The sequence below is a fragment of the Triticum urartu genome, chromosome 2A (assembly GCF_056163025.1).
Source record: "Triticum urartu cultivar PI428250 chromosome 2A, HENAU_Tu73, whole genome shotgun sequence".
Taxonomy (NCBI): Eukaryota; Viridiplantae; Streptophyta; class Magnoliopsida; order Poales; family Poaceae; genus Triticum; species Triticum urartu.
The window spans coordinates 555,692,291-555,764,379 of record NC_141874.1 but is presented as its reverse complement, the minus strand read 5'-3'; the positions used below and the strand labels follow the sequence as shown (position 1 = coordinate 555,764,379).

General features: G+C 47.2%; 1 pseudogene; it reads right to left on the bottom strand.

The window, feature by feature from the left end:
• Positions 1–23,905: 23,905 nt before the first annotated feature.
• Positions 23,906–54,499, bottom strand: LOC147985870 (uncharacterized; annotated as a pseudogene).
• Positions 54,500–72,089: the final 17,590 nt, after the last annotated feature.

Here is a 72,089-nt window from a genome sequence, read left to right as displayed (position 1 = left end):
TTTATACAAGTGTTGCAATAAGCAGAAGGCTACTTAATATGCCTTACCCAAGGGAGAGCTGCGTGCGGCTCCTGAAAATAGGTAAGGGATCGTTAAAGAAACAACCTAAAAATTCCCTAGTACGTCCATGCTTCTTGTCGTCTTGGTGTATTTATCCTTTGAAAAGAACCGATGGTCAAGCCGTCAGGGAAGGCCTGTAAAAAAAAGAAACCTGAAAAGGAGAAAAAAGGAAACGGTGAAAGTACGTGTGTCCGGGGCGGTCGAGCCATATTGCGGATTACAAGCTAGTTATGCCTCCATCCATGCCCATGGTATTTTGAGTGCGTAGTTATGTACGCGCGGTACAATTGCCGCCACTTGGTCGGGACTGGGACAGAGGCCGAATTGCTCGTCGAGCTCTTGACTAGCCGAGCTGTCCTGCTGTAGAATAGTCCGTACTCACTTGACAGTGCCCGGGAGCTCGGCCGCTGAATTAAGGTTGTGCTTGAAAAGGCCACTCTATACTTCTGCTGCTAAGGCAGCGGTGTGCTCCTCGGTGCGGAGGGAGCATTCCGTGTTGCCATTAACTGTTATGACGCCGTGTGGTCCAGGCATCTTGAGCTTGAGATAAGCGTAGTGTGGCACCGCGTTGCATCGAGCAAATGCGGTTCGTCCGAGCAGTGTGTGAACCGCTGCGAAAAGGGACAATATCGAAGATTAACTCCTCGCTTTGGAAGTTGTCCAGAGATCCGAAGACAACCTCTAGTGTGATTGAGCCCGTACAGCGGGCCTCTACACCTGGTATGACTCCTTTAAAGGTAGTCTTTGTGGGCTTGATCTGTGATGGATTGATGCCCATTTTGCACACTATATCCTGATAGAGCAGGTTGAGGCTACTGCCACCGTCCATCAGGACTCGCTTCAGGTGGAACCCATCAATTATTGGGTCCAGGACCAGTGCGGTTGAACCGCCGTGAAGGATATTGGCCGGATGATCCCGACGATCGAAACTAATTAGGCATGATGATACGTCTCCAACGTATCTATAATTTTTAATTGCACCATGCTATATTATCTACTATTTTGGACTATATTGGGCTTTATTTTCCACATTTATATTATTTTTGGGATTAACCTATTAACCAGAGGCCCAGCCTAGAATTGCTGTTTTTTTTCCTATTTCAGTGTTTCGGAGAAACAGAATATAAAAAGGAGTCCAAACGGAATGAAACCTTCGGAAACGTGATTTTCTCATCAGATAAGATCCAGGAGACTTGGACCCTCTGTCAAGAAAGCCATGAGGCGGTCACGAGGGTGGAGGGCGCCCCCCTAGGTCGCGCCCCCCTGCCTCATGGGACCCTCGAAGCTCCACCGACGTACTTTTTACTCCTATATATACCTACGTACCCCCAAACGATCAAGGACGGAGCCAAAAACCTAATTCCACCGTCGCAACTTTCTGTATCCATGAGATCCCATCTTGGGGCCTGTTCCAGAGCTCCACCGGAGGGGGCATCGATCACGGAGGGCTTCTACATCATCATCCAAGCCCCTCCGATGAAGTGTTAGTAGTTTACTTCAGACCTACGGGTCCATAGTTAATAGCTAGATGGCTTCTTCCCTCTTTTTGGATCTCAATACAATGTTCTTCCCCTCTCTTGTGGAGATCTATTCGATGTAATCTTCTTTTTGCGGTGTGTTTGTTGAGATCGATGAATTGTGGGTTTATGATCAAGTATATCTATGAATAATATTTGAATCTTCTCTGAATTATTTTATGTATGATTGGTTATCTTTGCAAGTCTCTTCGAATTATCAGTTTGGTTTGGCCTACTAGATTAGTTGTTCTTGCCATGGGAGAAGTGCTTACCTTTGGGTTCAATCTTGTAGTGTCCTTTCCCAATGACAGAAGGGGCAGCAAGGCACGTATTGCATTGTTGCCATCGAGGATAACAAGATGGGGTTTTTATCATATTGCATGAAACTATCCCTCTACATCATGTCATCTTGCTTAAGGCGTTACTCTATTTTTAACTTAATATTCTAGATGCATGTTGGATAGCGATTGATGAGTGGAGTAATAGTAGTAGATGCAGGCAGGAGTCGGTCTACTTGACTCGGACGTGATGCCTATATACATGATCATACCTAGATATTCTCATAACTATGTTCAATTCTGTCAATTGCTCAACAGTAATTTGTTCACCCACCGTAGAATACTTATGCTCTTGAGAGAAGCCACTAGTGAGACCTATGGCCCCCGGGTCTCTTTCTCATGATATCAATCTCCATCACTTTATTATTGCTTTGCTTTTACTTTTTACTTTGCATCTCTATACCAAAAATATTATTTATCATCTCTATCAGATCTCACTTTCGTAAGTGACCGTGAAGGGATTGACAACCCCTAAGCGTGTTGGTTGCATTGAGCTATTGTTTTTGTGTAGGTACAAGGGACTCGCGCGTAGCCTCCTACTGGATTGATACCTTGGTTCTCAAAAACTGAGGGAAATACTTACGCTACTTTGCTGCATGATCCTCTCCTCTTCGGGGAAATCCAACGCAGTGCTCAAGAGGTAGCAAGAAGAATTTCTGGCGCCGTTGCCGGGGAGTCTGCGCAAAAGTCAACATACCAAGTACCCATCACAATCCCTATCTCCCGCATTACATTATTTGCCATTTGCCTCTGGTTTTCCTCTCCCCCACTTCACCCTTGCCGTTTTATTCACCCTCTCTCTCTCTATCCTCCCTCTCTATTTGCCTCTTTTTGCCCGTTTGCTTTTTGTTTGCTCGTGTGTTGGATTGCTTGTTTGTCGCGATGGCTCAAGATAATACTAAATTGTGTGACTTCACCAATACCAACAATAATGATTTCGTTAGCACTCCGATTGCTCCTCTTACCGATGCTGAATCTTGTGAAATTAATGCTGCTTTGCTGAATCTTGTCATGAAAGATTCGTTTTCCGGCCTTCCTAGTGAAGATGCCGCTACCCATCTTAATAGCTTCGTTGATTTCTGTGACATGCAAAAGAAAAAGATGTCGATAATGATATTGTTAAATTGAAGCTATTTCCTTTTTCGCTTAGAGATCGTGCTAAAGCTTGGTTTTCATCTTTGCCTAAAGATAGTATTGATTCATGGAACAAGTGCAAAGATGCTTTTATCTCTAAGTATTTTCCTCCCACTAAGATCATCTCTCTTAGAAACGATATTATGAATTTTAAGCAACTTGATCATGAACATGTTGCACAAGCTTGGGAGAGAATGAAATTAATGATACGTAATTTCCCTACTCATGTTTTGAATTTGTGGATGATTATACAAAAATTTTATGCCGGATTGAATTTTGCTTCTAGAAATCTTTTAGATTCGGCCGCATGAGGCACTTTTATGGAAATCACTTTAGGAGATGCTACTAAACTCCTAGATAATATTATGGTTAATTATTCTCAATGGCATACTGAAAGATCTACTAATAAAAAGGTGCATGTGATAGAAGAAATTAATATTTTGAGTGGAAAGATGGATGAACTTATGAAATTATTTGTTAATAAGAGTGTTTCTTCTGATCCTAATGATATGCTCTTGTCTACTTTGATTGAGAATAATAATGAATCTATGGATGTGAATTTTGTTGGTAGGAACAATTTTGGTAACAACGCGTATAGAGGAAATTTCAATCCTAGGCCTTATCCTAGTAATCCCTCTAATAATTATGGTAATTCCTACAACAATTCTCATGGAAATTATAATAAGATGCCCTCTAATTTTGAATCTAATATTAAAGAATTTATTTCTTCGCAAAAGAATTTTAATGCTATGATTGAATAAAAATTGCTTAAGATTGACGATTTGGCTAGGAACGTTGATAGAATTTCTCTTGATGTTGATTCTTTAAAGCTTAGATCTATTCCTCCTAAGCATGATATCAATGAGTCTCTCAAATCCATGAGAATTTCCATTGATGAGTGCAAGGAAAGAACCGCTAGGACGCGTGCTATGAAAGATGCCTTTATTAAAGCGTGTTCTTCTAGTTCCTGTGAAAATAATGATGAAGATCTAAAAGTTATTGATGTGTCCCCTATTAAATATTTGTTTTGCAATATTAATCCTGATAATGATGGGACTGAATATGATACACCTTTACCTAGAAGGCGTTCTAAAAATTCGGAGTATTTAGATCTTCATGATGAAATTGATAAAAGTGGGATTAAAAGAAATAAAACCCTAGATGATGCTAAACCCACTATATTGGATTTCAAGGAATTTAATTATGAAAATTGCTCTTTAATTGATTGTATTTCCTTGTTGCAATCCATGCTAAATTCTCCTCATGCTTATAGCCAAAATAAAGCCTTTACCGAACATATCGTTGATGCCTTGATGCAATCTTATGAAGAAAAACTTGAGTTGAAAGTTTCTATCCCTAGAAAACTTTATGATGAGTGGGAACCTACTATTAAAATTAAAATTAAATATTATGAGTTTTATGCTTTGTGTGATTTGGGTGCTAGTGTCTCTACTATTCCCAAAACTTTGTGTGATTTGCTAGATCTCCGTGATTTCGATGATTGCTCTCTAAACTTGCATCTTGCGGATTCCACTATTAAGAAACCTATGGGAATAATTAATGATGTTCTTATTGTTGCAAATAAGAATTATGCAAAAAACCTACGCTACTGGTAGTGTTTTTCCTAGTAGTGTAGCTAAAAGCTATAACTAATTCTTTTGGTTTTTCTTAAGGTTTTTTCAAACACACAAGAAGAAGGCTTAGAAAAGAAAATAAACTAGCATGGATAGTACAATGAAAAATTATGAGCACCGACAACTAGCATGAGTGTGTGAACATGAATGTAATGTCGGTGAGAAATACGTACTCCCCCAAGCTTAGGCTTTTGGCCTAAGTTGGTCTATGCCCACGGATCGAAGCTACTCTCTCCGGTGTACTGAGGAGGGTCCTCAGGGTGCCACTGGTTGGCAACCTCCTCCGAATCCCACTGATAAACAGACTGTCAATAAGGGTCAAGTGGTGGCTCAGGCTCAGGCTCTGGGACTTGTGTCTACCTCTAGTATGCATAAATGGCCTCTGGCAAGATGAGGTACGTGCCTGAAAGTATGTTAAACAAAGAGGGTGCAGACAAGGTAATAATCTCACAGTGAGTTTTATCAAATATCAAATTATACTTAAGCATCTTCTTCTTATTTCTAACAATAAATTCATGTGCTACCATACTCTTATAATCTAGAAAAACAGGGGGCAGCAACTTTTCCTCTTTCTCATAATGCCAAATAGGTTGAAGGAAATATGCCCTAGAGGCAATAATAAAGTTTTTATTTCTATTTCCTTATATCATGATAAATGTTTATTATTCATGCTAGAACTGTATTAACCGGAAACTTAGTACATGTGTGAATACATAGACAAACAAAGTGTCACTAGTATGCCTCTACTTGACTAGCTCGTTAATCAAAGACGGTTAAGTTTCCTAACCATAGACATGAGTTGTCATTTGATGAACCGGACCACATCATTAGAGAATGATGTGATTGACTTGACCCATCCATTAGCTTAGCACTATGACCGTTTAGTTTATTGCTATTGCTTTCTTCATGACTTATACATGTTCCTATGACTATGAGATTATGCAAGTCCCGAATACCGGAGGAACACTTAGTGTGCTATCAAATGTCACAACGTAACTGGGTGACTATAAAGATGCTCTACAGGTGTCTCCAATGGTGTTTGTTGAGTTGGCATAGGTCGATATTAGGATTTGTCACTCCGTGTATCGGAGAGGTATCTGTGACGCCCTCGAAGTGGCTATATCTCCCACGTGTCGAAGCACGAAATAGAGGCATAACCGCATTGAAAGCAATGTCGCAAGTGAGGTAATCTTCACGCAACCCATGTAATACATAAGGGAAAGAGATACATAGTTGGCTTACAATCGCCACTTCACACAATACATGAATACAACATTACAACAATCAAATACAATCAAGGTCCGACTACGGAACCAAAATAAAAGAAGAACCCCAAAAGCGACAAGGTCCCCCGATCGACCCCAACTGGGCTCCACTACTGATCAACTAGAACGAAACAACACAAAGGACAAGATCTTTATCGAGCTCCTCCTGAGCTTGGTTGCGTCATCTGCACGGACTCATCGGCACTTGCAAGCTGGTTTTGGAAGTATCTGTGAGTCACGGGGACTCAGCAATCTCACACCCTCGCGATCAAGACTATTTAAGCTTATGGGAAAGGTAAAGGTATGAGGTGGAGCTGCAGCAAGCGACTAGCATATATGTTGGCTAAACATACGCAAATGAGAGCGAGAAGAGAAGGCAAAGCACGGTCGAACAACTATGATCAAGAAGTGATCCTAGAACAACCTACGTCAAGCATAACTCCAACACCATGTTCACTTCCCGGACTCCGTCGGAAAGAGACCATCACGGTTACACACGCGGTTGATGCATTTTAATTAAGGTCAACTTCAGGTTTTCTACAACCGGACATTAACAAATTCCCATCTACCCATAACCGCGGGCACGGCTTTCGAAAGTTCAAATCCCTGCAGTGGTGTCCCAACTTAGCCCATCACAAGCTCTCACGGTTAACGAAGGATATTCCTTCTAGCGGGAAGACCCGATCAGACTCAGAATCCCGGTTACAAGACATTTCGACAATGGTAAAACAAGACCAACAAAGCCGCCTGATGTGCCGACATCCTGATGGGAGCTGCACATATCGCGTTCTTAGGGCAACACCGGATGAGACATCCTACGAGTAAAACCAGCCCTCAAGTTTCCCCGAGGTGGCCCCGCAGTCTACTCAGTTCGGACCAACACTTAGACAAGCACTGGCCCGGGGGGGTTAAAATAAAGATGACCCTTGGGCTGGCCTAACCCAAGGGAAAAAGATGCTAGGTGGCGAATGGTAAAACCAAGGTTGGGCCTTGCTGGAGGAGTTTTATTCAAATTGAACTGTCAAGGGGTTCCCATTATACCCAACCGTGTAAGGAACGCAAAATCCAGGAACATAACACCGATATGACGGAAACTAGGGCGGTAAGAGTGGAACAAAACACCAGGCATAAGGCCGAGCCTTCCACCCTTTACCAAGTATATAGATGCATTAATTAAATAAGAGATATTGTGATATCCCAACAAGTAAACATGTTCCAACAAGGAACAACATCTTCGTGTCCCAACAAGGAACAAACTTCAATCTTCACCTGCAACTAACAACGCTATAAGAGGGGCTGAGCAAAGCGGTAACATAGCCAAACAACGGTTTGCTAGGACAAGGTGGGTTAGAGGCTTGGTTCAACAATATGGGAGGTATGACAAGCAAGTGGTAGGTATCGCCGCGTAGGCATAGCAAAAGAGCGAGCATCTAGCAAGCAAAGATAGAAGTGATTTCGAGGGTATGATCATCTTGCCTGAAATCCCGCAAGGAAGAAGAACGAGCCCATGAAGAAGACGAACGGACGTAGACGAATGGTTCCTCACAAACACGACGTATCGGAACCAACCCGAAGAAGCAACACCGGAAGAAGCAAACAACATAGTGAACAACCACCACATAGACATGGCATGATGCACAACCAGGTATGATGCATGTCCGGTTTAATGATACATGTCATGGCAAAGTGCACAAACAACTCTACAAGTTAAGTGGAGCTCAATATGCAACGAGTTGTATATTGACAAAACACCACATCAATTATTTAGTTCACTCCCGGTTAGGTACTCAACAATATTAAATGTTGGTTAACATGGCAATAGGTGAAGCATAACAAAACTATACCATCTAAACAATTTAAATGGGGCCGGATATAACAAACAACAAATCCGGTAAATCCCCATATGCATTAAGCAAATTGATGGAAACAACCAATATAAACATTTTAAATGTTGTTATTATGATGTGGATGACATATGCAAGTTTTAAGCAATTTTATGAAAATGTTGACATGAGCATGTTATGAAGCATTTGTCACCATGGTGGAAGAAAGGGGTGCCACGGCAACGAATCCGAAAATGATGCCACGGCAACATATCGGTTCCGGTAGCTCATGGAGATACCGGTGCAAAAGGAAGCGTGCGGATGTGCGAAACATGCTAGAGATGGTGGGGTGCTCCCGACTACCGGGTTCCCACGGGTTAGTGGCATGGAAACGAGTGACAATTCAGACACGGTGCAAACACAAGCATCTCATACATCACACAACATTCGTTAACGGGCGTCGTCTCGGTGGTTATACCTTCCAAGGGAGCATTCTCGAGCGGTTCGAGTTCGTAGAGGAAGTAGTTGTTCTCATGACGGTACTGGAAGTAGGGGTACATGTTCGTTTTTGAAGAGGTACTTGACGGGTCTGAATCCCTTCGGGGTTGTCGTGGTACTTGCGGTCTCGGCGATGGTAGTCGTTCACGTTCGGAGAGGAACTTGATGTACCCATGTGCTTCACGGGTCATCGTTGAACTTGATGAAATCCATCCGCAGGTAAGCCGTCCGTGGTTGTACTCATGTTGGCGTGCAACACGATGGTCTCGAGGATCGTAGTCGAACTTGGCGGTCCATATATATGGTCGAACTTGGTGCATCCGAATGGTACTTGGCGAATCCTCGTAGTCGAACTCGGTGGCCTTGACGTCCAACACAAAACAGCACAAGGGGCCTCGGGATGCCAACAGCAAAGAGGCGATGGTGGTAGCTGCGAGCTCCTGTGCAGGGGAAGGAGAGGGCAGCCTCGTGGTCGTGCTGGTTGCTGACAGGGGCGACTCCAGCCGAGGCCAGGTGCAAAGGAGGGAGGCGGCCATGGCGCGGCCGTGGCCGGGTTCTGCGGATGCGAGGCGTCGAGGTGGAGCATGGCCAGGGGCGCGTCGAGAGGGTGCAGCAGCTCCTGGCCGCAGCGGCGCGGCGCCGGAGCAGGGTCCAGCGACGAGGCAAGGCAACGAGGAGGAGCCCGCGAGGGACCCTGGCGAGGAGGCAGTGGAGGACGATGCTGGCGACGCTGGCCTTGGCGAGGCCGGCAGGAGACCGCGTTGGTGGCCGGCGCGCGAGGGAGGGCTCTGCGCTCCAGCGGCAGGACTCGCGGAGTCGCGGTAGTGAAGCTGCACGAGACGGCAGACCGGAGGGTAGGCGGCTCTTGGCGGCGGGGTTGGCACGGTTGGAGAGGTCGTCGGCGCTAGGAGCAGCGACAAGGGCGCGAAGGACGAGGGGGTCGAGGAAGAGAACGGATCGGGTGCTGAGGCAACGGGCGCGGACGCTCTCTCCTGGCGGCGCGAGCTGGGAGAACAAGGAGGAGGGGATCGATCCGGATTGGGGCTACATTAGCAGGTTAGGTGGGCCTAGGGTTAGAAGGGGGTTGGGCTGCGGGAATGGATGGCCTTGGGTGGCCGGCATGGGAGGTTGGGAGGCCCAGGAGGCCAGCGGGCTAGCTCTTATTCTCTCCTCTCTTCTTATTTCTCCTTTATTTCCTAAAAAACAAATAAACCGAGAAACAAGAAAAAGCAGAGAGAGATAGGAGAAGAATTTGAGCAGGGCGCCAATTTTCTTAGACTCATAAAAAGGAGGTTGATCCATGAAAAATACATTTGGCACCATTTGGAAGGATTGCAATCGAACACATTTGAATGTGATTCAAATAAGTTTGAATTAGGAAAACATTTTTGGAAGTCCAAAAATGTTCGGAATATTTGTGGAGAACGGGAAAGCGATGAAAGAAATTATGGGCAAGGTTTTAGGGACCAAACTTGAAGTATAAAATACATGGAATTATTTTGCAAGTGTGTTTGAATATTAATTATAGCTCCCTAACAATATTGGGAGGATATATGTTATAAAGAGAAAATCACCATGTGCATTCCCTCGGTTTAAATGGACTGAAAATCCATACGGTTTATTTATTTGAGTTGCAAAAGATTTATGAGATGATGGCATGATGACATGATGCAACGCAAAATATGCAATGATGCAAAGATGAAATGCAACGGACCAAACAAATCACACGACGAAACCCGGAAACCCTAGAAGGCATCTGAAGCTCCGGTCTTGGGGCGTTACAGTATCTCTGGGCCCTCTCGGTAATGCACATCAGTATAAGCCTTGCAAGCAATGTGACTAATGAGTTAGTTGCGGGATTTTGCATTATGACGAGTAAAGAGACTTGACGGTAACGCGATTGAACTAAGTATTGAGATACCGATGATCAAATCTCGGGCAAGTAACTTACCGATGACAAAGGGAACAACGTATGGTGTTATGCGGTTTGACCGATAAAGATCTTCGTAGAATATGTAGGTACCAATATGAGCATCCAGGTTCCGCAATTGGTTACTGACCGGAGATGAGTCTCGGTCATGTCTACATAGTTCTCGAACCCACAAGGTCCGCACGCTTAACGTTCAATGGCGATCGGTATTATGAGTTTATGTGTTTTGATGTACCGATGGTAGTTCGGAGTCCCGGATGTGATCACTGACATGACGAGGAGTCTCGAAATGGTCGAGACATAAATATTGATATATTGGAAGGCTATGTTTGGACACTGGAATGGTTTTGGATAAGTTCGGGCAATTACCGGAGTACCAGGGGGTTACCGGAACCCCCCGGGGAGTCAATGGGCCTTAATGGCCCATTGTGTGAGAGTGGAGGAGGCGGCCAAGTGGGGGCCGCCCCCCACCCCCAAGCCCAATCCGAATTGGGGAGGGGTTCGGCCCCCCTTTCCTTCTCTCCTTCTCCCTCTTCCTTCTTCTCCTACTCTGCTACCTCTTGAGCACTGCGTTGGATTTCCCTGAAGAGGAAAGGATGATGCAGCAAAGTAGCGTAAGTATTTCCCTCAGTTTTGGAGAACCAAGGTATCAATCCAGTAGGAGGTTGCGCGCACGTCCCTAGTACCTGCACAAAACAAATAACTCCTCGCAACCAACGTGGTAAGGGGTTGTCAATCCCTTCACGGTCACTTACGAGAGTGAGATCTGATAGATATGATAAGATAATATTTTTGATTATTTTGTGATAAAGATGCAAAGTAAAATAAAAGCAAAGTAAAAAAGCAAAGGAAATAACTAAGTATTGGAAGATTAATATGATAAAGATAGACCCGGGGGCCATAGGTTTCACTAGTGGCTTCTCTCAAGAGCATAAGTATTTTACGGTGGGTGAACGAATTACTATTGAGCAATTGACAGAATTCAGCATAGTTATGAGAATATCTAGGTATGATCATGTATATAGGCATCAGGTCCGAGACAAGTAAACCGACTCCTGCGTGCATCTACTACTATTACTCCACTCATTGACCGCTATCTAGCATGCATCTAGAGTATTAAGTTCATGAAAACAGAGTAATGCCTTAAGCAAGATGACATGATGTAGAGGGATAGATTCATGCAATATGATAAAAAACCCATCTTGTTATCCTCGATGGCCACAATACAATACATGCCTTGCTGCCCCTACTTTCACTGGGAAAGGACACCGCAAGATTGAACCCAAAGCTAAGCACTTCTCCCATTGCAAGAAAGATCAATCTAGTAGGCCAAACCAAACTGATAATTTGAAGAAACTTGCAAAGATAACCAATCATACATAAAAGAATTCATAGAAGATTCAAATATTGTTCATAGATAAACTTGATCATAAACCCACAATTCATCGATCTCAACAAACACACCGCAAAAAGAAGATTACATCGAATAGATGTCCACAAGAGAGGGGGAGAACATTGTATTGAGATCCAAAAAGAGAGAAGAAGCCATCTAGCTAATAACTATGGACCCGGAGGTCTGAGGTGAACTACTCACACTTCATCGGACAGGCTATGGTGTTGATGTAGAAGCCCTCCATGATGGATACCCCCTCCGGCGGAGCTCCGGAACAGGCCCCAAGATGGGATCACATGGATACAGAAAGTTGCAGCGGTGGAATTAGGGTTTTGGCTCTGTATCTGATCGTTTGGGGGTACTTAGGTATATATAGGAGGAACGAATACGTCGGTGGAGCAACAGGGGGCCCATGAGGGTGGAGGGCGCGCCTGGGGGGTAGGCGCGCCCCCTACCTCGTGGCCTCCTCCTTTGTTTCTTGACGTAGGGTCCAAGTCTCCTGAATCATGTTCGGTGAGAAAATCATGTTCCCGAAGGTTTCATTCCGTTTGGACTCCACTTGATATTCCTTTTCTTCGAAACCCTAAAATAGGCAAAAAAAACAGCAATTCTGGGCTGGGCCTCCGGTTAATAGGTTAGTCCCAAAAATAATTTAAAAGTGGAGAATAAAGCCCAATAATGTCCAAAACAGTAGATAATATAGCATGGAGCAATCAAAAATTATATATACATTGGAGACATATCAAGCATCCCCAAGCTTAATTCCTGCTCGTCCTCGAGTAGGTAAATGATAAAAACAGAATATTTGATGCGGAGTGCTACATGGCATAATTTCGATGTAATTCTTCTTAATTGTGGTATGAATATTCAGATCCGAAAGATTCAAGATAAAAATTCATATTGACATAAAAATAATAATACTTCAAGCATACTAACTAAGCAATTATGTCTTCTCAAAATAACATGGCCAAAGAAAGTTCATCCCTACAAAATCATATAGTTTAGTCATGCTCCATTTTCGTCACACAAGAATGCTCTCATCATGCACAGCCCCGATGACAAGCCAAGCAATTGTTTCATACTTTAGTAATCTCAAACCTATAAACTTTCGCGCAATATATGAGCATGAGCCATGGACGTAGCACTATGGGTGGAATAGAATGTGATGATGGGGGTTATGTGGAGAAGACAAAAAAGGAGAAAGTCTCACATCAACGAGGCTAATCAATGGGCTATGGAGATGCCCATCGATTGATGTTAATGAAAGGACTAGGGATTGCCATGCAATGGATGCACTAGAGCTATAAATGTATGAAAGCTCAACAAAAGAAACTAAGTGGGTGTGCATCCAACTTGCTTGCTCACGAAGACCTAGGGCACTTGAGGAGGCCCATTGTTGGAATATACAAGCCAAGTTGTCGGAGTAATGGGCCACGGGTAGGCTAACCCGAGGCCCAGAACCTTTCAAGACATCGGGGATGACTGCGCCCCTCAAGACACCAGGATGGAGAGCCGCCTTCCAGAGGCCGGCTAAAGGAGCAGCCGCCTGCCCGCATGCGGCCGAGTCCTGGAGGCAAGGTAGAGATGGGCCGACTCCCGCCTGGCGGCTCCCAGAGAAGCCGGCCACGGGGAGTCGGCCCACGACACCAACAAAGCCCATGCCCTCATAAGGGGGGATGGGACGGGAGTGACAACAGTAAAGACCACTCCCTCCCCTTTTCATGGGATGGCTAGGCCACAGTGCGCCGTACCAGTGGAGATCTCTGTCCAGCGAGGCACTGTAGCCGTGCCATCCCTGACATCAGCAACAGTGGGCGGAGTCCTGCACCCACGACAGCCTGTCGGTACGGTCAACGAGAGTCCAGAAGACGGAAAGAGCGCCACCAGTCGGACCCGAAGGGAGCCGGCCCCCAGAGGTCGGCCTGCCCCTCCCACGGGTCCCACGCGCCATTAACCAGATGAGATGGAGAGTGGCTACAGTAATCGCCCGCCAGGTAGCAGGGCTATAGCCGTGACCCCATGACCAATCCTGCGTCATTAGAGGCACGGCTACAGTAATCGGCAGCCGGCAAGACCCGCAAGCGGCGGGTACGGCCTGTCGGCTCCGTACCAGACCAATCGGCGGGGCCCACCAGCCAGCGGGCCCCTGCAGTCGGCATAGAGGCCGGCAGGCAAAGAGACTGACAGCTGGGCCGTGCGCCCAGTCGGTTTACCATTGTACCCCTGGGGGTAGACCTATATAAACCCCCCCTAGGGCACCCATGCAAAGGGTACAATCCATTAGAACTAGACCAGACCTTAGAGAAGGGGGAGAGCTGGCCTAGTCTCCTCCTGTCCACAGATACAGCTCGAGGAGCACCATTGTACCCACTTTTGCCTTAGTGATCATGCGGAGGCCCCACAGAGCAGGACTAAGGGTGTTATCTCCTAGGAGAGCCCCGAACCTGGGTAAAGTCTGCCGGCGTTCGTGTCTATGTCGCATCCCGTTTCCAGGCACCGGCGACGTTCTACTCTCCCCCACCTTGATAAGCCATCCATTGGCATATGTCGCACCAAACCCCCAACATTTGGCACCCACCGTGGGGGCCGGTGCACCGTCGTCCGGAGACCTGTTTTGGACGGGAACCCTTTTCCTCATGGCGAGCGCAGCCAGCCCGGCACGCCAGACGGAGTCTGCACCGACGCGCTGCATGGCGCTGAAATCGCCTGCGCGGCCAGTTGCCTCGCCGATCTTGTAGGTGAGGTCCGCCTCTCCGACGAGCCTGCATCCGACGCGGGCACAGGCGGCCCCGAGAGCCTCCTCGCGGCCTCCTCGATCAACTTCACGTCGCCAGCGAGCCAGCTGGGGACTTGGAGTCCGTAGGCTCCATTGATCCGATGTTGGTCGACTCCAACACTGTGTCGCTTGACACGTTCCCCACCAACGTGGTGGTCTACGACAAGCCGCTTCCTCACGCGGAGAGCGGCGAAAGCACCGTCACGGAAGTGCTTGTCATCGATCATGGCGAGCACTCCGGCGGGGGTGATTACGACCCGCTCCACGCGGCGCTGCAAGACCTGGCAGCGCCCATCCCTGAAGATGCCAACGCCGAGACGCTGGAGGCACGCCGTCTTCAGCTAGTCGAAGGCGCTAAAAATTTGGCCAGCATGAGATGCCTGTTAGAAGCCTACCAGCGCGAGATGGACCGCGCGGTGGGCGGCACGCCGGCTCCTGCTGGGCCTAGCCGCCTTGGCACGGTCCAGCAGCGTGGTGCGGCTATCGCCGATCTGTTCGGGGCGAATCGCCCCGTCTACGCCACACCTGCGGAGAATATTCGAGCCGCCCAGGCGGCGGCGGATGAGCTGGACAAGTTCGAGGGCGAAGAGTGTCGCTTGATGACGGAGCACGTCCAGCAACTCCTTGACGCGGCTGCTGAGCAGAACGAGGCCGGCTACCACACTGATGCGCCGCGCCGACGGAACGACAACCTGCTTCTGCGCCGAGACCAAGGCACGGAGTCTCGGACGCTGACTGGCAGCGTCCGCGGAAGGAAAGACAAGGAGCCGGCTGCCAGCCGCAGTCGGACTCGCATCACCATAGAGCGCGACCGAGACGGCCGCCCAAGAAAAGTGGAATGACGGGATGACTGACCGCCTCCTCCCCCTCGGAGGGGAAGGTGAGTCTCCCCGCCACCTGTTGATCACCCGACGCTCAGCGACCGCCTTGGCCGCCGAGAGGGAGTCGGTGAGAACGACGCCCGCCATCGGATCAACCGTCTCCACCGATCCCTGGCGCTTGAGGAAGAAGATGAATTGGGCCTGCCGTGTTTTGGCCCCCGCATCTGAGATGAGCCCTTCCCCAAAGGGTTCACGCTCCCCAGAGACACACCCAAGTACACCGGCTCCGTGAAGCCGGAGGACTGGCTGGTCAACTACTCCACGGCCGTCAGCATAGCAAACGGCAACAAGCGTGTTGCTGTGAAGTACGCTCCACTCATGCCCCAGGGCACAGCACGGACGTGGCTGAACAGCTTAAGGCCCCGCAGCATCAACAGTTGGGTCGACTTCACCGACGCCTTCGTCCGCAACTTCACCAGCACGTACAAGCGACCTCCCAAACCCCGCCAGCTCTCCATGTGCGTGCAAGGCCCCAGCGAGTCAACTCGCGACTACCTCACGCGCTGGGCCGAGCTCCGCAACTCTTGCGAGGGCGTGCACGAGGTGCAGGATATTGAGTACTTCACTGCAGGATGCCGAGAGGGCACCCTCCTCAAGCACAGGCTTCTCTGCGATGAGCCGGAAACCCTCGACGAGCTGCTGATCATAGCAGACAAATACGCCACAGCCGATTCCTCCATGAAGACAGAGATTCAAGTCAGCGCAACCGGCAAAGCGGCTCCTCAGGCCCCCCGAACCCCAGCCGGAGACACCATTCGACGTCAACAGCAGAACGACCACAAGCGTAAAGCCCCCCCCACGCCGACTTCCACCAGTCGGCAGGTGGCAACAGTTGAAGACCAACAGCCGGAAGGGCAGCCTCCGCTCAGACGTCAGAAGGGCGGCAAGTCCAACTGGCAGCCGGCTTTCTCATATGAGCAGACTCTGGATGGACCCTGCAAGTTCCACAGTGGCATGAAGTCGTCCAACCACACAACTCGGAAATGCCACTGGCTCACCAGGATCGCAAAGGGAGACGACCTTTTGCCTCCCCCACCTGCCGCCTCGCCCTCCGCCCAAGCAGCCGGCGGTCAGACCAGTCGGCGCAGTGCAAGACGAGTACCCAGAAGAGCAGGGAGCATACGTCGTGTTCACCAGTGTGGCCGACGATCGACGCAGCAGACGGCTGCAGCAGCAGGAGGTGAATGCAGTAGCTTCTGACACACCGGAGTTCATGCACTGGTCTGAGAAGACCATCAGCTGGAGTCGGGCTGACCACCCTAAAGTAATGCCCAGACCCGGCTCCTATGCTTTGGTTTTGGACGCCACCTTTGCCACGAACAAGTGAGCTGCTCGTTTTTCCAGAGTCTTGATAGACGGCGGCAGCAGCATCAACATCTTGTACAAAGACACCATGGAGAAGTTGGGAATCAGGCACAGGCAACTGCAGTCCAGCCGGACGGTGTTCCACGGCATAGTCCCTGGCCATTCCTGCTCGCCAATTGGCAAGATCTTGATCGATGTCCTCTTCGGAGACAAAGATCATTTCCGCCATGAGTCAATATGGTTCGAGGTGGTGGACCTAGAGAGCCCATACCATGCACTGCTTGGCCGGCCAGCCCTGGCCAAGTTCATGGCCGTCCCCCACTATGCTTACCTCAAGATGAAGATGCCGAGTTCCAAAGGGATTCTGACCATAACTGGCGACTACAAGAAGTCGTCCGCCTGCGCATCAGAGAGCAGTCGGCTGGCCGAGTCCCTCGTGATCGCAGCTGAGAAGCGGCTGCTAGATCGAGTTGTGGCGATGGCAAGAAAGCAGCCAGAGATGTCGCCTGATCCCAAAGAGTCGGAAGCTGAGGGCTCGTTCAAGCCGGCTAAGGAAACAAAGAAGATACCTTTGGACCCGGAGCACCCAGAGAGGTACGCTGTCGTAGGCGCCCACCTCGACAACAAATAGGAAGGCGAGCTCATCGATTTCCTCCATGAGAATCAAGACATATTTGCATGGTCCCCCAAGGACATGCCAGGTGTCCTGACGGAATTCGCCGAGCACAAATTACACGTCCGATCTGATGCCAAACCAGTCAGACAGCCTTTACGCCGCTTGTCAGAAGAGAAGAGGAGAGTTGTTGGAGAAGAGATAGCCCGGCTGCTCGCAGCCAGCTTCATCATGGAAGTATTCTTCCCAGAATGGCTGGCCAACCCGGTCTTGGTACTGAAGAAGAACAAGGAGTGGCGAATGTGTATTGACTACACAAGCCTCAACAAAGCATGCCCCAAGGACCCGTTCGCCTTGCCAAGGATCGACCAAGTGATAGACTCCACAGCCGGATGCGAGCTGTTGAGTTTCTTGGATGCATATTCAGGGTATCACCAGATCAAGTTAAACCCAGCCAACAGGCTGAAGACTGCCTTCATCATGGCGTTTGGAGCTTTCTGCTACCTAACCATGACGTTCGTCTTGAGGAACGCCGGCGCCACCTTCCAACGATGCATGCAGAAGTGTCTCCTCAAGCAGCTCGGCAGAAATGCTCATGTCTACGTGGATGATGTGGTGGTAAAGACGGAGAAGCGTGGAACACTGCTGGAAGACCTCAAGGAGACCTTCGACAACTTGCGCCGATTTCAGATCAAGCACAACCTAGAGAAATGCGTCTTCGGAGTACCAGCCAGCCAGCTCCTTGGTTTCCTGGTCTCCGAACGCGGCATAGAATGCAACCCTGTGAAGATCAAGGCAATTGAAAGGATGGAGGTACCCAGCCGACTACTGGACGTACAAAAATTCACCGGCTGTTTGGCGTCCGTCAGCCGATTCATCAGTCAGCTGGGCGAGAAGGCCCTTCCCCTATACCAACTCATGAAGAAGACCACTTTTTTCGAGTGGAACCACAAGGCGGACGAAGCATTTGTCCAACTAAAAAGATGCTGGCGACTCCACCTGTTCTGGCGGATCTGACTCCTAAGGAGCCCATGCTCCTCTACATCGCCGCCACCAGCCGAGTGGTCAGCATGGTCATTGTAGTAGAACGCAAGGAGGAACGCAAAGCACTACCAGTTCAGAGACCAGTATATTATTTGAGTGAAGTACTGTCGACCTCCAAGAAAAACTACCCCCACTACCAGAAGATGTGCTATGGTGTGCATTTTGCCGCCAAGAAATTGAAGCCTTACTTCCAAGAACATCCAATCACTGTGGTCTGCACGGCTCCTCTAGCCGAGATCATCGGCAGCCGAGACGCTTCGGGACGAGTGGCCAAGTGGGCTATAGATTTGGCCCCCTACACTATCTACTACCAACCTCGCACTGCCATCAAGTCACAAGCACTGGCCGACTTCCTCGTCAATTGGGCCGAAACCCAGTATCTACCACCAGCGCCCGACTCCACCCATTGGCGAATGCACTTCGACGGCTCCAAGATGCGCACCGGCTTGGGAGCCGGCATCGTCCTCACCTCTCCCAAGGGCGACAAGCTCAAATATGTGTTGCAAATCCATTTTTCCGCCTCCAACAATGTCGCCGAGTACGAGGCACTCATTCACGGGCTCCGGCTAGCCAAAGAGCTCGGCATTCGCCGGATCCTGTGTTATGGTGACTCCGACTTGGTGGTCCAGCAGTCGTCAGGCGATTGGGACGCCAAGGACGCAAACATGGCAAGCTACTGCTTCCTCGTACATCAGCTCAGTGGGTATTTCGAGGGATGTGAGTTTCTCCATGTACCAAGAAATGACAACGACCAAGCAGACGCCCTAGCGCGAATCGGCTCCACCCGTCAGGCGATACCGTCCGGCGTCGCCCTCCAACGCCTCCTCAAGCCATCAGTCAAACCATCACCGGAGTCAGACTCCATATTCGTGTCGGCTCCTCCTGAAGTAGTCGGATCCGACTCAAGAGCCCCCGCAGACGGCGCGAGTATTCCGGCAGGCGGCACGGGGATCGTGGCAGTCGCACCCAGCCCGGGGACTATGGAGCCTGGCCCGAAGACTTCGGAGCCCGGCCCAGGGACTGCGCCATTCTGCCTGGGGACTTCATCGACACAGCAAGCGGTTGCCGACTCCAACCCGCCACCTCCCGGCCCAGCCACCCTCGTCCAAGTCGCAGTCTTGGCGGTTGCAAAAATTGCAGCACCTTCATGGGCCCAGCTCATCCTCAAATTCACGGTGAACAAAGAGCTGCCAGCCGATGAGATCTCGGCTCGGCAAGTACAACGCCGGGCGGCAGTGTACGCCATCATCAATAGAGAGCTCGTAAGGCGCAGCGTCACTGGTATTCACCAGCAGTGTGTGGAGCCAGAGCAAGGCCAGGCAATCCTCAAAGACATCCATCAAGGCGAATGTGGCCATCACGCGGCTTCAAGAGCACTCGTCGCCAACGCTTTCCGCCATGGTTTCTTCTGGCCGACTGCTCTTGAAGACGCCAAGTCTCTAGTCCAAAAATGCAAGGGGTGCCAGAAGTTTCGCTCTAAGCCTCATCAGCCGGCTTCGGCACTCAAAACTATTCCTATTGCCTGGCCCTTTGCTGTTTGGGGCCTGGACATGGTCGGCCCATTCAAGACGGCGCGAGGTGGTTTGACTCATTTACTTGTTGCAGTGGACAAGTTCACCAAGTGGATAGAAGCAAAGCCAATCAAGAGTTTGACTGGTCCGATTGCTGTGACTTTCATCTCCGACATCACAATTCGGTACGGCATACCGCACAGCATCATCACCGACAACGGCACAAACTTTGCCAAGGGTGCCTTGGCCCGTTTCTGCGCGACGCAGGGCATCCGACTGGACTTAGCGTCCGTTACCCATCCACAGTCCAACGGCCAAGTAGAGCAAGCAAATGTCCTAATCCTGTCCGGCATCAAGCCCCGGCTGGTTGAGCCTCTGGAGCGCTCGGCAGGCTGCTGGCTTGATGAGTTGCCAGCAGTCCTCTAGAGCCTACGCACGACTCCAAAAAAGTCAACCGGCTTCACACCCTTCTTCCTCGTCTACGGTGCCGAAGCCATCATCCCAACGGACATAGAGTTCGACTCCCCTCGAGTCACCATGTACACCGAGGAGGAAGCAGAGGAAGCACGTCAAGATGGCATCGATCTGCTGGAAGAGGGCCGGCTGTTGGCACTCAGCCGGTCCAGCATCTACCAGCAGAGCCTATGCCGATACTACAATCGGAAGGTCAAGCCACGATCTTTCCAAGAAGGAGACCTTGTGCTTCGGCTGATTCAGCGAACAGCTGGCCAGCACAAGCTCTCAGCACCTTGGGAAGGCCCCTTCATCATCAGCAAGGTGTTGGGCAATGAGTCCTACTACCTGATCGACGCTCAGAAGCCTCGAGCACGCAAAAGGGACGACTCCCACAAAGAGATGGAGCGGCCATGGAATGCAAATCTCCTCCGAAGATTTTACAGTTAATGTAGTATGTATCACGCTACCTTTTGTATTAAAGTACAAAGACTTCGGGCCCCTCGAGAAGATCTCAGGGTCTGCCTTCTTTTATCTATATGATAAAGAGTTATGCTTATGAGTATGTTATTCTTTACCGCTTGGCACCGGGTTCGACTAGTCGGCCCGGGGACTTGCCGTCTTGAGCTATGAAATGACTTCCTGCAGCCGGACAAGTAGTGTGTGGCACTCAAGCCGTCTCCTGTTAGAAGCCACAGATCGCAGAGCGACTGACTAGCAAGCAGGAGTAAGGTAGAATGGGTGTCAATATGAAAAATGGCTAAGGACTCAAAGCATGCACATAGCTTAAGCCGGTTTCCAGCCTTTTGCAATCAACTCTTGAGCAGCCGGCTCGCTGTTTTCTAAATTAACTTGCTAAAAACTCGAAATGGCTAAGTACTTGCCTCCCAAAGAAGCCAAGTATTTGATCTAGCGGCAGTCCGCAGAGCGGCTGTCCGACTAGCCAAACGGCAACCAAGGGAAGGTAGCAAAGGATAAAGCCAAAGAGCAATAAGCAAGAAGAGATAGAACGCGGATAAATATTTACATAGAAAGGCCCTTGGCTGAATCATCAAATAGGAGTTCAGGATACACCCACACCCAATGGGTGGAATTGTGCAAAATAACAAGTTCATTGAGACTACTAAGCAGGTAAAACAAAGATAAAGTGGCAGCCTAGGAAGCCGCGGACGGACTCAGAGGACCAGAGGGGTCGGCGGTGCTAGTTGGCGGGGGCAGTCGGCTGGTTGGTCTCCGCCTGATCACCCCTGGCGACAGCTGGCTCAGTTGAGTGTGGCTCGTTGCTAGAGGCGCGGTCGGGCTGGGGCTGGCCGTCTGCCTCGACCTCTGGCGCCTCCTCCTCGTCTCCTTCCTCCTCCTCACCTTCCTCTTCGCCACTGGAGTCGATCACCTCCGTCGAGTCCTCGCTGTCGTCCGGGTTCAGCCCGAACCACGCCGGCGGCGCCTCCTTGCCGTTCTCAGCCCGCTCTGGGACGAAGACACTGGTGTCGGTGTACTCAGCGATCGATGCAGCGCACCTGACGAGACCGTCCTCCACCGTTGCCAGCTCCGCCTGAGCTTCCAGCCGGAACGTGGCTAACTGGGCTAAACTCAGCCCAGGATACCACGCCTTGGCAAATTCCAAGGCCCGGTGGGCTCCAGCCCGGGCTACAGAACCCTTCCAGGCCTCAAGACGGCCGGCTGCCACCTCCAACCAGTCAGCAGTCCGACTGGGGGTGCGTGGCGCCTGCATGTCCGGCCACAGGGCGGCAATCGCCTAGGCGCCGACACGTTGAAGCCGGCGCAGCATCTGGTGGGCTGGCCGAAGGCGGGCCTCGATGCTGAGGACTTGCTCGCCAAGAGTTCGGGGGGCGTTGGCGGATATTTGTGCGCTGTCCGCCCTCCGTGCTTCACGATCAGCCTCGATGGCTTGATTGGCAGCGTACGAATGGCCGGGGAAGAAGTCTGCTATGGAAGAAGACCGAAGGAACAAGGTTAAAAAATTTAAGGCCGACTCGATTAGCAGTCGGCGGCCCAGAAAAGGAAACGAGGGGAAGCTCACCATCGATGAGATCTTCGATTGCTTGGAAGCCGGAGATCAGCGTCGCCTCTTTGTCAGTCCAGGAGGAGCGCTCGGACGCAAATTCGGCGAGAAGGGCGGCCTCCTTGTCCTCTGCCTCCCTCTAGGCCCTCTGGAGTAACTCCTTCTGCGTAGCCAGCCGGTCGCGCTACTCCGTCAGCTGGCCGCACTCCTCCTCCCGGACACGCAGCGCGGTTTTGGCTTCGCCCAGCTGCTGCTGAAGGGCGGCGTTGGCCTCTGAAAAAGGAGGGGGAGGGATGTCGGTCGTCAGCAAAAAAGAAGGTCGCCAGGGAGATCTGGCCCGACTGCTCAGCAGTCGGCTCGGATCTCGGGGACTACAACCCGCGGGTGGGCCAGCGCGCCCCCGTAGAGAAAGAAGAAGACTTACCTTGACTGTCCGACAAGTCAGCGGTCCGTTTAGCCAGCTCCTGGACGTTGGCATTGAAGGAGTTCACGCGAAGATTGTGGTAATCCTGCGTCGAATTTCAGAAAAAAGTGTTGGTACTTGGAACTCGCTGATTAGAGTTCCGAGCCGCCTGCTCAGCAGCTGGCCCGAAACTTGGGGACTACACCCAGTGGGTGCGCTGGCGCGCCCCCACAAAAAAAACAAGGAAGCAAAGCAAAAGGAAGGACGCGTACCGGGATGGCCGTTCGTGACGCCATGTATGCCTTGGTGCACTCCTTAATGGCGTCGCCCTCGGCCCGGAGCTTGGCTTGGACGTCTAGGAGCGCTCGGTTCAACGGGCCCGTCCCGCCTCCCCGCACCCACCTGGTGGGCGCGGCGCTCGACACCTCGGTGTTCAGGATCGAGGAGCTCGCACCGCCGGTATCCAGAGGACGCAGCGCTGAGGCCGCCTTCGTGAGACGGCGGCACGTCAGCGTACTGACCTCAAGGGCCAAGCCCGTCGACGCCGTGCCTCCGGTTGGCAGCACTGGCGGATCCGCCGGTTGGCCGCCTGGCGCGCCTCCGGAGGGTGGCGGTGGCGGCACAATGACCTCCGGCGTAGCGGTGACGTCGGCATCCCTGTCCATGACCAGGTTCTCGTCGCCAGCTTCCCCAGTCTGCGCCGAGAACTCCAGTGGCGGCAGTGCAGAGTTCAAGGGGACAACAAACACCGCCGACTGGCGGCGTGCGGCTTCCTCTGCACACTTCTTCTCCGCATCGGCGGCCTCGGCCTCTGCCAGCTTCTTCAGGGCGGCGGCCTCCGCCTTGTCGGCTTCCGCCTTCTTCAGACGGGCGGCTACCCACTCCTCACGCGCCTCCCGCGCATTTCGCTCCGTCGCCTCCCGGAGGTCGGCGGCGGGGTCAACCCGCCAGGTGGTGGAGGAGGTCTCCACCGACTTCACGACGGAGACGGCGGCCGACTTCTCAAGAGAGAGAGGGGCCCTAAAGCCGGAAAACAAAGTAAAGAAATTTTAGACAGACTCAATAAAGAAATACGAAGGTACGAAGGGAGGTGGTGCTTACGCTGAAATAAGCTGCGGCGTATTCACCACCTTGCGGTAGAGGTTGGCCTTTGTGGCCGCCTCGTCCCGCTTGGTCGCCGCGGCTGAGCCCTTGGGCTTCATCGGCCGGCTGCCAAACAGGCTCGCCCCGGCCCTGCGCTTCTTGCCACCGCCTTGTGCGTCCGGCGGAGCTGACGAGCCCGCGCCCGACTGGCCGGCTCCTGGCTAGTGGCGTGGGACGACCTCCTCGTCATCATCGGGCCAGTCCTCGAGACTGGCCCCAAGTCTCGGGCCGCCCGCTGCGTCGCCTCCTCCGTCGGCGTCGTCCTCCAGGGCCGCCGCCCCCAGGTCGGGGTCGTCAACATCACTCTCCGCACGGTCAGGGAGGAATTCGCGGTCCGGCCCCGCGGTGCCGGCTGCTGGCTGGAGGAGGGGGTTCTGACCAAAGCCGACTGGTCAGATCGGACAAAACGGACTCGGCAACGAAGAAGTCAGAGAGAAAGAGAAAAAGAAAACAACTCAGCAGAGGCGGAGGGGCGGCACGTGAATACGGCTCCTTGCCGAACTGCCACTCTTCCCTAAGGTCGCAGCTCGCCAGATAATTCACCATATAGGCCACCTCCTCGTGAGGCATCTCCTTGGTGCACATCCGACTCGGGTCCCGGTGCCCGCTCATCTAGTAGATCATTTGGGGGCGACTTCGAAGACGGAGCACTCAGCGCGCCACGAAGGCGGCCAGCAAGTCCGGCCCGGTCAGGCCCTCCGATTGCGCCAGTACTCGAAGTCGCGCAACGGCACCGGCTCCCGCAGGCGTCAACGTCCGGGCCCGGTGCGACCAGTTGGGTTGCCTCCCAGCCGGCGGGCCGGCTACGAAGGCCGGCAGGTTGATCCAGTCACCCTCCGCGGAGACGTTCTTCACGTAGAAGTACGACCGCTGCCACATCTTCACCGACTTGATCAGCTTGATGGAGGGAAACGGGTTGTCGGCCCCCGACCTCCGCACGGCGATGAACGCGCTGCACTGAGCCGGCACGCCCGCGGCTTGGGTGCCGAGCTTGGAGTAGAAGAACTCCCCCCAGAGCTCCAGGGTGGGGAGAACGCCGATGAAGCCCTCGCACATGGTGACGAAGGCGGACAGCAACACCACCGTGTTGGGGTGAGGTGGTGCGGCTGGAGTCCATAGAACTCAAGGAAGGAGCGGAAGAAGTTTCTCGCCGGCAGGCCCAGGCCGCGCAGGCAGCGCGAGCGGAAGATGACCCGCTCGTTCTCCTGCGATGCCGGCGAGATTTCCTCCCTCGGTGCGAGATGAACCCGAATGAGGTCCTCGCTGGGCAACCGACGCGTCTTGCGTAGGAAATCGACGTGGTCGTCGTGGACCTTCGAACCATCCCAGGTGCTGGAATGCGTCATAGGGGGCGTGACGGTGGAGGAAGAGCTCATCGTGAGCAGACTGCCGCAGCGCTTGACGTAGCTTGAGGTGCGGCGGGGAGAGAGAGAAGAAGAAGAAGAAGAAGAAGAAGAAGAAGCAGTGGGGAGGTGGGACGCGCGTGCTCCGCCGTATCCCCTCCTCCCCCTACTTATAGCCCAGCGGGCTGCGAAGCCGAGGGGGCAGTTGTGGGATTTACTGCGCCCACTATTCCACGCCCCCCACGTTTGTCGCGCAAAGTTACTGCGCGCGGTAATTCCGTGGGAACATCAACCACCCCCCACGGCGCAGCAGATTCGCTCGCGTGCCCAGGCGTGGTAATGGCAGGCCCTGCCTGGAGACATGTCCCATCTTGTGGATGGGAAGGCGGGTTGGCCCGGCCATTGGTTGCCACATGGCGGGCACGGAGTGGGCGGCGGTCAGGAAGCTTAGCTCACACGCTACTGAGTTCCCGCAGGGGGGTTCGAAAGCATTTTTGGACAAGTCAAAGTCAGGCGACTCCGACTCCTACCAGTTGGCCCGACAGAAGTCAAACGAGGTCTCACCTCAAGCACTCAGAGAAAGAAACTGTTGAGGCTCCTCGGCTGATCGTCTGCGGCGCCTCACCAGCTTCGGGGACTACAGTTGGAGTAATGGGCCACGGGTAGGCTAACCCGAGGCCCAGGACCTTTCAAGACATCAGGGCTGACTGCGCCCCTCAAGACACCAGGATGGAGAGCCGCCTTCCAGAGGCCGGCTAAAGGAGCAGCCGCCTGCCCGCATGCGGCCGAGTCCTGGAGGCAAGGTCGAGACGGGCCGACTCCCGCCTGGCGGCTCCCAGAGAAGCCGGCCACGGGGAGTCGGCCCACGACACCAACAAAGCCCATGCCCTCATAAGGGGGGATGGGACGAGAGTGACAACAATAAAGCCCACTCCCTCCCCTTTTCATGGGATGGCTAGGCCACAGTGCGCCATACCAGTGGAGATATCCGTCCGGCGAGGCACTGTTGCCGTGCCATCCCTGACATCAGCAACAGTGGGCGGAGTCCTGCACCCACGACGGCCTGTCGGTACGGTCCACGGATGATGGGCCCTACCGGTCAGCAAGAGTCCAGAAGACGGCAAGAGCGCCACCAGTCGGACCCGAAGGGAGCCGACCCCCAGAGGTCGGCCTGCCCCTCCCACGGGTCCCACGCGCCATTAACCAGATGAGACGGGGAGTGGCTACAGTAATCGCCCGCCAGGTAGCAGGGCTGTAGCCATGACCCCATGACCAAGCCTGTGTCATTAGAGGCACGGCTACAGTAATCAGCAGCCGGCAAGACCTGCAAGCGGTGGGTATGGCCTGTCGGCTCTGTACCAGACCAGCCGGCGGGCCCCTACAGTCGGCATAGAGACCGGCAGGCGAAGAGACTGACGGTTGGGCCCTGCGCCCAGTCGGTTTACCATTGTACCCCTGGGGGGTAGGCCTATATAAACCCCCCAGGGCACCCATGCAAACGGTCCGATCCATTAGAACTAGACCAGACCTTAGAGAAGGGGGAGAGCTGGCCTAGTCTCCTCCTGTCCACAGATACAGCTCGGGGAGCACCATTGTACTCACTTTTGCCTTAGTGATCATGCGGAGGCCCCGCAGAGCAGGACTAGGGGTGTTATCTCCTAGGAGAGCCCCGAACCTGGGTAAAGTCCGCCGGCTTTCATGTCTACGTGTCATCCCGTTTCCAGGCACCGGCGATGTTCTACTCGCCCCCACAATGATAAGCCATCCATTGGCATATGTCGCACCCAACCCCCAACACAAGTTCTATAATGAAAATTCCCACTAGTATATGAAAGTGACAAAACAAAAGACTCTCTATCATCAAGATTATGGTGCTACTTTGAAGACAAGTGTGGCAAAGGATAGTAACATTGTCCCTTTTCTATTTTTCTCTCATTTTTTGGGGCCTTCTCTTTTTTTATGGCCTTTCTTTTTTATATATATATTCCTGACTTGGGACAGTGCTCGAGAAAATGATGATCATCACACTTCTATTTATTTACAACTCAATGATTACAACTCGATACTAGAACAAAAGATGACTCTATATGAATGCCTCCGGCGGTGTACCGGGATATGCAATGAATCAAGAGTGACATGTATGAAATTATGAATGGTGGCTTTGCCACAAATACTATGTCAACTACATGATCATGCTAAGCAATATGACAATGATGAATGCGTCATGATAAAAGGAATGGTGGAAAGTTGCATGGCAATATATCTCGGAATGGCTATGGAAATGCCATAATAGGTAGGTATGGTGGCTGTTTTGAGGAAGATATAAGGAGGTTTATGTGTGAAAGAGTGTATCATATCATGGGGTTTGGATGCACCAGCGAAGTTTGGACCAACTCTCAATGTGAGAAAGGGCAATGCACGGTATCGAAGAGGCTAGCAATGATGGAAGGGTGAGAGTGCGTATAATCTATGGACTCAACATTAGTCATAAAGAACTCACATACTTATTGCAAAAATCTACAAGTCATCAACAACCAAGCACTACGTGCATGCTCCTAGGGGGATAGATTGGTAGGAAAATACCATCGCTCGTCCCCAACCGCCACTCATAAGGAGGACGATCAAAGAACACCTCATGTTTCAAATTTCTTACATAACGTTTACCATACGTGCATGCTACGGGACTTGCAAACTTCAACACAAGCACTTCTCAAATTCACAACTACTCAACTAGCACGACTTTGATATTATTACCTCCATATCTCAAAACAATCATCAAGCATCAAACTTCTCTTAGTATTCAAAATACTCATAAGAAACTTTTTACTAATCTTGAATACCTAGCATAGTAGGATTATTTAAGAAAATTACCATGCTATTTAAGACTCTCAAAATAATCTAAGTAAATCATGAGAGATCAATAGTTTCTATAAAACAAATCCACCACTGTGCTCTAAAAGATATAAGTGAAGTACTAGAGCAAAACTATATAACTCAAAAGATATAAGCGAAGCTCATAGAGTATTCTAACAAATTCCAAATCATGTATGGCTCTCTAAAAAGGTGTGTACAGCAAGGATGATTGTGGTAAAATAAAAAGCAAAGACTCAAATCATACAAGACGCTCCAAGCAAAACACATATGATGTGGTGAATAAAAATATAGCTCCAAGTAAAGTTACCGATAGAAGTAGACGAAAGAGGGGATGCCTTCCGGGGCATCCCCAAGCTTTGGATTTTAGGTGTCCTTAGATTATCTTGGGGGTTCCATGTTCATCCCCAAGCTTAGGCTCTTTCCACTCCTTGTTCCATAATCCATCAAATCTTTACCCAAAACTTGAAAACTTCACAACACAAAACTCAAAGTAGAAAATCTCGTGAGCTCCGTTAGCGAAAGAAAACAAAAGACCACTTCAAGGTACTGTAATGAACTCATTCTTTATTTATATTTGTGTTAAACCTACTGTATTCCAACTTCTCTATGGTTTATAAACTATTTTACTAGCCATAGATTCATCAAAATAAGCAAACAACACACGAAAAACAGAATCTGTCAAAAACAGAACAGTCTGTAGTAATCTGTATCTAGCGCAATATATGGAACCCCAAAAATTCTAAAATAAATTGCTGGACGTGAGTAATTTATCTATTAATCATCTGCAAAAATAATTAACTAAATAGAACTTGCCAAATAAAAATGGCAGCAGTTCTCGTGAGCGTTTCTGTTTTTTACAGCAAGATATCAAGACTTTCCCCAAGTCTTCCCAATGGTTCTACTTGGCACAAACACTAATTAAACACAAAAAAACACAACCAAAACAGATTCTAAGTAAATTATTTATTACTAAACAGGAGCAAAAATCAAGGAATAAAAATAAAATTGGGTTGCCTCCCAACAAGCGCTATCGTTTAACGCCCCTAGCTAGGCATAAAAAGCAAGGATAGATCTAGGTATTGCCATCTTTGGTAGGCAATCCATAAGTGGCTCTCATAATAGATTCATAAGGTAATTTAATTTTGTTTCTAGGAAAGTGTTCCATGCCTTTCCTTAACGGAAATTGGAATCTAATATTTCCTTCCTTCATATCAATAATTGCACCAATCGTTCTAAGGAAAGGTCTACCAAGAATAATAGGACATGAAGGATTGCAATCTATATCAAGAACGATAAAATCTACGGGCACATAATTCCTATTTGCAACAATAAGAACATCATTAATTCTTCCCATAGGTTTCTTAATAGTGGAATCCGCAAGGTGCAAGTTTGGAGAACAATCATCAAAATCACGGAAACCTAACAAATCACACAAAGTCTTTGGAATCGTGGAAACACTAGCACCCAAATCACATAAAGCATAGAACTCATGATCTTTAATCTTAATTTTAATAGTTGGTTCCCACTCATCATAAAATTTTCTAGGGATAGAAACTTCCAACTCAAGTTTTTCTTCATAAGATTGCATCAAGGAATCAACGATATGTTTAGTAAACGCTTTATTTTGAATATAAGCATGAGGAGAATTTAACACGGATTGCAACAAGGAAATACAATCAATCAAAGAGCAATTTTCATAATTTAATTCCTTGAAATCCAAAATAGTGGGTTTAGCAACACCTAGGGTTTTAATTTCTTCAATCCCACTTTCATCAAATTTAGCATCAAGATCTAAAAACTCCGAATTTTTGGAACGCCTTCTAGGTAAAAGTGGATCATATTCAGTCCCATCATTACAAAGATTCATATTGAAAAACAAAGATTTAGTAGGGGACACATCAATAACTTTTATATCTTCATTTTTATTTTGATAGGAACGAGAAGAACACGCTCTTATAAAGGCCTCTTACTTAGCACGCATCCTAGTGGTTCTTTCTTTGCACTCATAAATGGAAATTCTCATGGCTTTGAGAGACTCATTGATATCATGCTTAGGAGGAATAGATCTAAGTTTCAAAGAATCAACATCAAGAGAAATTCTATCAACGTTCCTAGCCAACACATCAATCTTAAGCAATTTTTCTTCAATCAAAGCATTGAAATTCTTTTGCGGAGTAATAAATTCTTTAATATTAGATTCAAAATCAGAGGGCATCTTATTATAATTTCCATAAGAATTGTTGTAGGAATTACCATAATTATTAGAGAGATTACTAGGATAAGGCCTAGGATTAAAATTTCCTCCATACGCGTTGTTACCAAAATTGTTCCTACCAACAAAATTCACATCCATAGATTAATTATTATTCTCAATCAAAGTAGTCAAGGGCATATCATTAGGATCAGAAGAAACACTTTTACTAGTAAATAATTTCATAAGTTCATCCATCTTTCCACTCAAAACATTAATTTCTTCAATCGCATGCACCTTTTTATTAGTAGATATTTCAGTTTGCCATTGAGAATAATTAACCATAATATTATCTAGGAGTTTAGTAGCTTCTCCCAAAGTGATTTCCATAAAAGTGCCTCCCGCGGCCGAATCTAAAAGATTTCTAGAAGCAAAATTCAATGCGGCATAAAAATTTTGTATAATCATCCACAAATTCAAACCATGAGTAGGGCAATTACATATCATTAATTTCATCCTCTCCCAAGATTGTGCAACATGTTCATGATCAAGTTGCTTAAAATTCATAATATCGTTTCTAAGGGAGATGATCTTAGCGGGAGGAAAATACTTAGAGATAAAAGCATCTTTGCACTTGTTCCAAGAATCAATACTATTTTTAGGCAAAGACGAAAACCAAGCTTTAGCACGATCTCTAAGCGAAAAAGGAAATAGCTTCAACTTAACAATATCATTGTCCACATCTTTCTTCTTTTGCATATCACACAGATCAATGAAGCTATTTATATGGGTAGCGGCATCTTCACTAGGAAGGCCGGAAGACGGATCTTTCATGACAATATTCAGCAAGGCAGCATTAATTTCACAAGATTCAGCATCGGTAAGAGGAGCAATCGGAGTGATAATAAAATCATTATTGTTGGTATTGGTAAAGTCACACAATTTAGTGTTATCTTGAGCCATCATGACAAGCAAGCAATCCAACACACAAGCAAACAAAAAGCAAGCGAGCAAAAAGAGGCAAATAGAGAAAGAGAGGGAGGATAGAGAGAGAGGGTGAATAAAACGGCAAGGGTGAAGTGGGGGAGAGGAAAACGAGAGGGAAATGGCAAATAATGTAGTGCGGGAGATAAGGGTTGTGATGGGTACTTGGTATGTTGACTTTTGCGTAGACTCCCTGGCAATGGCGCCAGAAATGGCTCGTTGTCGGGAGTCAGATCTTGACTTGCGCGAACCTCCCCGGCAACGGCGCCAGAAATGGCTCGTTGTCGGAAGTCAGATCTTGACTTGCGCGAACCTCCCCGGCAACGGCGCCAGAAATTCTTCTTGCTACCCCTTGAGCACTGCGTTATATTTCCCCGAAGAGGAAAGGATGATGCAGCAAAGTAGCGTAAGTATTTCCCTCAGTTTTTGAGAACCAAGGTATCAATCCAGTAGGAGGTTGCGTGCACGTCCCTAGTACCTGCACAAAACAAATAACTCCTCGCAACCAACGCGGTAAGGGCTTGTCAATCCCTTCACGGTCACTTACGAGAGTGAGATCTGATAGATATGATAAGATAACATTTTTGGTATTTTTGTGATAAAGATGCAAAGTAAAATAAAAGCAAAGGAAAAAAAGCAAAGGAAATAACTAAGTATTGGAAGATTAATATGATAAAGATAGACCCGGGGGCCATAGGTTTCACTAGTGGCTTCTCTCAAGAACATAAGTATTTTACGGTGGGTGAACGAATTATTGTTGAGAAATTGACAGAATTGAGCATAGTTATGAGAATATCTAGGTATGATCATGTATATAGGCATCATGTCCGAGACAAGTAAACCACTCATCTACTACTGCCTGCATCTACTACTATTACTCCACTCATCGACCGCTATCCAGCATGCATCTAGAGTATTAAGATCATGAAAACAGAGTAACGCCTTAAGCAAGATGACATGATGTAGAGGGATAGATTCATGCAATATGATAAAAAAACCATCTTGTTATCCTCGATGGAAAAAATACAATACGTGCCTTGCTGCCCCTACTATCACTGGGAAAGGACACCGCAAGATTGAACCCAAGGCTAAGCACTTCTCCCATTGCAAGAAAATCTAGTAGGCCAAACCAAACTGGTAATTCGAAGAGACTTGCAAAGATAACCAATCATACATAAAAGAATTCAGAGAAGATTGAAATATTGTTCATAGATAAACTTGATCATAAACCCACAATTCATCGGTCTCAACAAACACACCGCAAAAAGAAGATTACTATGAATAGATCTCCACAAGAGAGGGGGAGAACATTGTATTGAGATCCAAAAAGAGAGAAGAAGCCATCTAGCTAATAACTATGGACCCAAAGGTCTGAGGTAAACTACTCACACTTCATCGGAGAGGCTATGGTGTTGATGTAGAAGCCCTCCGTGATGGATACGCCTCCGGCGGAGCTCCGAAACAGGCCCCAAGATGGGATCTCGTGGATACAAAAAGTTGCGGTGGTGGAATTAGGGTTTTGGCTCTGTATCTGATCGTTCGGTGGTATGTAGGTATATATAGGAGGAAGGAGTACGTCAGTGGAGCAACAGGGGGCCCACGAGGGTGGAGGGCGTGCCTGGGGGGTAAGCGTGCCCCCCTACCTCGTGGCCTCCTCCTTTGTTTCTTGATGTAGGGCCCAAGTCTCCTGGATCATGTTCGGTGAGAAAATCATGTTCCCGAAGGTTTCATTCCGTTTGGACTCCGTTTGATATTCCTTTTCTTCCAAACCCTAAAATAGGCAAAAAAACAGCAATTCTGGGCTGGGCCTCCGGTTAATAGGTTAGTCCAAAAAATAATATAAAAGTGGATAATAAAGCCCAATAATGTCCAAAACAGTAGATAACATAACATGGAGCAATCAAAAATTATAGATACGTTGGAGACGTATCATACTCCAACTAGGGAAAGGGGGAAACCTACTCCTACTAGGAGTAGGAATCCCCCTTGGGGCGCACCATAGAGAGGGCCGGCCCTCCCCTCCTCCACTCCTTTACATACGTGGGAGGGCGGCACCCCATAGACACACAATTTGATAGTTGTCTTAGCCGTGTGCGCTGCCCCCCTCCACAGATTTCCACCTCAGTCATATTGTTGTAGTGCTTAGGCGAAGCCCTGCGTTGGTAACTTCATCATCACCGTGATCACGCCGTCATGCTGACGAAACTATCCCTCGGCCTCAACTGGATCAAGAGTACGAGGGACGTCATCGAGCTGAACGTGTGCAGATCACGAAGGTGCCGCGTGTTCCGTTCTTGATCGGTTGGATCGCGAAGACATTCGACTACATCAACCGCGTTACTTAACGCTTCCTCTTTCGGTCTACGAGGGTACGTAGACATACTCTCCCCTCTCGTTGCTATGCATCCCTAGATAGATCTTGCATGAACATATGAATTTTTTTGAAATACTACATTCCCCAACATAGGTATCTCAGAGTGTTCAGCAAGGCGTGAAGCAAAGATGCCTTCGAAGATGGGGCTCTTTGTACGGTTTAGACTTAATCATTTAGCAACAATAGCGCCTAGGCTGAAAGTTGTATCACGAAACAAAGCATGGTGCAAAATGACAAGATTAGGAGCACTCAGATTTCCACTGTTCCCGCGACCAATTAAGCATCTACTAGAAAATATCGCAAAGTAACATACAACAGGAAAATGTATACTAGTAATTCTTGCATCAGAAACTTTCCTCGTTTCTCCTACAGCAATTTTATCAATAAATATGTCCACATCACTACGGTGTGGTTCCTCGATGCTTCCCACAAAGGGTATGTTGTAGACCCAACAAAAATCATGGAGTGACATCTCCTTAACCTCATCATATAAGTGAAACTCCACCTAAGGTGGTGATTTCTTAGCATGGAAATAAAAAATTTGCATGAAATTATTAGTGAGTAGGAGATACTATTCGCGCTCGTCGTGGAGGAAGTCGGTGAGGCCTACATTCTCAGTGAAGTAATAGAAGTCATCGTAAATTCCGACGGCTCTCAAGAACGCGTCACAAGGCCATTCGCATGGCCGAACCTCCATAGTGCGAGGAAGATTGTATTTGGGCTTTTATTCTCCTCATTCTGCTTATCCTTCGAGCTTCAACTCGAAGAGCCCCTCAACAATCTCTTCATCATTTTCTTTTTCTAAAAAAACTGAAATTTTTTTAGTGACTCAAAGTAAAAATGAACCAAACTCAACAAGATTGATAGCAACTACTCGCACAAGTGCCTAGAGGCTATATCATGCATTAAAACTACTTTGGACCAAATAAATTTGACATGCAAGCTCAAGAACAGGGTCACCTTAGCAGCAAAAGTTTGCAATAAATAAAGCACTAGAACAAAAACTAATTGGACCACTGGAGGAGTCACATACAGAAGAACAATCTCCCCAAACAGTTTTGTCAATGGAGCTTTGAGCAAAGAGACCAAAAATGGCAGCAAGATGAGCTAGAGCATGGGTTTGAGCTATGGGGGGATTTTTCTGGAGGAAGACGAAGTGAGTGGGTGCTGGAATAAGTGGAGGGGGTCCACGTGGGCCCCACGAGGCAGGGGGCGCACCCTATGCCCTCGTGGCCAAATGGTGGGCCCCTGGTGTGTTCTCAGTGCTAGAAATTCTTAAATATTCTAAAAAAATCATATTTCATTTTTAGGACATTTGGAGAACTTTTATTTTCGGGGTATTTTTATTGCAAGGATAATTCAGAAAACAAACAGAAAATATTATTTTTACTTTATTTAATCTAAATAACAGAAAGTAAAAGGAGGGTACAGAGATTTGTGCTTTCTAACTTCATCCATCTCGTGCTCATCAAAAGGAATCCACTAACAAGATTGATCAAGTCTTGTTAACAAACTCTTTCCGAATCGCATGAAACCGGAGAATTTTCGAATAACACTAGGTTGCCTCAACGGGGATATGCATGTCCTCAACAATAAGAATATCATATTTATTCTTGACAGTAGGAAGAGGGAATTCAAAATCTCCAATAGTAATCATTGAAATTTTTCCAATAGAATTGATACTGTGGACTTGAGGTTGTTTCCTCGGAAAGTGTTCCGTATACTCATTGTGAAGGAAATATGCCCTAGAGGCAATAATGAAGTTATTATTTATTTCCTTATATCATGATAAATGTTTATTATTCATGCTAGAATTGTATTAACCGGAAACATGGTACATGTGTGAATACATAGATAAACAGAGTGTCACTAGTATGCCTCTACTTGACTAGCTCATTGATCAAAGATGGTTATGTTTCCTAGCCATAGACAAAGAGTTGTCATTTGATTAACGGGATCACATCATTAGGAGAATGATGTGATTGACTTGACCCATTCCGTTAGCTTAGCACTTGATTGTTTAGTTTGTTGCTATTGCTTTCTTCATGACTTATACATGTTCCTATGACTATGAGATTATGCAACTCCCGTTTACCGGAGGAACACTTTGTGTGCTACCAAACATCACAATGTAACTGGGTGATTATAAAGGTGCTCTACAGGTGTCTCCGAAGGTACTTGTTGGGTTGGCATATTTCGAGATTAGGATTTGTCACTCCGATTGTCGGAGAGCTATCTCTGGGCCCACTCAGTAATACACATCACTTAAGCCTTGCAAGCATTGCAACTAATGAGTTAGTTTCGGGATGATGTGTTACGGAACGAGTAAAGAGACTTGCCGGTAACGAGATTGAACTAGGTATTGAGATACCGACGATCGAATCTCGGGCCAGTAACATACCGATGACAAAGGGAACAACGTATGTTGTTATGTGGTTTGACCAATAAAGATCTTCGTAATATGTAGGAGCCAATATGAGCATCCAGGTTCCGCTATTGGTTATTGACTGGAGACGTGTCTCAGTCATGTCTACATAGTTCTCGAACCCGTAGTGTCCACACGCTTAAAGTTTGATGACGGTTATATTATGAGTTTATGGTTTTTTATGTACCGAAGGTAGTTCGGAGTCTCGGATGTGATCATGAACATGACGAGGAGTCTCGAAATGTTTGAGACATAAAGATCGATATATTGGACGACTATATTTGGATACCGGGATGGTTCCGGGTGAGATCGGGATAATACTGGAGCACCGGGAGGTTATCGGAACCCCCGGGGAGGTATAAGGGCCTTAATGGGCTTTAGTGGAAAGGAGGGGAAAAGAGCAAGGGAGGGGGGCGCCCCCCCCCAAGCCCAATCTGAATTGGGAGGGGGGCCGGCCCCCCTTTTCCTTCCTCCCTCCTTCCTCTTCTTTCCCTCTCCCTCTCCAAATAGGAAAAGGAGGAGTCCTACTCCCGGTGGGAGTAGGACTCCCCCCTTGGGCATGCCTCCTCCCCTTGTCCGGCCCTCTCCTCCCCTCCTTTATATACGAAGGAGAGGGGCACCCCGTAGACACAACAATTGATCTCTTGGATCTTTTAGCCGTGTGCGGTGCCCCTCTCCACCACAGTCCACCTCGATAATATTGTAGCGGTGCTTAGGCGAAGCCCTGCGACGGTAGAACATCAACATCGTCACCATGCTGTCGTGCTGACGGAACTCTCCCTCAAAGCTCGGTTGGATCAGAGTTCGAGGGACGTCATCGAGTTGAACGTGTGCAGAACTCGGAGGTGTCGTGCGTTCGGTACTTGATCGGTTGGATCGTGAAGACGTATGACTACATCAACCGCGTTGTGCTAACGCTTCCGCTTTTGGTTTACGAGGGTACGTGGACACACTTTCCCCTCTCATTGCTATGCATCACCATGATCTTGCGTGTGCGTAGGAATATTTTTGAAATTACTATGTTCCCCAACAGTGGTATCAGAGCCTAGTTTTATGTGTTGATGTTACTAGCAAACATGCCTATGCGTTGCAACGGGGGATACACTATCTTGCGTGTGCGTAGGAATTTTTTTTCATCAATTAATAATTTTCAAAAAATGTTCAGAATTATAAAAAGGAATAAATTTTGAAAAATTGTTTGATATTCAAACTTTGGTTCATGATTTCAAAATTTGTTCACATTTTAAAAAATCATGTTCAAAATAAGTTCAAAGTGCCAAAAGGTGTTCAAAATTAAAAAAATGGTTCATCCTTTCAAAAATTGTTCACATTTCAAAAAAGTTAACCGTATTGAACAAAAATGTCAATTCCGTATTAAAAAATGTTCATCTTGTATAGAAATTTTGTTCAGCATGCATTTGAAAAAAGTATATCATATATTACAAAAATATTCAATGTTCATTTGAATATTGTTCGTCGTATACTAAGAAATTTTTCAGTGTGTATTTTAATTTTTTTTAATTGTTCGCAGTTCCAAACAATTGTTTGGAATTTTATTTTATTTCAATTTCACAAAAAATGTTCACATTTTAGAAAAAATTTACTTTTTCAAATTTTGTTCACTTTTTAAAGACTGTTCATGGTATTATTATCATTTAAAAAATCATGACTTTACATATTTGTTCGAATTTCTGAATAAATTTTGTTCACATTTTCTTCAAAGAAATATTGAATTATAGATCTGCCGTTGCCATTAAACCTTAAACTTAGTGCTGCTCTTTAGTCATGGTCTATAGCTAGCTCATCTGGTTTGCCTAGGTACTTTCCAGTGTGAGGTCGGGACTTCGATTCCTGCAGTTGCTATTTTACTTTTTGTATTTCGTTCCAATTCTGTGAATTGGGCCAGCTGGTTTCCGTGTGTTTGGGCCGGCCTGTTTGTGTGTGTTTGGGCCGGCCCGTTTGCGTGTGTTTGGGCCGGCCCATTTGCGTGTGCTCTAGTAAAAATTGGTTCGATCGCATCGCTGCTGGATAGAACGGTCATTCGATGGCTGAGCTCGACGTACCAAAGGACGTAAAAAATACTTTGACCAAAAAAAGTGAAGAAACAATCCTTCCTTTAATATTAGGTAGAGATATGCATGAGTGGAACACAAGTGAGTTGTGGGCGATACAAGTCATACTGCTTACCAGCATGTCATACTTTGGTTTGGCGGTATTGTTGGATGAAGCGGCCCGGACCGACATTACGCGTACGCTTACGCGAGACTGGTTCTACCGACGTGCTTTGCACACAGGTGGCTGGCAGGTGTCAGTTTCTACAACTTTAGTTGAATCGAGTGTGGCTACGCCCGGTCCTTGAGAAGGTTAATTAAAACAGCACTAACTTGACGAACTATCGTTGTGGTTTTGATGCGTAGGTAAGAACGGTTCTTGCTCATGCCGTAGCAGCCATGTAAAACTTGCAACAACAAAGTAGAGGACGTCTAACTTGTTTTTGCAGGGCATGTTGTGATGTGATATGGTCAATACATGATGCTATATTTTATTGTATGAGATGATCATGTTTTGTAACCGAGTTATCGGCAACTGGCAGGAGCCATATGGTTGTCGCTTTATTGTATGCAATGCAATCGCCCTATAATTGCTTTACTTTATCACTAAGCGGCAGCGATAGTCGTAGAAGCAATAGTTGGAGAGATGACAATGATGCTACGATGGAGATCAAGGTGTCGCGCCAGTGACGATGGTGATCATGACGGTGCTTTGGAGATGGAGATCACAAGCACAAGATGATGATGACCATATCATATCACTTATATTGATTGCATGTGATGTTTATCTTTTATGCATCTTATTTTGCTTTGATTGACGGTAGCATTATAAGATGATCTCTCACTAAATTTCAAGATAAAAGTGTTCTCCCTGAGTATGCACCGTTGCCAAAGTTCGTCATGCCCAGACACCACGTGATGTACGGGTGTGATAAGCTCTACGTCCATCTACAACGGGTGCAAGCCAGTTTTGCACATGTAGAATACTCATGTTAAACTTGACGAGCCTAGCATATGCAGATATGGCCTTGGAACACTAAGACCGAAAGGTCGAGCGTGAATCATATAGTAGATATGATCAACATAATGATGTTCACCATTGAAAACTACTGCATTTCACGTGATGATCGGTTATGGTTTAGTTGATTTGGATCACGTGATCACTTAGATGATTAGAGAGATGTCTATCTAAGTGGGAGTTCTTAAGTAATATGATTAATTGAACTTAAATTTATCATGAACTTAGTACCTGATAGTATTTTGCATGTCCATGTTTGTTGTAGATAGATGGCTCGTGTTGTTGCTCCGTTGAATTTTAATGCGTTCCTTGAGAAAGCAAAGTTGAAAGATGATGGTAGCAATTACACGGACTGGGTCCGTAACTTGAGGATTATCCTCATTGCTGCACAGAAGAATTACGTCTTGGAAGCACCGCTGAGTGACAAACCTGATGCAGGAGCAACACCAGATGTTATGAACATCTGGCAGAGCAAAGCTGATGACTACTCGATAGTTCAGTGTGCCATGCTTTACGACTTAGAACCGGGACTTCAACGATGCTTTGAACGTCATGGAGCATATGAGATGTTCCAGGAGTTGAAGTTAACATTTCAATTACATGCCCGGATTGAGAGATATGAAGTCTCCAATAAGTTCTATAGCTGCAAGATGGAGGAGAATAGTTCTGTCAGTGAGCATATACTCAAAATGTCTGGGTATCATAATCACTTGACTCAACTGGGAGTTAATCTTCCTGTTGATAGTGTCACTGACAGAGTTCTTCAATCACTTCCACCAAGCTACAAAAGCTTCGTGATGAACTATAATATGCAAGGGATGAATAGGACAATTCCCGGGCTCTTCGCAATGCTAAAGGCTGCGGAGGTAGAAATCAAAAAGGAGCATCAAGTGTTGATGGTCAATAAGACCACCAGTTTCAAGAAAAAGGGCAAAGGGAAAAAGAAGGGGAACTTCAAGAAGAACAGCAAACAAGTTGCGGCTCAGGAGAAGAAACCCAAGTCTGGACCTAAGCCTGAGACTGAGTGCTTCTACTGCAAATAGACTGGTCACTGGAAGCGGAACTGCCCCAAGTATTTGGCGGATAAGAAGGATGGCAAGGTGAACAAAGGTATATGTGATATACATGTTATTGATGTGTACCTTACCAGAGCTCGCAGTAGCACCTGGGTATTTGATACTGGTTCTGTTGCTAATATTTGCAACTCAAAACAGGGGCTACAGATTAAGCGAACACTGGCAAAGGACGAGGTGACGATGTGCGTGGGAAATGGTTCCAAAGTTGATGTGATCGCCGTCGGCACGCTACCTCTACATCTACCTTCGGAATTAGTTTTAGACCTAAATAATTGTTATTTGGTGCCAGCGTTGAGCATGAACATTATATCTGGATCTTGTTTAATGCGAGATGGTTATTCATTTAAATCTGAGAATAATGGTTGTTCTATTTATATGAGTAATATCTTTTATGGTCATGCACCCTTAAAGAGTGGTCTATTTTTGATGAATCTTGATAGTAGTGATACACATATTCATAATATTGAAGCCAAAAGATGCAGAGTTGATAATGATAGTGTAACTTATTTGTGGCACTACCGTTTGGGTCATATTGGTATAAAGCGCATGAAGAAACTCCATACTGATGGACTTTTGGAATCACTTGATTATGAATCACTTGGTACTTGCAAAGCATGCCTCATGGGCAAGATGACTAAAACGCCATTCTCCAGAACGATGGAGCGAGCAACTAATTTGTTGGAGATCATACATACTGATGTATGTGGTCCAATGAATGTTGAGGCTTGCGGCGGGTATCGTTATTTTCTCACCTTCACAGATGATTTAAGAAGATATGGGTATATCTACTTAATGAAACATAAGTCTGAAACATTTGAAAAGTTCAAAGAATTTCAAAGTGAAGTTGAAAATCATCATAACAAGAAAATAAAGTTTCTACGATCTGATCGTGGAGGAGAATATTTGAGTTACGAGTTTGGTCTACATTTGAAACAATGCGTAATAGTTTCGCAACTCACGCCACCCAGAACACCATAGCATAATGGTGTGTCTAAACGTCATAATCATACTTTACTAGATATGGTGCGATGTTTGATGTCTCTTACTGATTTACCGCTATCATTTTGGGGTTATGCTTTAGAGACGGCAGTATTCACGTGAAATAGGGCACCATCAAAATCCGTTGAGATGACACCTTATGAACTATGGTTTGGCAAGAAACCAAAGTTGTCGTTTCTTAAAGTTTGGGGCTGCGACGCTTATGTGAAAAAACTTCAACCTGATAAGCTCGAACCCAAATCAGAGAAATGTGTCTTCATAGGATACCCAAAAGAAACAGTTGGGTACACCTTCTATCACAGATCCGAGGGCAATACATTCGTTGCTAAGAATGGATCCTTTCTAGAGAAGAAGTTTCTCTCGAAAGAAGTGAGTGGGAGGAAAGTAGAACTTGATGAGGTAACTGTACCTGCTCCCTTATTGGAAAGTAGTTCATCATAGAAACCGGTTCATGTGACATCCACACTAATTTGTGAGGAAGCTAATGATGATGATCATGAAACTTCAGATCAAGTTACTACCGAACCTCGTAGGTTAACCAGAGTAAGATCCGCACCAGAGTGGCACAGTAATCCTGTTCTGGAGGTTATGTTACTAGACCATAACGAACCTACGAACTATTAGGAAGCGATCATGAGCCCAGATTCCGCAAAATGGCTTGGGGCCATGAAATCTGAGATGGGATCCATGTATGAGAACAAAGTGTGGACTTTGGTTGACTTGCCCGATGATCGGCAAGCCATCGAGAATAAATGGATCTTCAAGAAGACAGACGCTGATGGTAATGTTACTGTCTACAAAGCACGACTTGTTGTGAAAGGTTTTCGACAAGTTCAAGGAGTTGACTATGATGAGAGCTTCTCACCCGTAGCGATTCTTAAGTCCGTTCGAATCATGTTAGCTATTGCCACATTTTATGATTATGAAATTTGGCAAATGGATGTAAAGACTGCATTCCTGAATGGATTTCTGGAAGAAGAGTTGTATATGATACAACCTGAAGGTTTTATCGATCCAAAGGGTACTAACAAAGTGTGCAAGCTCCAGCGATCCATTTATGGACTGGTGCAAGCCTCTCAGAGTTGGAATAAACGTTTTGATAGTGTGATCAAAGCATATGGTTTTATACAGACTTTTGGAGAAGACTGTATTTACAAGAAAGTGAGTGGGAGCTCTATAGCATTTCTAAAATTATATGTGGATGACATATTATTGGTTGGAATTGATATAGAATTTCTGGATAGCATAAAAAGGATATTTGAATAAGAGTTTTTCAATGAAAGACCTCGGTGAAGCTGCTTATATATTGGGCATCAAGATCTATAGAGATAGATCGAGACGCTTAATTGGACTTTCACAAAGCACATACCTTGAAAAAGTTTTTAAGAAGTTCAAAATGGATCAAGCAAAGAAAGGGTTCTTGCCTGTGTTACAAGGTGTGAAGATGAGTAAGACTCAATGCCCGACCACTGTAGAAGATAGAGAGAAAATGAAAGATGTTCCGGAACGAGTAAAGAGACTTGCCGGTAACGAGATTGAACTAGGTATTGAGATACCGACAATCTTATCTCGGACAAGTAACATACCTATGTCAAAGGGAACAACGTATGTTGTTGTGCGGTTTGACCGATAAAGATCTTCGTGGAATATCTAGGAGCCAATATGAGCATCCATGTTCCGCTATTGGTTATTGACCAGAGACGTGTCTCGGTCATGTCTACATAGTTCTCAAACTCGTAGGGTCCGCACGCTTAAAGTTCGATGACGGTTATATTATGAGTTTATGGTTTTTGATGTACCGAAGGTAGTTCGGGGTCCTGGATGTGATCATGGACATGACAAGGAGTCTCGAAATGTTCGATACGTAAAGATCGATATATTGGACGACTATATTTGGATACCGGAATGATTCTGGGTGAGATCGGGATAATACCGGAGCACTAGGAGGTTATCGGAACCCGCCGGGAGGTATATGGGCCTTAATGGGCTTTAGTGGAAAGGAGGGGAAAGGAGCATGGGAGCCCCCCCAAGCCCAATCCGAATTGGGAGGGCCCCCCCCTTTCATTCATCCCTCCTTCCTCTTCCTTCCCTCTCCCTCTCCAAATAGGAAAAGGAGGAGTCCTACTCCCGATGGGAGTAGGACTCCCCCCTTGGGCGCGCCTCCTCCCCTTGGCCGGCCCTCTCCTGCCCTCCTTTATATATGAAGGAGAGGGGAACCCCATAGACACAACAATTGATCTCTTGGATCTTTTAGCCGTGTGCGGTGCCCCTCTCCACCATAGTCCACCTCGATAATATTGTAGCGGTGCTTACATGAAGCCCTGCGATGGTAGAACATCAACATCGTCACCACGCCGTCGTGCTGATGGAACTCTCCCTCAAAGCTCGGCTGGATTGGAGTTCGAGGGACGTCATCGAGTTGTGTGTGCAAAACTCAGAGGTGCCATGCGTTCGGTACTTGATCGGTCGGATCGTGAAGACGTACGACTACATCAACCGCGTTGTGCTAACGCTTCCGCTTTCGGTCTACGAGGGTACCTGTGTTGGGGAACGTAGCAGAAAACAAAAAAATTCCTATGGTTTCACCAAGATCCATCTAGGAGTTCATCTAGCAACGAGTGATTAGATGCATCTACGTACCTTGTAGATCGCAAGCGGAAGCGTTCAAAGAACGGGGATGAGGTAGTCGTACTCGACGTGATTCGAATCACCGAAGATCTTAGCACCGAACGGACGATGCCTCCGCGTTCAACACACGTACAGAACAGCCACGTCTCCTCCTTCTTGATCCAGAAAGGGGAGAGGAGAGGTTGAGGAAGATAGCACCAGCAGCAGCACGACGGCGTGGTGATGATGGAGCTGCAGTACTCCGCCAGGGCTTCGCCAAGCGCTATGGAGGAGGAGGAAGTGTTGGAGAGGGAGAAGGAGGCAACCAAAGGCGTGGGAGAAAAGCCCTCCTTCCCTCACTATATATAGGAGGGCCAAGGGGGGGGGGCGCCGGCCCTAGGAGATCCAATCTCCTAGGGTGGGGCGGCGGCCAAGGGGGGTTTCCCTCCCCCCCAAGGCACCTAGGAGGTGCCTTCCCCTCCTAGGACTCTATCCCCTTGTAACCCTAGGCGCATGGGCCTCTTTGGGGCTGGTGCCCTTGGCCCATGTAGGCCAAGGCGCACCCCCTAGAGCCCATGTGGCCCCCCGGGACAGGTGGCCCCACCTGGTGGGCCCCCGGGACCCTTGCGGTGGTCCCGGTACAATACCGATAACCCCGAAACTTGTCCTGATGCCCGAAACAGGACTTCCCATATATAAATATTTACCTCCGGACCATTCCGTAACTCCACGTGACGTCCGGGATCTCATCCGGGACTCCGAACAACATTCGGGTTACTGCATATACATATCCCTACAACCCTAGCGTCACCGAACCTTAAGTGTGTAGACCCTACGGGTTCGGGAGATATGCAGACATGACCGAGACGACTCTCCGGTCAATAACCAACAGCGGGATCTGGATACCCATGTTGGCTCCCACATACTCCATGATGATCTCATCGGATGAACCATGATGTCAAGGATTTAAGCAACCCCGTATGCAATTCCCTTTGTCAATCGGTATGTTACTTGCCCGAGATTCGATCGTCGGTATCCCAATACCTTGTTCAATCTCGTTACCGGCAAGTCACTTTACTCGTACCGTAATGCATGATCCCGTGACCAGACACTTTGTCACTTTGAGCTCATTATGATGATGCATTACCGAGTGGGCCCAGTGATACCTCTCCGTTATATGGAGTGACAAATCCCAGTCTCGATCCGTGTCAACCCAACAGACACTTTCGGAAATACCTGTAGTGCACCTTTATAGTCACCCAGTTACGTTGTGACGTTTGATACACCCAAAGCACTCTTACGGTATCCGGGAGTTACACGATCTCATGGTCAAAGGAAAAGATACTTGACATTGGAAAAGCTCTAGCAAACGAACTACACGATCTTGTGCTATGCTTAGGATTAGGTCTTGTCCATCACATCATTCTCCTAATGATGTGATCCCCTTATCAATGACATCCAATGTCCATAGCCAGGAAACCATGACTATCTGTTGATCAACGAGCTAGTCAACTAGAGGCTTACTAGGGACATATTATGGTCTATGTATTCACACTTGTATTACGATTTCCGGATAATACAGTTATAGCATGAATAAAGACAATTATCATGAACAAAGAAATATAATAATAATACTTTTATTATTGCCTCTAGGGCATATTTCCAACAGTCTCCCACTTGCACTAGAGTCAATAATCTAGTTACATTGTGATGAATCGAACACCCATGGAATTCTAGTGTTGATCATGTTTTGCCCTAGGGAGAGGTTTAGTCAACGGATCTGCTATGTTCAGGTCCGTATGTACTTTACAAATCTCTATGTCTCCATCTTGAACATTTTCACGAATGGAGTTGAAGCGACGCTTGAGGTGCCTTGTCTTCTTGTGAAACCTGGGCTCCTTGGCAAGTGCAATAGCCCCAGTGTTGTCACAAAAGAGTTTGATTGGCCCCGACGCATTGGGTATGACTCCTAGGTCGGTGATGAACTCCTTCACCCATATTGCTTCATGTGCTGTCTCCGAGGCTGCCATGTACTCCGCTTCACATGTAGATCCCGCCACGACGCTCTGCTTGCAGCTGCACCAGCTCACTGCTCCTCCATTCAACATATACACGTATCCGGTTTGTGACTTAGAGTCATCCAGATCTGTGTCGAAGCTAGCGTCGACGTAACCCTTTACGACGAGCTCTTCATCACCTCCATAAACGAGAAACATTTCCTTAGTCCTTTTCAGGTACTTCAGGATATTCTTGACCGCTGTCCAGTGTTCCTTGCCGGGATTACTTTGGTACCTTCCTACCAAACTTAGGGCAAGGTTTACATCAGGTCTGGTACACAGCATGGCATACATAATAGAACCTATGGCTGAGGCATAGGGGATGACACTCATCTCTTCTTTATCTTCTGCCGTGGTCGGGCATTGAGCCGAGCTCAATTTCATACCTTGCAAAACAGGCAAGAACCCTTTCTTGGACTGATCCATTTTGAACTTCTTCAAAATCTTATCAAGGTACGTGCTTTGTGAAAGACCTATGAGGCGTCTCGATCTATCCCTATAGATCTTGATGCCTAATATATAAGCAGCTTCTCCAAGGTCCTTCATTGAAAAACTCTTATTCAAGTAGGCCTTGATGCTGTCCAAGAGTTCTATATCATTTCCCATCAAAAGTATGTCATCTACATATAGTATGAGGAATGCTACAGAGCTCCCACTCACTTTCTTGTAAACGCAGGCTTCTCCATAAGTCTGCGTAAACCCAAACGCTTTGATCATCTCATCAAAGCAAATGTTCCAACTCCGAGATGCTTGCACCAGCCCATAAATCGAGCGTTGGAGCTTGCACACCTTGTCAGCATTCTTAGGATCGACAAAACCTTCCGGCTGCATCATATACAATTCTTCCTTAAGGAAACCATTAAGGAATGCCGTTTTGACGTCCATTTGCCATATTTCATAATCGTAGAATGCGGCAATTGCTAACATGATTCGGACGGACTTTAGCTTCGCTACCGGTGAGAAAGTCTCATCGTAGTCAACCCCTTGAACTTGTCGATAACCCTTAGCGACAAGCCGAGCTTTATGGATGGTCACATTACCATCCGCGTCTGTCTTCTTCTTAAAGATCCATTTATTTTCCATGGCTCGCCGTTCAACGGGCAAGTCAGTCAAAGTCCATACTTCGTTTTCATACATGGATCCTATCTCGGATTTCATGGCTTCTAGCCATTTGTCGGAATCCGGTCCCGCCATCGCTTCTTCATAGTTCGAAGGTTCACCGTTGTCTAACAACACAATTTCCAAGACAGGGTTGCCGTACCACTCTGGTGCGGAACGTGTTCTTGTGGACCTTCGAATTTCAGTAGGAGCTTGATCAGAAGTATCTTGATCATCATGAATAACTTCCTCTCTAGTCGGTGCAGGCACCTCAGGAACATTTTCTTGAGTTGCGCCATTTACCGGTTCAAGAGGCAATACTTCATCAAGTTCTACTTTCCTCCCACTTACTTCTTTCGAGAGAAACTCTTTCTCTAGAAAGGATCCATTCCTGGCAATAAAGATCTTGCCTTCGGATCAGAGGTAGAAGGTATACCCAGCAGTTTCTTTAGGGTATCCTATGAAGACGCATTTTTCCGACTTGGGTTCGAGCTTTTCAGGTTGAAGTTTCTTGACATAAGCATCGCATCCCCAAACTTTTAGAAACGACAGCTTAGGTTTCTTCCCAAACCATAATTCATACGGTGTCGTCTCAACGGATTTCGACGGAGCCCTATTTAAAGTGAATGCGGCAGTCTCTAAAGCATAGCCCCAAAAAGATAGCGGTAAATCGGTAAGAGACATCATAGATCGTACCATATCTAATAGAGTGCGATTACGACGTTCGTACACACCATTACGCTGAGGTGTTCCAGGCGGCGTGAGTTGTGAAACTATTCCACATTTTCTTAAGTGTGTGCCAAATTCGTGACTCAAGTATTCTCCTCCACGATCTGATCGTAGAAACTTGATTTTCCTGTCACATTGATTCTCAACCTCACTCTGAAATTCCTTGAACTTTTCAAAGGTTTCAGACTTGTGTTTCATTAAGTAGACATACCCATATCTACTCAAGTCATCAGTGAGGGTGAGAACATAACGATAGCCACCGCGAGCCTCAACACTCATTGGACCGCACACATCAGTATGTATGATTTCCAATAAGTTGGTTGCTCGCTCCATTGTTCCTGAGAACGGAGTCTTGGTCATTTTTCCCATGAGGCATGGTTCGCACGTGTCAAATGATTCATAATCAAGAGACTCTAAAAGTCCATCTGCATGGAGCTTCTTCATGCGTTTGACACCTATGTGACCAAGGCGGCAGTGCCACAAGTATGTGGGACTATCATTATCAACCTTACATCTTTTGGTACTCACACTATGAATATGTGTAGTAATACGCTCGAGATTCATTAAGAATAAACCATTGACTATCGGAGCATGACCATAAAACATATCTCTCATATAAATAGAACAACCATTATTCTCGGATTTAAATGAGTAGCCATCTCGTATTAAACGAGATCCTGATACAATGTTCATGCTCAAACATGGCACTAAATAACAATTATTGAGGTTTATAACTAATCCCGTAGGTAAATGTAGAGGTAGCGTGCCGACGGCGATCACATCGACCTTGGAACCATTCCCGACGCGCATCGTCACCTCGTCCTTCGCCAGTCTCCGTTTATTCCGCAGCTCCTGCTGTGAGTTACAAATATGAGCAACGGCACTGGTATCAAATACCCAGGAGTTACTACGAGCACTGGTAAGGTACACATCAATTACATGTATATCAAATATACCTTTGGTGTTACCGGCCTTCTTGTCCGCTAAGTATTTGGGGCAGTTCCGCTTCCAGTGACCCTTCCCTTTGCAATAAAAGCACTCTGTCTCAGGCTTGGGTCCATTCTTTGACTTCTTCCCGACAGCTTGCTTGCCGGGCGCAGCAACTTCCTTGCCGTCCTTCTTGAAGTTCTTTTTACCCTTGCCCTTCTTGAACTTAGTGGTTTTATTCATCATCAACACTTGATGTTCCTTCTTGACTTCTACCTCTGCTGATTTCAGCATAGCAAATACTTCAGGAATGGTCTTTACCATCCCCTGCATATTGAAGTTCATCACAAAGCTCTTGTAGCTTGGTGGAAGCGACTGGAGGAATCTGTCAATGTCCGCGTCATCCAGGAGATTAACTCCCAGCTGAGTCAAGCGGTTATGTAACCCAGACATAGTGAGTATGTGCTCACTGACAGAACTATTTTCCTCCATCTTACAGCTGAAGAATTTGTCGGAGACTTCATATCTCTCGATCCGGGCATGAGCTTGAAAAACCATTTTTAGCTCTTCGAACATCTCATATGCTCCATGTCTCTCAAAACGCTTTTGGAGCCCCGGCTCTAAGCTGTAAAGCATGCCGCACTGAACGAGGGAGTAGTCATCAGTACGTGTCTGCCAAGCGTTCATAGCGTCTTGGTTCTGTGGGACGGGTGGATCACCTAGCGGTGCTTGTAGGACATAATCTTTCTTGGCAGCTATGAGGATGATCCTCAGGTTCCGGACCCAGTCCGTATAGTTGCTGCCATCATCTTTCAGCTTGGTTTTCTCTAGGAACGCGTTGAAATTGAATACAACGTTGGCTATTTGATCTACAAGACATATTGTAAAGATTTTAGACTAAGTTCATGATAATTAAGTCCATCTAATCAAATTATTAATGAACTCCCACTCAGATTAGACATCCCTCTAGTCATCTAAGTGTTACACGATCCGAGTCGACTAGGCCGTGTCCGATTAACACGTGAGACGGACTAGTCATCGCCAGTGAACATCTTCATGTTGATCGTATCTTCCATACGACTCGTGTTCGACCTTTCGGTCTCTGTGTTCCGAGGCCATGTCTGTACATGCTAGGCTCGTCAAGTTAACCCTAAGTGTTTTTGCATGTGTAAAACTGTCTTACACCCGTTGTATGTGAACGTAAGGATCTATCACACCCGATTAACACGTGGTGCTTCGAAACGACGAACTGTAGCAACGGTGCACAGTTAGGGGAGAACACTTCTTGAAATTGTTGTAAGGGATCATCTTATTTACTACCGTCGTTCTAAGTAAACAAGATGCAGAACATGATAAACATCACATGCAATCAAATAATAATAGTGACATGATATGGCCAATATCACATAGCTCCTTTGATCTCCATCTTGGGGCTCCATGATCATCCTGTCACCGTCATACTCATCGACATGTAAGTTGTGATTTCTTGTACAATAGCATGAACATCTCATACATCACATATAGATCATTCATCATTCATCACAACTTTGGCCATATCATATCACAAAGCACTTGCTGCAAAAACAAGTTAGACGTCCTCTAATTGTTGTTGCAGGTTTTACGTGGCTGAAGTAGGGTTCTAACAAGAACTTTTTCTTACCTACGTGAAAGCCACAACGTGATTTGTCAACTTCTATTTACCCTTCATAAGGACCCTGTTCATCGAATCTGCTCCAACTAAAGTAGGAGAGACAGACACCCGCCAGCCACCTTATGCAACTTGTGCATGTTAGTCGGTGGAACCGGTCTCACGTAAGCATACGTGTAAGGTTGGTCCGGGCCGCTTCATCCCACAATACCGTTGAAGCAAGATAAGACTAGTAGCGGCAAGAAAGTTGACAACATCTACGCCCACAACAAATTGTGTTCTACTCGCGCAAGAAGAACTACGCATAGACCTAGCTCATGATGCCACTGTTGGGGAACGTAGCAGAAAACAAAAAATTTCCTACGGTTTCACCAAGATCCATCTAGGAGTTCATCTAGCAACGAGTGATTAGATGCATCTACGTACCTTGCAGATCGCAAGCGGAAGCTTTCAAAGAACGGGGATGAGGTAGTCGTACTCGACGTGATTCGAATCACCGAAGATCTTAGCACCGAACGGACGATGCCTCCGCGTTCAACACACGTACAGAACAGCCACGTCTCCTCCTTCTTGATCCAGCAAGGGGAGAGGAGAGGTTGAGGGAGATGGCACCAGCAGCAGCACGACGGCGTGGTGATGATGGAGCTGCAGTACTCCGTCAGGGCTTCGCCAAGCGCTATGGAGGAGGAGGAAGTGTTGGAGAGGGAGAAGGAGGCAACCAAAGGCGTGGGAGAAAAGCCCTCCTTCCCTCACTATATATAGGAGGGCCAAGGGGGGGGCGCCGGCCCTAGGAGATCCAATCTCCTAGGGTGGGGCGGCGGCCAAGGGGGGTTTCCCTCCCCCCCAAGGCACCTAGGAGGTGCCTTCCCCTCCTAGGACTCTATCCCCTTGTAACCCTAGGCGCATGGGCCTCTTTGGGGCTGGTGCCCTTGGCCCATGTAGGCCAAGGCGCACCCCCTAGAGCCCATGTGGCCCCCCGGGATAGGTGGCCCCACCTGGTGGGCCCCCGGGACCCTTGCGGTGGTCCCGGTACAATACCGATAACCCCGAAACTTGTCCCGATGCCCGAAACAGGACTTCCCATATATAAATCTTTACCTCCGGACCATTCCGGAACTCCTCGTGACGTCCGGGATCTCATCCGGGACTCCGAACAACATTCGGGTTACTGCATATACATATCCCTACAACCCTAGCGTCACCGAACCTTAAGTGTGTAGACCCTACGGGTTCGGGAGATATGCAGACATGACCGAGACGACTCTCCGGTCAATAACCAACAACGGGATCTGGATACCCATGTTGGCTCCCACATACTCCACGATGATCTCATCGGATGAACCACGATGTCGAGGATTTAAGCAACCCCGTATGCAATTCCCTTTGTCAATCGGTATGTTACTTGCCCGAGATTCGATTGTCGGTATCCCAATACCTTGTTCAATCTCGTTACTGGCAAGTCACTTTACTCGTACCGTAATGCATGATCCCGTGACCAGACACTTGGTCACTTTGATCTCATTATGATGATGCATTACCGAGTGGGCCCAGTGATACCTCTCCGTTATATGGAGTGACAAATCCCAGTCTCGATCCGTGTCAACCCAACAGACACTTTCGGAAATACCTGTAGTGCACCTTTATAGTCACCCAGTTACGTTGTGACGTTTGATACACCCAAAGCACTCTTACGGTATCCGGGAGTTACACGATCTCATGGTCAAAGGAAAAGATACTTGACATTGGAAAAGCTCTAGCAAACGAACTACACGATCTTGTGCTATGCTTAGGATTAGGTCTTGTCCATCACATCATTCTCCTAATGATGTGATCCCCTTATCAATGACATCCAATGTCCATAGCCAGGAAACCATGACTATCTGTTGATCAACGAGCTAGTCAACTAGAGGCTTACTAGGGACATATTATGGTCTATGTATTCACACTTGTATTACGATTTCCGGATAATACAGTTATAGCATGAATAAAGACAATTATCATGAACAAAGAAATATAATAATAATACTTTTATTATTGCCTCTAGGGCATATTTCCAACAACCTGGACACACTCTCCCCTCTCGTTGCTATGCATCACGATGATCTTGCATGTGCGTTGGATTTTTTTGAAATTACTACGTTCCCCAACACATTACCATTAACATGAAAAGTGACATTGCCTTTGTTGCAATCAATAACAGCCCCTGCAGTATTCAAAAAGGGTCTACCAAGGATAATAGATATACTATCGTCCTCGGGAATATCGAGAATAACAAAGTCCATTAAAATAGTAACGTTTGCAACCACAACAGGCACATCCTGATAAATACCGACAGGTATAGCAGTTGATTTATTGGCCATTTGCAAAGATATTTCAGTAGGCGTCAACTTATTCAAATCAAGTCTATGATATAAAGAGAGAGGCATAACACTAACACCGGCTCCAAGATCACATAAATCAGTTTTAACATAGTTTCTTTTAATGGAGCATGGTATAGTTGGTACTCCTGGATCTTCTAGTTTCTTAGGTATTCCACCTTTAAAAGTATAATTGGCAAGCATGGTGGAAATTTCAGCTTCTGGTATCTTTCTTTTATTTGTAACAATATCTTTCATATACTTAGCATAAGGATTCATTTTAAGCATATCAGTCAAATGCATACGCAAAAATATAGGTCTAATCATTTCAACAAAGCGCTCAAAATCCTCATCATCCTTTTTCTTGGATGGTTTAGGAGGAAAAGGCATGGGTTTCTGAACCCATGGTTCTCTTTCTTAACCGTGCTTCCTAGAAATGAAGTCCCTCTTATCATAGTGTTGATTCTTGGATTGTGGGTTATCAAGATCAACGGCAGGTTCAACCTCTACATCATTGTTATTGCTAGGTTGAGCATCAATATGAACATCATCATTAACATTATCACTAGGTTCATGTTCATTACCAGATTGTATTTCAACATCAGAAATAGAAATATCATTGGGATTCTCAGGTGTGTCAACAACAGGTTCACTAGAAGCATGCAAAGTCCTATCATTTTTCTTTTTCTTCTTCTTAGAAGGACTAGGTGTATCAACATTAGTTCTCTGAGGATCTTGCTCAACTCTCTTAGGGTGGCCCTCATGATACAAAGGTTCCTGAGTCATTCTACCTCCTCTAGTCATAACTCTAACAACATTATCATTTTTCTTATTATTTATTTCACTGAGCAAATCATCTTGAGCTTTAAGCACTTGTTCTACCTGAGTGGTAACCATAGAAGCATGTTTACTAATAAGTTTAAGGTCACCTTTAACTCTATACATACAATCACTCAAGTGTTCAACCATATAAGCATTACGTTTCAATTGTCTACCAACATAAGCATTAAAGTATTCTTGTTTGACAATAAAATTATCAAACTCATCCAAGCATTGGCTAGCAGACTTATTACGAGGAATATCACCTTCATCAAATCTATAGAGAGAATTTACCTTTACTACCTGTGTCGGGTTATTAAGACCATGTATTTCTTCAATAGGTGGTAAATTCTTAACATCTTCAGCTTTAATACCCTTTTCTTTCATAGATTTCTTTGCCTCTTGCATATCTTCAGGACTGAGAAATAGAATACCCCTTTTCCTCGGAGTTGGCTTAGGAGTTGGTTCAGGAAATGTCCAATCATTATCATTACTCAATATATTATTTAATAGCAATTCAGCTTGCTCAACAGTTCTTTCCCTGAAAACACAACTAGCACAACTATCCAGGTGGTCTCTGGAAGAATCGGTTAGTCCATTATAAAAGATATCAAGTATTTCATTTTTCTTGAGAGGATGATTAGGAAAAGCATTAAGTAATTAGAGAAGCCTCCCCCAAGCTTGTGGGAGACTCTCTTCTTCAATTTGCACAAAATTATATATTTCCCTTAAGGCAGCTTGTTTCTTATGAGCGGGGAAATATTTAGCAGAGAAGTAATAAATCATATCCTGGGGACTATGCACACAACCAGGAGCAAGTTAATTAAACCATGTTTTAGCATCACCCTTTAATGAGAATGGAAATAACTTAAGGATATAGTAGTAACGAATTTTTCCTCATGAGTGACTAGGGTGGCTATATCATTAAATTTAGTAAGATGTGCCACAACAGTTTCAGATTCATAGCCATAAAAAGGATCAGATTCAACCAAAGTAATTAACTCAGGACCGACAGGGAAATCATAATCCTTATCATAAATACAGATAGATGAAGTAGCAAAAGAAGGGTCATATTTCATCCTAGTATTCAAAGACTTTTCTTTCAGCTTAGCTAACAGTTTCGTAAGATCATATCTATCTTTGCAAGCAAAAAGGTCTCTAGAAGTTTCTTCATCCATAACATAACCCTCAGGAACATCAGGCAATTCATATCTAGGGGAGAATCTTCATCATCACTTTCATCAATATTATCTGTTTCAATAATTTCATTCTCTCTAACCCTAGCAAGTTGTTCATCAAGAAATTCACCTAATGGCATAGTATTATCAAGCATAGAAGTAGTTTCATCATAAGAATCATGCATAGCAGAAGTGGCATCATCAATAACATGCGACATATCAGAATCAATAAAAAGTGTAGGTGTCGCAAATTTACTCATAACAGAAGGTGAATCAAGTGCAGAGCTAGATGGCAGTTCCTTACCTCCCCTCGTAGTTGATGGAAAAATCTTGGTTCTTTCATCTTTCAAGTTCCTCATAGTGATCAACAGATATAAATCCCAAGTGACTCAAAGAATAGAGCTATGCTCCCCGGCAACGGTGCCAGAAAATAGTCTTGATAACCCGCAAGTATAGGGGATCGCAACAGTTTTCGAGGGTAGAGTATTCAACCCAAATTTATTGATTCGACACAAGGGGAGCCAAAGAATATTCTCAAGTATTAGCATTTGAGTTGTCAATTCAACCACACCTGAAAGACTTATATCTGCAGTAAAGTATTTAGTAGCAAAGTAGGATGGAAGTAACGGTAACGGTGGCAAAAGTAACAGTAGCAGTTTTTGTAGCAATTGTAACAGTGGCAACGGAAAAGTAACTAGGCAAAGATCAATATGTGAAAATCTCATAGGCAATGGATCAATGATGGACAATTATGTCGGATGTGATTCCTCATGGAACAGTTATAACATAGGGTGACACAGAACTAGCTCCAGTTCATCAATGTAATGTAGGCATGTATTCCGAATACAGTCATACGTGCTTATGGAAAAGAACTTGCATGACATCTTTTGTCCTAACCTCCCATGGAAGCGGGGTCCTATTGGAAACTAAGGGATATAAAGGCCTCCTTTTAATAGAGTACCGGACCAAAGCATTAATACTTAGTGAATACATGAACTCCTCAAACTACGGTCATCACCGGGAGTGGTCCCAATTATTGTCACTTCGGGGTTGCCGGATCATAACACATAGCAGGTGACTATTGACTTCCAAGATAGGATCAAGAATTCACATATATTCATGAAAACATAATAGGTTCTGATCTGAAATCATGGCACTCGGGCCCTAGTGACAAGAATTAAGCGTAGCAAAGTCATAGCAACATCAATCTTAGAGCATAATGGATACTAGGGATCAAACCGTAACAAAACTAACTCGATTACATGGTAAATCTCATCCAACCCATCACCGTCCAGCAAGCCTACGGTGGGATTACTCACGCATGGTGGAGAGCATCATGAAATTGGTGATGGAGGATGGTTGATGATGATGATGATGGCGACGGATTCCCCTCTTCGAAGCCCCGAACGGATTCTAGATCATCCCTCCCGAGGAAGATTAGGGCTTGGCGGCGGCTCCATATCATAAAACATGATGAATCCTTATCTCTGATTTTTCCTCCCCGAAAGTGAATATATGGAGTTGGCGTTGAGGTCGATGGAGTCCCAGGGGGCCCACAAGGTAGGGGGCGCACCCTAGGGGGGGCGCGCCCTGCACCCTCGTGGACAGGGTGTGGTCCCCCTGATGCTGATTCTTTCGCCAATATTTTTCATTAATTCCAAAACGTGTCTCCGTGGATTTTCAGGTCATTCAGAGAACTTTATTTCTGAACAAAAATAACACCATGGAAATTCTGCTGAAAACAACGTCAGTCCGGGTTAGTTCCATTCAAATCATGCAAGTTAGAGTCCAAAACAAGGGCAAAAGCATTTGGAAAAGTAGATACGTTGGAGACATATCAGTAATCTAGGAGTAGATCACTGGACAGCGGTCAACAACATCCTGAAATACCTGAAAAGGACTAAGGATGTGTTTCTCATTTATGGAGGTGACAAAGAGCTCGTCGTAAACAGTTAGGTCGATGCAACCTTTGACACTGATCCGGATGACTCTAAGTCACAAACCGGATACGTATTTTTATTGAATGATGGAGCTATCAGTTGGTGTAGTTCTAAGCAAAGCGTCATGGCGGGATCTACGTGCGAAGCAGAGTACATAGCTGCTTCAGAAGCAGCAAATGAAGGAGTTCATATCCTATCTAGGTGCCATACCTAGTGCATCGGGTCCAATGAAAATCTTTTGTGACAAATCTTTTGTGACACTGATCTGGATGACTCTAAGTCATATCCTATCCAGATTTCATAAGAGAACCAAGCACATCAAGAGACGCTTCAATTCCATCCGCGATCAAGTCAAGGAGGGAGGCATAGAGATTTGCAAGATACATATGGATCTGAATGTTGCAGACCCGTTGACTAAGCCTCTCTCGCGAGCAAAACATGATCAACACCAAGACTCCGTGGGTGTTAGAATCATTACAATGTAATCTAGATTATTGACTCTAGTGCAAGTGGGAGACTGAAGGAAATATGCCCTAGAGGCAATAATAAAGTCGTTATTTATATTTCCTTATATCATGATAAATGTTTATTATTCATGCAAGAATTGTATTAACCAAAAACTTAGTACATGTGTGGATACATAGACAAACAAAGTGTCACTAGTATGCCTCTACTTGACTAGCTCGTTAATCAAAGATGGATAAGTTTCCTAGCCATAGACATGGGTCGTCATTTGATGAACGGGATCACATCATTATAGAATGATGTGATTGACATGACCCATCCATTAGCTTAGCACCATGAACGTTTAGTGTATTTCTATTGCTTTCTTTGTAACTTATACATGTTCCATTGACTATGAGATTATGTAACTCCTGAATACCGGAGGAACACTTTGTGTGCTATCAAACATCACAATGTAACTAGGTAATTATAAAGATGCTCTACAGGTGTCTCTGATGGTGTTTGTTGAGTTAGCATAGATCGAGATTAGGATTTGTCACTCCGATTGTCTGAGAGGTATCTCTGAGCCCTCTCGGTAATGCACATCACTATAAGCCTTGCAATCAATGTGACTAATGAGTTAGTTGCGGGATGTTGCATTACGGAATGAGTAAAGAAACTTGCCGGTAACGAGACTGAACTAGGTATGATGATACCGACGATCAAATCTCGGGCAAGTAACATACCAATGACAAAGGGGACAACGTATGTTGTTATGTGGTTTGACCGGTAAAGATCTTCGTAGAATATGTAGGAACCAATATGTGCATCCAGGTTCCGCTATTGGTTATTGACCGGAGATAAGTCTTGGTCATGTCTACATAGTTCTCGAACCCGTAGGGTCCGCACGCTTAACATTCGATGACGATTGGTATTATGAGTTTATGTGATTTGATGTACCAAAGGTTGTTCGGAGTCCCGGATGTGATCACGGACATGACGAGGAGTCTCAAAATGGTCAAGACATGAAGATTGATATATTGGAAGGTTATGTTTGGACACTAGAAAGGTTTCGGATTAGTTCAGGCATTTCCCGGAGTACCGGGGGGTTACTGGAACCCCCCGGGGGCTTAATGGGCCTACATGGGCTTTAGTGGAAGAGAGGAGGAGGCGGCCAAGATGTGGGGTGCACCCCCCAAGCCCAATCCAAATTGGAAGAGGGGCCGCCCCCCCTTTCCTTTCTCTCCCTCTTCCCTTCCTTCCCCCCTCCTAGTTGGACTAGGAAAGGGGGGAACCTACTCCTAGTAGGAGTAGGAGCAGGATTCCCCCCTTGGGGCGCGCCATAGGAGGCCGGCCGGCCCCCTCCTCCACTCCTTTATATACGGGGGAGGGGGCACCCCATAGACACACAAGTTGATTTCTTAGCCGTGTACGGTGCCCCCCTCCACAAATTTCCACCTCGGTCATATTGTCGTAGTGCTTAGGCAAAGCCCTGCGTCGGTAACTTCATCATCACCGTCAACATGCCATCGTGCTGACGATAATCTCCCTCGGCCTTAGCTGGATCTAGAGTTCGAGGGACGTCACCGAGCTGAACGTGTGCATATCGCGGAGGTGACGTGCGTTAGGTACTTTATCGGTTGGATCGCGAAGACGTTCGACTACATCAACCGCGTTACTTAACGCTTCCGCTTTCGGTCTACGAGGGTACGTAGACACACTCTCCCCGCTCATTGCTATGCATCTCCTAGATAGATCTTGCGTGATCATAGGAACTTTTTGAAATACTGTGTTCCCCAACAGTGGGAGGAGATGTTGGTGAAGCTCTCTGGATGATTGAGGTCAGACTCAGATAATGCCTTGGCGTTCTTGTACGGGGCGGTATGGGCCATGGCATAAAGGTTGTACAGCAGTGACACCTCCTTCTTGTTGTGATGCGCCTAAAAGAGAGGGACAACATATTAGTTAAGGGCTCAAGCTAGCATGAAGAATGAAATTGCATGAATCGTGAAGCAAACCACATACCCAGTGATCCACGTACTCCAACAGGTTGGAGCTCCCTTGATGGTGTGGCACACCTCGCATTTGGGCACGCTTATCCCTGGCCTTGTTGTGTTCAGCTAGCCATTGGGGAGACCACCACTCATCCACCAACGCCTCCCAATAGTCCATCATATCCGCACACCATCTCGGGGGCACCTAAGTTTGGCAAAGAGAAATTTCAGCACTACGCCTACGAATGAAATCAAGGAAACTAAGTACAAGGCCTTAAGAATTGGTAATTACCTTCATGTACTTCTCCTTACTCAGATACTTGCCGCGGCACTTCTTCTTGGCCCTCCTAATGTTAGTCGAGGCATAGTAGTCTCAAACAGCCTGCACCCTAGCCTCGTGTTGTATGTTTTGAAGTAGGCACTTGCACTCGGCTTCGAGAACCCTAGACGCCTCCGCCTCATGTTCCTCAGAACACCTGTAGAAGGTCTGTGATCGAACAAGACAACGCTGATTAGTACAATCACTAGGTAATGTTGATTATTAATTCTGTAAAGGAGAAATTACCCAAAACCGTCGCCTCGCAATGTCGGCCACCGTCTCGCACAAGACACCGTCGACCCTCTCCTCTGGCGGGGCCGAGGCAGCCACGTACAACTCCCAGCTCGGTGCTAGTTGTGGAACCTGACCCTCACCGGGCAATGTGACCCACCCCGGGAAGTAGAGCCGGCAAAGCACACCAAGGACCTGGTTGGGCCTGCGGTCACCATCGGCGTGTATCCAACCCCTGCAGTATGACAAGGCCAACACATTAGATATTAATTTGAAGAAACATGAAGGACAAAGGTTAAAAAAGAGTAAATGCACTTACTTCTCCCTGTTAGGCTGAATGAACCACCTCTGATCACAGGTCGTCGGCACGGCCGGCAGCTTCGTACCACCACGCTGGTAGACCTTCTTGCCCTGCTCAACCAGCTCGCCTCGCTAAAACTATCGTCGGACCAGGTATCCTCGCCATCAGCATGGCCACTAGTCTCCGGAGTCACGTGGGACGAAGACTCTGGGACCTGAGTCTCCTGGGACAAAGAATGTGGGACCCGAGTGTCGGTATCAAAACCGGCGGATCTTGGGTAGGGGGTCCCGAACTGTGCGTCTAAGGCGGATGGTAACAGGAGGCGGGGGACATGATGTTTACCCAGGTTCGGGCCCTCTCGATGGAGGTAATACCCTACAACCTTCTTGCTTGATCTTGATGATATGAGTATTACAAGAGTTGATCTACCACGAGATCATAGAGGCTAAACCCTAGAAGCTAGCCTATGGTATGATTGTATGTTGTCCTATGGACTAAACCCTCCGGTTTATATAGACACCGGAGGGGGCTAGGGTTACACAGAGTCGGTTACAAGGGAGGAGATCTACATATCCTTATTGCCAAGCTTGCTTTCCATGCCAAGGAGAGTCCTATCGGGACACGAGACAAAGTCTTCAATCTTGTATCTTCATAGTCCAACAGTCCGGCTGTCCGGAGACCCCCTAATCCAGGACTCCCTCACCGAGTCTCCTGGGACAAAGGCTCATCGACCCAAGGCTCGTGGACCGGAGTCCGACACGGGTCCACATGAGACGTGGCACTACGATGGTCCGGAGAATCAGCTGGGGTGGCAGCAAGGAGGACGCTTGATATTCACCCTCTTTATAAAGAGGCCAAGGACCATCCTCTTTTCCCTCTCATACTCAATTGAATCCTTCCCCCGCCTCGAGTTCCAACACCTAAGGCTCAGGTCAGGCGCTTCGGACCTTCAACCATGTCCGGATTCAACCTTCAAGGTCGGTGGATGCCTTCGTCTATCACAAAGGAAGACATCAAGAAGCTAAGAGAGGCCAGGTATTTGACTATCGAAATCTCGCACAGGTTGCCTGCTCGAGGACAGGTCATTCCCACTCCCGAACCCGGCGAGAGCGTTGTATTCATATCTCAGTTCCTCCGAGGGCTAGGCCTCGCTCTGGATCCCTTTGTTAGGGGGCTCATGTTCTATTATGGGCTGGATTTCCATGACCTGGCCCCGGATTCCCTCCTTCACATATTGTCATTCATCGTCGTGTTTGAGGCCTTCCTCCGCATTACCCCATACTTCGGCCTGTGGCTCAAGACTTTCAATGTGAAGCCGAAGATGATCGAGGGGCGACACACGGAGTGCATAGGTGCCGTAATAAGCAGAAACGTTGATGTTCCATGGCCAGAGGGTTCCTTCCCTAAGGTGTCCAGTTTATGGCAACGGGAGTGGTTTTATATCACAGCTCCTCGGAGTACAAAGTGGGTAGCCACCCCAACCTTTCGCTCGGGCCCCCCACCACAACTGACGTCATGGATCAACAAGGGGCTGGACTGGGGTCAGTAAATGATGTGCCGATATTGTAGAGTCGCATCCGAGATCTCCTTGAGAGAGATGTCAGCCTAGTCACAATAATGCAAGTCATGCTAGTTCGTCGAGTCCCGCCTTGCAAACGTCGACCCCTCCGTATGTGGGAATTCAACCCGGAAGGACCTCGAACTATTCAGCACTTCCTCGGCATGACACTCGAAGAGATGTACAAATTGTTCTTCGGACCACAAATAAGGTGTCCGGACACCACCGAGGATGCGGGTCTGAGATGTAATCGCCCGGATACCCAAGTAAGTAATCCCAAGGCCGAACATGCTGTCTTTTTATTTATCATAACATCATTCTGAAAAGTCGCTCCTTGACCAGGACTGTGTAACAAAGGCGAAGATGATCAGGTGTTCGGCCCCCCTTCCCGAAGGCTCGGCCGATCCAGTACTATCCAGAATGCTTGAGTCGGCGCCTTATCAGGTGCCCTCAAGGGAAGATAAAGGGGGGAATAAAGAGGCTGAAAGCAAGCCTCACTCATTATTCATCCCAACCGGGGGAATTAGCACCTCCACAAAGGAGGATAACCAAGGAGAAGAATTCGAAATTCCCTCTCCCCAAGGAAGGAAGAGGACCACCTCTGAAGACCCGGAAACAAAAGTTTCCAAACGGGGGAAGAAATCTTCGCCAGAGGGTCCTGCCTCGGAGGGTACTCTTGCCGCACAGTGCCCACAAGGGGATCAGCCCTCTACCGAGCTGTAAGTAAACAAAAAGTACTTAATAGTAAAAATATCCTACATTACTTCTGAAGACAATAACCGAAGCATATATCTTGTAGTTCGGATCGTAGCCCTTCTCGGCAGAGTTCGTCTTTGGGAGACCTTCTTCCGAAGATGATGGACAGCGAAACACCACCCCATGCCACCCCGCCTCATGAGGCGGGCGACCCTAAAGTGTCGTCGTGGAGGGTTTCTCCTGATCCGCCAAGGCCAGAGGGTAATCCTTCGGCCACCCGAAGTCCTTAGTATTCGGCTCCTAAAGAGATCAACAGAAAGAGTCTGGAACTGTCTGGTGTGCGATCAGACACACTGAAGGATCTTCTGGAGCAAGCGGCCATCTCAGAAGCACATCGTACGCTAATGGGTACGGTGATTGAGAGGATTTCATCCGCCGAAAGCGGGTTGCATGAAGCTTTTATGAGTCTGCTGAAAGGCTTTGAGGTACGTGGAATAGTGTATGTTTTTTACAGTACCGCACACGTTAGGTCTGCCCTATGCAGATAGTAGCCCCTGAGACTCTGGTTGCTGTCGAGAACGGCGGCAAACAGAGGATCATAGACCCATGAATAATCAGGCTGCCTTTATGTGCATATGGCTGAAGGTCCGGTGGCTAGCCGGACTGGTGAGTTTGCCGAGCTGAAGCGCAACTTGATGTAGCAGATGCCAACATCGTGCTTGTCAACAAGCGGCTCGACGAGGCATAGGGTATGTGATTTCTCCGGTGATCAACACATAGTAAGAGGAGCATGATGCTAGTATCTTTAATATGTTGTGACTGTAGATGGAGCCGCCACCGTGGAGACCCTTCGGGCGGAACTTGCCCGAGCCAAGGAACAAGCCAGGAATAGTGATGCGGCCTCTCTAAAGGCGGTCGAAGAGCTGAGGGCCGAACAGGTTGCGCATTGCCAAAGCAAGGAAAGAATAGCCAAGATGGCCGTTGAGTTGAAAGATGTTGCCGACCGTTACCAGCTTCTTGAAAAAGAAAGTCGGGCGAAGGCGTTGGACCTGGAGAAGGCCATGGTAGCAGCCAAGAAAGCCCGCTCTAAAATCAGAGCGGCAAAGGAGGAGCTGCGTCAAGCTGGGGATATCGCGGCTGGGAAGCCATTTTTGTTGTAGACGAAGTTCGGAGATCTGAAGTATGCCCCTTTTGATCAACTATGGAGTTCTGCAAACACATACGTGGATTTGGTAGCCAGTGCTGCTGATGCGGCCGAGTACTTTAAAGATCAAAAAGATCGTGAAGTGGAAAGGCTATTCTGGTCACAGTTCCATGTTCCAGTGCGTCAGCTGCTGTTGAATGAGCGAATGACTGAGTGGGCCGAGCTCCATAGGTTGTCCGGGCTTGCCATGAGGTCTGTTGTGGATCATCTGTGGCCGGAAGGGCCAAGGCCGAATAGTTAGTTTAGTTTAGTGCAACAGTTCCTTGGTGCTGTGCCGCACATCGACGCTATGAAGAGGTCGGCGTGCATAGAGGGTGCGCATATGGCACTTTCCCGTGTCAATACATACTGGGCAGAGATGGAGGCCACCGCTATTGCAACCCAGAGTTCGGCCGTAGGCTGGGTACCTGTCGAGCACTACTTTGAAGAAGTCCTTGAAGGCGCTCGTTCAATAGAGGCTCAGTGCTCGAAGAATATTATGTTCTAGTGACATGTATTCCCATTGTAAAAACAATGTTTTATTGAGTTATAAAGGTTGTGTTTATACTTTTGCCTGAAAGTATTATGATGCCTCCTGTGCGGCCGTTTATGTATATATGTATATAAACTAAAAGTTTGCAGTCGTCGCCTTCAGCCCCCACGCATATAATGCGGGGGTGTTTGCAAAAACGTGTATTCACACTTGATCCAACGTCATGGTCCATTAAGGAGGTGGTAGCGCAGTGAACAAGGCAATCAGACTATATTGCTTTAACACTTTCACTTAGCCATAGGAGTTTGACGGTGGGGCTACTATATAGCCCCTGGTACCTCCGCACTCGTCCGAATACGGTGCACGTACATACATGACCAGGAAACAGCCCTTCGTTAATGTGGAGGAATCCCAAAGATTCCGCTAAGTCATCGAGTGGTTCACCAGTCTCGCGCTTTATCATGACAGTCAGTTTTTGGCTTTCTCTACTGAGGTGCTCATCCGGATGAACCAGGGCACAATAATAGTAGTTCTCCCGGTGCCGCCTTAGCCGATAGAGCGGAACGTAAGGTAGCAAAACACGGGAGTCGGGCAAACCCAAAATTTGACCAAAGACATGATTTGGAGCTGATGCATATAAGGCCAAACTCGCGACGCCGAACACTCCCTAAGGTATTCGGTCTTTATAACATATTCCGGGCTGAACAATGCCCTTAAAAATAAACCCCGAGTGTCCAGGTATGTGCAATATTCTGACATGGCGAAATGCCAATAACGCCAGCATCCTTCTCGGTTGTAGTAAGTATCCGGAGGATGTGAACAACAAGAGACAGTAAAAAAAGGTTTACGCAGGGTCTTAATCTGAAGAGAAACCTTTGAGCGGGTCCCTGCTGCACGTCTGCGCATGTATCTCTTTTGTGCCATGTCCTGGACGGGTGCAGCACGATTGTCATCTGTAAAAGAGAAAAACTTAGGTGAAAGTTGTCGTGCCAAAAAAATTGGTTATTTTTGATAAACCATTAAAATTCAAGATAAGTCAGGTTGAGCCGAACTAGCCCTGATTACACGCGGGGAGCCCCTGGTGCCATCTATGAGGGTTTAACCATCAAACCAATCTCAAGTATATCTAGTGATGCGCCGGACTCATCTAACCGTGTCCGCGGTCTTGATGACCTGTCATTTATTCTGGTTGGTGAGGCCGTCTAGTGCTCGGCTATTAAAGTCGCTGCACATTCTTCCGTGCTAGAGAACGCTCAATATTTCCACTGACTGTGATGGTGCCATGTGGACCAGGCATCTTAAGCTTAAGAGAAGCGTAATGTGGTACCGCATTAAAACGAACGAAAGTTGTTCTTCCGACTAGTGCTTGATAGCTGCTTCGGAATGGAGCAATGTCGAAGTTTAACTTCTCACTTCGGTAGTTGTCGGATGAACCGAATACAACCTCTAGTATTAGAGAGCCCGTGGAGAGACCCTCTGGGCCTGGTATTACTCCCTTAAAGGTAGTATTACTGTGGCTGATTTTGTCGGGTCTATCCCCATTTTGCGGATTGTGTCCAGATATATCAGATTTAGGCCATTGCCGCCGTCCATAAGGACTCGTGTGAGATGGTATCCGTTTATTATTGCGTCTAACACCAAGGCAGCCAATCCTTCATGCCGGATGCTTTTTGGGTTATCCCTACGATCAAAAGTGATCGGGCAGGCCAACCAGGGGTTGAACTTAGGGGTGATGGGCTCTACGGCGTGTATGTCTCGGAGTGCATGTTTGCTTCTCCTCTTCGTCACGTGGATCATGTTTACTGTTTTAACCTCCAGTGGGAATTTTTTTCTATCCTCCAGTGCTTTGCTGGCGAGGTTCGTCCTTGTCTTCGCTTGGTGTCTCCCTCCCCTTGTGTTTGGCGTTTAGCTTACCGGCCTGCTTGAAGACCCAGCATTCTCTATGGGTGTGGTTTGCAGGTTTATCGGGGGTGCCATGAATCTGACATAGTTTTTCTAGAATCTTGTTTACACTGGACGGTCCATCTTTGCTGCCTTTGAAAGGATTTTTCCACTAACCTGGTCGAGAGCCCCTGAATCCGGCGTTTACTGCCGTATTATCTGGGTTGTCTTCTTTATTTCGACACTTGCTTTTACTGCCTCGTGGTTTTCCATTGCCATCCCTGACTTCGGATGTGCTTGGGTCGCTGGTGCTACTGTGGGACAACCAGCTATCTTCGCCCGCGCAAAAGCGGGTCATGAGGCTTGTCAGGGCTGCCATTGTTCTCGGTTTTTCTTGGCCGAGGTGTCTGGCGAGCCATTCGTCTTGGACGCTGTGCTTGAAAGCTGCTAAGGCTTCGGCGTCCGGGAGTCGACGATTTGGTTCTTCTTAGTGAGAAACCTGTTCCAAAGCTTTCGAGCTGACTCTTCGGGCTGTTGAATTATATGACTTAAATCGTTTGCATCCGGAGGTCGGACATAGGTCCCTTGAAAATTAGCCCGAAAAGCATCCTCGAGCTCCTCCCAACTTCCAATTGAGTTTTTGGGGAGGCTTTTCAACCACTGCCGAGCTGGTCCTCTAAGCTTGAGGGGCAAGTACTTGATGCCGTGGAGATCGTCTCCGCGAGCAATACAGATATGGAGGATAAAGTCCTCGATCTAGACCCCAGGGTATGTGGTCCCGTCGTACGCCTCTATGTTCACTAGTTTGAATCCTTATGGAAATTCGTGGTCCAGCACCTCATCGGTGAAACATAGGGGGTGTGCGGCACCCCTGTATTTGGATGTATCATGGCGTTCGGACGGTTGTAGTATTTGGTTTTGATTTTGTGCCGAAGCGCGCTTCCTAGATCCATAGATGGATCTGGTCATACTGGATTTTTGGCGCAAGTCCTCACGTAGATCGTGTGTTGACTTATGTGTGGCCTTGTTAGCCACTCTATCGCGTCCACAAGGTGGTTGATCCGGCCGGTTGGCCGTTTTATTTTTCGGCTGTGTGGGCTCTACGGCCTCATCGTCGAATTCAGGTAATAGCTTGCGCTTTGGATAGCTTTTTGTGTGGTAACTTCCACCATACTTTTCTTCGTTGTCGAGCACTTTGTTCCACCTGCTATTGAGTGTATTTTGTGCGGCCTTAAGCCTTTACTTGTGCTTCTTCAGACTCCTCGCTGAGGCAATAAGCCTTCTGCGGAGGTTCTTTTGTTCCAAGTGCGTTTCCGGGCTGATGTGTGCATCTTCGTCCGGACTATTTTTTCCCAGAGAGGGGTTGATGAGGTTTATCCTCGGCGTCGCCGTGTTCGGACATTGGATCCATACTACATTCTCCCTTTGCAGTTTCATCGTGCTCTACCACTGGGTCAATGTTGTCGTCGTTTCATCTGGAGTCGACTGGAGTGTTATTTTCTCTTGCGATGTTATCGCTGTTTTTGCTATGGTGGGACATAGAGCGGCGCCGCTGACGTCGGCGCTCGGTTTGCTTCTTGGAGGGGTCATCCTCCGTTGTCTCGTCGCCTTTTCCTTCTTTGGGTGTGTCCACCATGTATACATCATATGACGAGGTGGTGATTCAGCGCCCTGTGGGAGGTGGTTCCTGTTCATCTACTGCATCATCGTCCATACCGTCGATGTCTTCGGAGTCGAAGTCGAGCATGTCGGTTAAATCGTCGACAGTGGCTACTAAGTGGGTGGTGGGTGGGGAGCGACTTTCTTCGTTGTCTGCATCCCATTCTACCCGGACATAGTTCGGCCAAGGTTCTCCTAACAAGGAGAGAGACCTTAAAGAATTTAGCACATCGCCGAAAGGTGAGTGCTGAAAGATATCCGCGGAGGTGAACTCCATGATCGGTGCCCAATCAGATTCGATAGGCACAGACGTAGGAGGCTCGGAGTCCGTGGCCGGAGACGAATCCAGTGGTTCGGCAACACGGCTCTCGTAAGGGGTGAAGTCAGTATCCGCCTCTATCGCCACTGAGGGTGCGGCCTCCATGGCGGGCTCTATCCACCCATCCTCGGATGGCGCAATTTGCTCCGGATTGAAGGCCGGAGTAGTTGCAGGTGTGATCTCCCGAACACTGTCCTACGGCAGCGCTAAATCATGCTCGTCGTGATCGTGCGGTGCACCTGACATGGGCTCGAATCCGTCGAAGATCAAGTCTTCGCGGATGTCGGCAGTGTAGTTTAAGTTTCCGAACCTGACCTGATGGCCAGGGGCGTAGCTCTCGATCTGCTCCAGATGGCCAAGCGAGTTGGCCCGCAGTTTGAAGCCGCCAAATACGAAGATCTGTCCAGGGAGGAAAACCTCACCCTGGACCACATCGTTACCGATGATCGAATGAGCCATCAAGCCTTACAGTGACAGTGTCATGACCGGTTTTCCGGGTATAAATATCCAGAAAATGGCCGTTGTGCTCACCAGCCCCAGGATTACTGTTAGCTGATGAGGCACCAACTTGATACAGAAGTTCCAAGCAAAAATACAAAACATGTAGTACAAGACCATTCGGGCCTGAGAGTACAACAATTGGTTTCTAGTGGTCGATGGTGGAAGCGGTTTGTGAGTCATCAGTGTCTATGGGACTCCATTTCCCACAGGAACAGTTGACCAGGTCAACTCCTATCTTCACGAGGCTGCTATCACCGTTGCTTAGTTTCCGGGGCTGTCACCGCAACGCTCCTCTCCATGCAGAAATCTGGCCAAGACAATAGCCAAGGACAAGCCAGTGAGTACTTTGAATGTACTCGCAAACATTATGAACACTGGGATAATATAATTGATAATCATGCACTGAAAAATTCTATGATCACATCGTCAGTCATAAATAAAACATCGTTTATGCATGCAAGCAGGTTGTTTATATGCAACATGAATAAGAAATAATGGAGTGGGAATAAAATGCCACAGTCGGGCGTCTGAACGACACCACCTAAAGGGCTTATAAAGTAAATAAATAACAAGCAATGCCACAGTCGGGCGTCTCAGCGACACCACATAAAGGGCTTATAAAGTAAATAATAACAAGCAATGCCACAGTCGGGCGTCTCAGCGACACCACATAAAGGGCTTATAAAATAAATAAATAAATAACAAGCAATGCCACAGTCGGGCGTCTCAGCGACACCACATAAAGGGCTTATAAAATAAATAAATAACAAGCAATGCCATAGTCGGGCGTCTCAGCGACACCACATAAAGGGCTTATAAAATAAATAAATAACAAGCAATGCCACAGTCGGGCGTCTCAGCGACACCACATAAAGGGCTTATAAAACAAATAATCACAATGAATATCCAGGAGGTAGGACCGTCCCAGGGATACTCAATGATATAATGGGTTAGTCCATAATAATAATCATCATAATCTTCACAAGTCACAAGTCACAGTCCAAGTTCTGGTTTAACAATCTCTCCTCCGAAGACCGACACTAAGACCAACCCTTGACCCATCCCAGACTGTAATCCTTAACCATGGACATGGCTATTCGAATAGGTTTAATCTCTGCAGAGGGTGTACTCTTTACCCACGAGTAACGGATTTCTTTAGTTCATCGGAACTAATTCCGTCTACGGTCTTTTAGTCGAAAACACGCCTGATTTGCACACACCAGCTTAACCTTACTTGTGTCAGGAATCACCCGCGACACTTGTTAAGCAAAACTCTAAGTGGGGAGGCTACAACCTCGCGTAGCATGGGATCAAACTTATATCGCGCGCTCTAAGGGGTGCCCCCCTCTCGGTCCCAACCGGAAACACCCATGCCCCCGGACTAGGTGGCATGCCTACCGGCTACAACCGGTATCTTCCACCATGGCCTCTCTGTACGGTGTGTGCCAATACAAGGGTTAACAACTTACTGAACCGTACCCTACCTGTGGCAGGGACAAGTGGTAGTATGAACACGTATGGGGGTTACCGGAACAAGACTCGATCTACGGTCGACTCGGGAGGTTTATAAATTCCCTGCATGACATGTATAACAAATATATTTCAACCAACAAATCACCACCCATTATACCTTACTATGCCATACAGGACATAACCGTCCCGACGGAGACCGGCGACAAGCTCACGCCTACCCAAGGCAGAGGCTTTCCCGGGTTCCTTTCCGGCATGCATGCAAGGCACATGAGGATGATTACCATCACATGTATATTCATTTCCAACAGCAAGGAAATCACTAATATGCATCCATGCAAATGACCATATCACATGAAATAACAAGTTCTCCGAAATAAGGTGGTGTTATAAACGTGTCAACTAACACACCAAAAATATTATTCCGGGGTTCAGAATGCTTGCCTTCAAGTTGTGGAGGGGTGAGGTGCTCTCCAAAACTTTTGAAAGTTTTCTTCTCTCTCTCCAAAATCCTATTTAAAATATATTTGAATTAACACACAATTCCAAAACAGCACAAAAAAAGTTGTTTGAAATTTTTTTGAAATAAATCTTAAAATAAACTAGACAAAATTTGAGGAAGGTAGGAAAAAGAATCAACTCATTTGGAGTTAAAATTAAAAAGTTATAGGCAGTCAAAGTTGTGGTCAAAATCTGTTTTTAAAATAAAACAGAAAAGAAAACGTTTCAGAAGCAAATACGCTTTCTAAGTAGGAGATACGTACTAGGGGTTTTGCGCTTTCACTTAACCCACGTGGACAGGTGCGGGGTCACTGACAGTGGGTCCAGGGGGCCCACTGGTCAGGTTTGACTAGTCCTCTCCCTCCTCTTCCTCTGTCCCGAGCGGAGGCGGAACTCCAGCGACGCTCCCGACGAACGGCGGCACCGTTTGAGACACCGAGGGTGGGGATGGATCCGCGGTTCGAGGGTGGTCCTTCCGGTGGTTGTCAGTCAGGTGGGGATGAAGGAAGTCGCCGGCGGCGAGCTTCGCGGCGGCCGGTGGCTTCGGGAGTTTTGGGCGCTTGAACTACGGTGGCTCCCGGTCGAGTTTGAGTAGCTGGGCGGCTCCGCAAGTCGAAGTGGAGTCATTTGGTGGCGTTGGACGGATGGGGGGGGCTCTGGTTGCAGTGAATGGAGCTGGGACGTGGCGGCGGCCGAACCGGCCGGAGTTGGGGAAGACGGCTTTCCCCCGACGATTGCTGGCTGTGGGGGTGCCATGGGGGTGGCCTGAGGTTGCCTGAGTGCTCGGATGAGCTCGGGGGCCTCCGTTTATAGCGTGACGAGGTCGGTTCCGCGACGGTGGATAAGGCTGCCGGCGACCGACGTTCTGTAGCTTGCAGGGCAACGTGGCAGAGCTGGGGATGGCGGCAGGAGCTAGCGGACGAGCGGGCACTGCTCCAGGGGCGAGCTGGCGAGTGGGAGAGGCTTGGGCGGCGCCGACCTGAGCAGGGCTGTCGGGCGGCCGTGGCGGCTAGCTCCTGGCTTGTCGAAGCCGTGGTGAGGGGCTCTTGGCGCGTTGCGGTGAGAAGGGGAGCACGTGGCGCGGCTCTGCAGAGCGGGCCAAACCCAGGGGCGTGACGCGGCGGCTCGGGCGCGGCACGTGCAAAACGCGTGCTCTGCTCACGCCCAGAGCACGCACGGAACGTGCTCAACAAAATGCCAGGGCATGCTAGAGGTCTTGGGTGAGGTTGGGGTTTAACAGACCTAGGTTAAAGTCATCTAGAGGCTTAGTGGACAGGTTAGTTTGATCAGAGGTGCAAGTTCATAGTGCAATGACAAAATTCATGTCAAAGTTGTTCATGCACTCTAGGTGTTTGACAAAATGCCACAGGCACCTAGGCATTTCTTGGAGTGGCCAAAACTTCTAGAGTGGGTCTCTTTAGATGAATAAGAGGGTGGTGAGGTTAGTTTGTGAAAAGCACAAACTTGTTAGTGCAAGTTTTGCAAAACTACAATTCTAGACAGGAGATAAATGGCATTATTTCATGAACCAAAAATATTCAAATGGGTGCATGCTCCTGGACTTAGGGGTCTTGTAGGGTTGACTACAAGTAGGAGAAGGCATAAGGTCACTTGAGCAAAAATAAATAGGGTTGTAGTAGAAATCACAAGGCTGGACCAGAATGAAAATGAGGTTGATTCACTCAAATTTTTCAAATAACATCACTGGGTTTTTGCATAAAGTTGAATCATATGCTACTACCAACATCCCATAATTTTGGTGGAGTCTAGAAAGAAATATTTAAATGGGTTGTAGTGCAAAATTGCACTCTGGACCAGAGAAGAAAATTTGATGCAGAGCTCAAAATATTACATGAATAAAAGATATTTTTGCATAAAAGTGATTTAAAAACATCACATGACATCTCCAAATTTTGGTTGGAACTTTAAGTGAATTTATCAAATGGTTGTAGTTCAAATATGGCCATGTAACCTTGAAAACCAATTTTCAAGAAAATAAAAATCAAGGAAATTAATTATGTAATTAGTTCTACTAATAAAAGAAGAGTTTTTCTTGAGAGGTTAAACAAGTCCAATAACATATTTGAAAAGTTTTCATTT